This window comes from Schistocerca piceifrons, chromosome 8 (genome assembly GCF_021461385.2).
Source record: "Schistocerca piceifrons isolate TAMUIC-IGC-003096 chromosome 8, iqSchPice1.1, whole genome shotgun sequence".
NCBI lineage: Eukaryota > Metazoa > Arthropoda > Insecta > Orthoptera > Acrididae > Schistocerca > Schistocerca piceifrons.
In genome coordinates this window covers 176,958,618-177,030,706 of record NC_060145.1, presented here as the reverse complement: position 1 = coordinate 177,030,706, position 72,089 = coordinate 176,958,618, and positions in this window count along the sequence as shown.

Sequence of the window (72,089 nt, the reverse complement as noted above, 5' to 3'; positions counted from 1 at the left end):
ATACTCTGTCGACTAGTATTAAAAACAGATATCAAATAACGGCGAAGTTCGAGCGCAGTATATTCGAGCCAGAGTTTTGAGGATTGCAGTTCTTGTTTCGCCAAACAACCCAGGTCTCAGAAGGTTCGTAAGTAGTATCTTACTGCAGAAAGAACAGATTAACTCGCAAAACAAATGAGGTGATATTTTCTGCATATTCAGTCTCGCTGCAAAGTTTCAAGCAAACGGTCAGTGTAGCGTTAGAAATGTTATGCGTTGAAGTTAACAAAGTTTAGCCTACCACGAATTCAGATTGGATATTGTTTACTGCCTATAATACTGAACAATATGACCAGAAGCATGTCTTAAATGCCTATGAAATTGGCGTTTTTATGTATAGCACACGTAAATACTGTAAAAATGGAAGCAATGTCAAAAGAGAAAGTATCCACAAACATATTTTGCTATGAAAAAGCATTTCACAAAGCAAATCAGTTTCAGTTTAAGCTTTTGAAATTATTGAAGGAAATTTCTTGGAATTAAGTTACGTGTGATACCTAATAGCATTGAGGAACTGTAAATGTAACTTGATACATATATATATTTTCAAGCAGGTTTGCGAGCGGACAAGTTCCTAGTAGCCATAACATCCGACGAACAAAATATTTGATTACGTGAACATCCGCAACTGAGGATTATTTATAGAATAAAAATCTCTACAGTTCTCAGCAATTTTCTTAATTTATTCCACAACCGGCTTCGAAGTTTAAAGCGTCATCGTCAGGTGCCACCAAATAACTATTGGAACCGCCACACATTTATGTCCCCACAATTATCTGGTGGCATCTGAAGATGAAGTTTTAAGCTTCTAAATCGGTCGTGGAATAAATTAAGAGGTTTTTATTCTATAGACATCCGATGAAGAAACACTTAGCTGTAGGAAATGGCATATCGTCGTTCCTTGTTGGTGGCCCTTAAACCAGGATTATACTTATTAAGATTATACGTATTAAGAAGGGTTATACGTATTAAGAATTGCTGCTGAAAATGGCTACTTGTATAACGGGGAATTTAAGTGAGTTATTTACGGTCAGAAACTGTAATCTGCGATATAAACCGAAAGAGCTTCACACAGAGAGCACGTAATGTTTACCGCTATCACTGCACTTGTTAAACGTTTCTCAACACTGTTCGAAAGTTGTATTTTTTATATTAGCTTATGGCGAGAATCACTTGCATTCAGTAAATTTATGTTTATAAGTCAAAGCACGTGTTCAGTCTCAAAAACAATCCATTCAGTGAACACGTTACTGTATCGTCCAAACATTGTAGCTTTCAGAATATTTTTTTTCTGATATAAAAGTTCGTAATAGGAATAACTTTGGTCTACAGATCCATTAAGTTCGCGGTAAGCGCTGTGCATCAAAAGTAGTCCGCATTAAACACGAAGAATCAGTCCACATAGGCGGTGCTGCTATAAACACGCCATTCCCTCGCTTATACACGGCAATAATCAGTTCTCATTTCTCTCCAGATTCATTGTTACCGCTTCATGTAGCGATCTACTCGTAACATCCGAAGTTCGCGCCTCTCGTAAAATTTTACAGCAATTACAATTTTGCGTTAATATACAATTTTAGGCACGTTAACCTATTCAATAGGTTAATGTCTAAGCGCACATCATCAAAAAATGGAAAACAATCATTCCTTTGATGGCAGTTGCTGAACACACATAGAAAGAAACAAAACCTGCAATACCGTAATTCCATCTTTGATGTGAAAATAAAAGAAAAAAGAAAGAAAAGACTTTTGTCAGATTACAGTAGTATCTTCAATGTGAAAATGAAACATTCCTTCAAATAAGATAAATATTCAAGCAGCCGCAGTTTTTTGCATACATTTCACTTCATTGTACCAATACGTCGTGTTTCCCAGTCTTCCTCCTATGAAATGCAAGTTTCTGCTTCCAAGTCAACTTATTATGCACCCTCAACAACTGCTCATTTACCTCAATACTTTGTGGTTGTGATTATTTTACGTATTGGCATTCAGCTTAGAATATGTTGGTTGTAAAGTTAAAAATATAGCAAACTATAAATATCTTCAATATAGAAAAAATTATTTTGCTTAATTATGAGCTGAATAAACTAATTATAAAGAAAACTGCTCTCTTTATTTTTGCTTGTTTTTGGACTAAGCTTTGTGACTTTGAAAACAAACGTAGGGACAAAAATTATAGAGTCATTCTGTGAAACAGTAAATATAGGTTCAATCAAAGAACAAAGTGTTTCTGAATTGTATCGGAAAAAGGTTTAGCTTTGTCATACTGTATATTCACGGAAACAATCTGTTATTTTCGTATTAACTTAGAACGGATGTTCCGGCTGATTAACAAAAACTTTGGTCCTCTAAAGCAGCATATAGATATGCACAGCTGCCGCGACTGTCTGTTGGTTTTGCAAGAAATAGCTTCTGCTAGCCGACCAGCGGTTTTAACGCAATAGCCGTTCTTCTAGGGAATTGTTACACACACAAAAAAAAGTGGGCATCATTTGTAATGGCGGCCGAGTTTAGGTTCGTTCTGCGCATCTGACGTCACAAAACACAGTCAGCCAATGAACAGACAACGACGTTGCCAGAACTTTACTGCAGTGCAGAGCATGGACGAGTGTCTTCAGTTTTAGAAACGTTCAGTCATAAATAAAGTAATGGAACAAAAGCAATGTCTTGATGGACTTTCTCTTTTACAGAAAGTTTGGAAAAAGCATTCTTTATACTAATTGCTTCATATTCTATTAATTAATTAAACCAAACAAGCAATACGACTGTAAATTCAGGCGATAGCAAGGAAAGGTATTTGTATCATTCTCACGAAACGCTTTTTCGCAATAAAGAACAGCGGTAATTGTTTATTTCCTATTGTACTTCGACGAAGCGTGAGTAATTCATAGTCATACCAACAGTGTTTGTGGGTATTTTGCGTGACGTGTTAGAATCCTCCAGCACTCTACAACGAGTTATGCTAGCGTAATGGTTAAGGTGTTGGGCTGCTAAGCGAAAGGTTCTGAGTCCGAACCTTCTGCGGTGCTTTTAATGTTTTCTTAATTTAAAAACAATATCGAAGTGTCTTAATTCATGAATTTTATTTGTTTGAATGTAATTTTTTGAAATTTCTAGTTCTTTGTCTCTTCATTATTCCTTTCGCTGCTGCAGAGACGTGCTCCCCGCATTCGGCGCTGTTCGTGATTTTGTCATCACTGCACTTCTCGCCTGTGAAGACTCATGGTGTTCCGACTGCTATGACACACTTATTCGATTTCACAAATACTATTTGGCCCAAAAATTTGATTTTTACACATCTTCTTGACTGATACCTTCCCCCCATAAATGACAATTTTGTCTCGATGTTCAACGCAGTTATTGTGCAGCATTAGATGTAGTAAACCATTGCACGAAATTTTGAAGAGTTTGCAGAGGTAAAAGTCCATAGCGTATACTTTCCGTATGGTCGATTTTAGTTGCCACAATGTTGAGAATGAAATGTGGACAAGATACCTAAATTTCATATAAAATTTACTGTATAACAATATCTCATTTAATTTGAGTACCAGATAGGTGTCGTATGTAATACTGAGAAATATCCTGTATTTCGCGACTGTAATAAAAGTTTTATTTACAACGGGCGCGTTTGGCTTTATTTTAAAGCACTTCAATCAATGAAAGGTAAGGCACATACACAATGGTACTGATGTTCTCTTTCTTGTTTTTGTTCCACAATCGCAGTTTTACCAATGGTATTGAAATATTTCCTCTTCTGCAACTGTAATAAGCAACTTATTTAGACCATACGCGTTTCTCTCTTTTGAAGATCTTCAGTGGCCAGTATTTCGTCTCCTCCATTGCCAAGTCACCTTTCGTAGTTTTGTGCTGCGGTAACACAATATTCAACGTTTGTGTCGGCTGATCAGTGTTTTAGTAAATAAATGTGGTTTGTGTGTGCCACACTCAAAAATTATATTTGACATAGCTCAGAGAACTTCACTGATACACAGTGTATTCAAGTCCTAATGTTTTTGTAAGTCCACAGTTTTTTTAATGTATTTTGTCTATTTCCTTCTGATTGATTGAAGTGCTTTAAAATAAAGCCAAACGCGCCCGGTGTAAATAAAACTTTTGTTATAGTCGCGAAAGATGGAATATTTCTCATTATTACATATGACACCTATCTGGTACTCAAATTAAATGAGATATTGTTATACAGTAAATTTTATATGAAATTTAGGTATCTTGTCCACATTTCATTCTCAACATTGTGGCAACTAAAATCGACCATACGGAAAGTATACGCTATGGACTTTTACCTCCGCTAACTCTTCAAAATTTCGTGCAATGGTTTACTACATTTAATGCTGCACAATAACTGCGTTGAACATCGAAACAAAATTAAGTCATTTATGGGGGGAAGGTATCAGTCAAGAGGATGTGTAAAAATCAAATTTTTGGGCCAAATAGTTTCTGTGAAATCGAATGATAAGTGTGTCAAAGCAGTCTAACACCACGTCTCTGCACAGGTGAGCAGTGTAATGATGACAAAATCGCGCAATGCGGGGAGCACGTCACTGTAGCAGCAAAAGGGTTAATGCGGCCGTGGTGGCTTTATCTCATAAACTGCGCGCTCCCCCCTACACGTTAAGTTTGCGAACTATACTATGGCGCTGTTTCTCTTGACGCGTGCGTCGTTTGCAACTGGCAACGCAGCAATCTCCCGCGTCTGGGCGGGCATGCGCGAGCCGCCAAGATAAAAGAATTGAACTATAACAATATGTTGGTTCGCACACAGGGTCTCACGATGCTTTACAAGATTTTCGAGAAATTGGCACCTTTCTCGATACTCTCTAGAGTCTCAGCCTTCTAGAAGGCGTGAAAACGTTCGTGATCGTTGGAGAGCCTTGGTGGGTTTCGGATGCTTAGGATCGAACTGTGAGACGAGCTCGAATGGCGCAAATGGTAGCACACTGCCCGCGAAGAGGAATTCGGCTCCGAGTTCCATGCAATACATAGTTTTAACTTGTAACAATGTTTTTTTTTTTTTTTTTTTTTTTGAATCGTCAGTCTTCTGATTGATTTGACGCAGCCCGCCACGAGCTCCTCTCCTGTGCCAACCTTTTCGAGTTTATGATTGCAATTGGTAATTAGCCGACTGTCAAAATGGGTATCATATAAGACTGATCGATAGAGATTATACTACAACTGTAGCTGGACTGTAAATACAGTTATTGCTCATTCTGGGCATCTACATGATGGCCAAAGGATTGCTGGTGATTACGATAATTGATGTAGCAACGATGCAAGCAGCTAAACTATAGGCGCCAGAATACAGGTCCCTCTACAACAAACTTATTAATCAAATTCGCACCTATCTAGCCATGGATTTGTCGAACAAGCGAATGCACGACCCAACAATTTGGCAATGTAGCATAACTTTTCAAGCAGACGGCGTTTGTATATACTGTATATTGAAAATAGAAGTGATGACTAAAGCTGCAGATAAAGCATGGAACATTATGATTATATCAACTTTCTCCGTGTAGAGAGTGAAGCTTTTAACAACTTGTTTAGAGTTACTTTGCTCTAATATTGACAAAGAAAACATAAGTACGCGAAAATTTATTCTCTTCTACTTGGTCCTGTAATGATAGTTCATTAAAATAATACATCGTCCGTGGAAGAACCAGAGAACTTCGGTGTATTATTATTAGTTCACTGTCCTTTGCATGCTGTGCGTAGGATACAGATTTTCTTGTTAACCTCTTGCTGCTTAATATACGGCTGGAAAAAAGGTGTGATAACTTTGCCCAGTTTGGTAACTGCCAGTATTATTTTGCTTTCATCCTTGCTCGTAGTTTCCATAGTTAAGGAAACTCATGATACAGCGAGATAAATTGTAAAATCTCTTTCACTAAACATACACAAAACAACGTCCGATGTATTGTAAAACTTTCCGTCACTCAAAATTTCTCTCAAACACGTAGAACACATTCTATGTTTAAGAAACACGTCAAACAGCAACGCACATGGTCAAATATTTGGCAGACACTGAAAAGTTTGATAAATTGTTTGATTTTTTACGTGAGAACCAAAGTGTGGTTCCACAAAATGGGATCAGCATCTTCAGTAGTTACAGGAAAAGAGTCTGTATGATAGACTGATCTAGCATTAGCTAACTTAGCTTTGCTATGATGGTATTATGGTACGACTGAAAGCAAGGGCAGAATACAACCGTTATGTCCCCAAGGACAGGCAGCTGTTCCTTGCTGCTGAAAGATGATAGGCTTTCTCCTGGGGAAACTATTCTGGAAGGAAAATGGTCCCTGGTGGTCTACGGGTCCGCCGAACGTGGGAGGTTAGATCCTTTAATCGTACAAGAACATGAAAATAGAATTTCATTGACTAAAGGCAGGTACAGTAAGAAACAAAGAAATATTGAAGTGAGGTGGTAGGAAGTAGAGGATATCTGGTGAGGGGGACAACTTTATCAACACAAAAGTAATTTGTGCTAACGCCAGAGTTGATCTATTGATGAACAAGGAAATAGGGATGCAAGTGAACTGCTACGAACAGCATAGTGAACGGATTATCGTAACCAAGGTAGACGCAGAGCCACGAAGATTTACATAAGTAAGAGAATACGTGCCTACCAGCTTCACAGATAAGAAAGAGTTTAAAACACATTTTTGATGAGAAATCAAATTATATGTATTGTCGTTAAGGAAGATGAAAATCTGTAATAAACTGAAATTCGACAGTGAGGAATAGAGCAGAGGAACAAATAGTATAGGGACTAGGAAAAAGGATGAAATGGAAAGCTATCTGGTAGAACCGTGCACAGAACACTTTCTTTCACGCGAGATTGGTGTTATCTGACCAAAGAATAAGATTAGGTGAATTTTATTCTTTTTTGAATGTTATTTTAACAATAGAATTAGGCAGTTTCTTCCTTTTCCTTTCCTTTTGTAAATAATGTAACCTCAGTGAGTAATCAGCAATTTAAACTTTTTTTTTATTTGCAGTGCGAACTACCAGACAATATATTCTCCTGCATACGATTAAACGCCAATTTTGTATTTAGCCTCTTCTACTTTTTAAAAACATTAACTGAACAAAAAAATTTGATCAGCTCCAACACTATCATTTTGCAGTTAAGGTACGTAAACAGAGCATACTCTCAAGCTCCAAGGTATATTTGGAAAGTAAGGTCCGATTGGGAGGAGGAGATTAGTGTTTAACGTCCCGTCGACAGCGAGGTCATTAGAGACGGAGCGCAAGCTCGGGTGAGGGAAGGATGGGGAAGGAAATCGGCCGTGCCCTTTCAAAGGAACCATCCCGGCATTTGCCTGAAGCTATTTAGGGAAATCACGGAAAACCTAAATCAGGATGGTCGGAGACGGGATTGAACCGTCGTCCTCCCGAATGCGAGTCCAGTGTGTCCGATCGGGCGCGAAACGGATACTACTCTGAAAATCTGACAAAGCTTTGCTCAGATGTGTTGGGCAGCGTTTCTATTACGTCCGTCGATCGCGCGACGTCAATCTTTTTAGTTCTCAACGCACAATGCCTACATAAAGATGTCTAGAAAATAGTGTCTCCCAGCACCTACGAAGGCCTGATGTCATGCAACCCCACATAACGTAGCTGTCATGCACTTCTTTCTTCATGATAACTCCCGGCCGCTCTTGACAAGGGAAATGAAGATGCTCCTTCAGCGTTTTCGATGGGAAGTGTTTGATCATCCGCAATACGGCCCGTAATTGGCTTCCCCTAGGTTTCATCTCTGCTCACATGAACTGCCCGCTAAGAAGACAGCTTTTCGGCACAGATAACGGACCTTAGACCAGCGTAGACAATTGGCAGAAAGCACAGGCGGCTGCGTTCTATGACGAGAGAATTGGAAAGCTGGTACAAGCCTACAACAAATACGTAAGTCGGAGCCGTGACTATGCAGAAAAGTAGCTGTAAGGTGTAGTTAAATGTCGCAAATAAAATATTTTTGATTTTCACAGGGTTCCCATCTCGCGGCCAGTCGGACCTTACTTTTCAAATGGCCCTCGTATAAATTAGTAGAATGTATTCACATTTAATCAGAATTCTAGTTTATTCACTTTATGAGATAAGAGCGGAATTTACAACACGTCTCTGCCCTATGCCTACCTGGCAGCGATGCAAGCAATAAAAGGAAATAAATGAATGCTCTGTTGACTAGTGGCCACCACATTTGAAACTTTCTACACAAAAAAAGCTTTCAACTTCTCTTGTTGGTTGTATTTAAACAATCTCACACGCACAGAATTAATCACTTTACTTCAAATACAGTGCAATCTATCGTGAGCAAGGTAGCAATATCGTTATCAGATGTAATTTCTGCCCCTCTACCCTATATTCAACTAGTGATTCGGTAAAATCTGTCGTCTACATCAAAGCGACTGCTTCGTATCACTTTTAAATGTCAACTCTCGACAATCGAAAAATGATCTCGCTCCCGTGCGGTATTAATTTGACAATGCTGTGTCGTTATAAGTCTTCCTTTCTTGTTCATCAATGGTCGTTATATCTCGGCTTTACGTGCACTGAATTCATCTGTACGCTGAATTTTGTGTTCCGCTGCGGTTAACGGGACGGCTCGCAGGTGGTTCTGTCCGCCAACCACAGATGCAACGTACACAACAGCCAGAATGCTACGGCTATACGGCTATCGCCGTTGCTTTTTTTTCCTGCGAATTTAAGAATGTTTGAAGTGCACATAAAAACAATCAAAGATCTAACTTCCACTCCCGAGATCAGCAGAGTTTCGTTGCAAGATTGTCCGAAAGACATGACCATTGTGTAGTAGAATTTGACACTCCTCCATGAAGGTAAAAATAAAAAAATACCATAAAATATAGTCACATGTTTCTCGTAAAAGACGTTATTTGCGGTGAGATCTATTTACGAAATTTCAATCAATTTTAATAACCAACTGCCTCAGTTTCAATGTTTGCCTAGATTTACCTGGATTTCAGTCGGGATAACCCAACCTTCTTCAGAATAAAAGTAACTACCGTTTGTCCATAGTGGACATCGCCAGACTGTAAAAACTTATCTGAAACTGCCTCGGCCTACTTCGCGACCGCGATGCAGCAGCCACGAGTGCTGTACTGGAACTGACCGTAGCGTCACGAGGCCCGCCTAGGCGAACACAATACCCTGCGTCTGCGCATATACTGTGTGATGGGTACTTGTTGGGACAAGACGCGAACCTTACTCCTAACCTTGAATTTACAAGTAAAGTGAAATAAAAGGTACAGCTGAGGAAAAGGGCGTATATGTTATCCCGTGCAGAACGTACGTAGATCGGCTGTCTTGACATTTATGAAGTATTCGTTGGTCATGATATGAGGAGGACATCACGTGCTTACAACGTATGGCCTGTCTAGGAAACTTTTGTGCTGAAGCACGAAGTTTAATCACCTAAAAAGAACTTAGGAGTGGGAAGGATAATATAAAGCCAACATCGTCATTATTATGACTAGGTCTAAAGTCTTTTTGGGACGTAAATTTTAAGCACTTCCTTAGCTATGGTTACAACGCATGAACATACAAATGACTTAGCACACAAATGGTCATGATTGAACTTATGAACAAGTCTATATCTAATCTGTAACATCTGGCAATACGGGCCACATAAAATAGATGGTCATTATTCAAGATTAGTATATTTGACCTGAAATGGTCTAGAAACAAGTCAAAAACTAATGTACGTGCCTGATTGAGCTTCATGTCGAAGTTATGGTTATGAGTTCAGAAAACACTAAAGTAGGGGATAATGTGGCGGCAATGGGGTACTCAGTTTGCCTTCATGGAAGTGATCCACACACATACTGTAAAAACTGTGTGTGGAACACTGCCATCATAATTCGGGCCTGGTGACCACTGCCATTGAACTAGGAAATGACAGCGGAATTATGTTTAAAGCTAAAGTCTGACTTGGCGAACATCGCTCCGGTCAACACACTTAAAATAATTGACCGACAAAGGTCAAAATTATCATGTGATTTGGCGAGCAACGCTCCAAAAACACATTTAAACGTCATTGAGTAAGATCAATTCAAACTGATCCGGCTAGTCTGAACCAAAACTTCGTATCCAGTAGATTGTGTCTGCATACAACAGGCGAAACTCGACCGACGTCCGTCGTTACGCCAGGCGCTGAAGCCTATTGTACGAACCCCTGAGAATTCAGGTAAGTGCAGCCCCCCAACCGGAAACGCAGTGTGCCGCGTCCTCCGATGCTCGCCTCGCACAGGCCACACAGGGAAGTAACCCAACATGTTTAGGAATCAAGTGAAAAGTATTTTTTGAGCTCTCAGAACAAATACTCTCGTTACAGTAACCTTATTCGGTCTGTTACTACCGTGCAATGACATAGAACATTAATAAAATTGATGAAAATGAGAGGAGACATGCAAAAGAGGGCATGGAACCTCTCATATTTTCTTATCGTCGGCAGTTACCCACTTGTTCTGACCAATACAACGAATGGGACGAACCAATTTCCTGCCTGAGCTTAAACCAGCTACTTTGAGGTGATAATTAACTAAACGTATCCTCCTTTCGAGTCATCACCATATAAGTTAGCCAATCAAGGCAGTGCGCGGGTAAGTTCAAGCGACCCGCCAGATGCAATTGGTGTCAGTTGTTCTCACTGAGTACGTCACCAGTGGGCAAACGGCGGCCCAAGGGCCTCGTCTGGTTTGCGATTGTTTTCAGACCGGTCCGTGGAAGAAATTACAGGTGAACATAAAACGAATGTACTCTCAAAAACACGTATTTTGAGACATAGTTTGCTAATGTGGCGTGTCGGGAAAGGAGTACCATTCATATCAGTGCATTACACTATCAATAGTAACGTCTGGGACGTTATACACTACTGGCCATTAAAATTGCTACACCACGTAGATGACGTGCTACAGACGCGAAATTTAACCGACAGGAAGAAGATGCAGTGATATGCAAATGAATAGCATTTCAGACCATTCACACAAGGTTGGCGCCGGTTGACACCTACAACGTGCTGACAGGAGGAAAGTTTCCAACCGATTTCTCATACACAAACAGCAGTTGACCGGCATTGCCTGATGAAACGTTGTTGTGATGCCTCGTGTAAGGAGGAGAAATACGTACCATCACGTTTCCGACTACGATAAAGGTCGGATTGTAGCCTATCCCGATTGCGGTTTATCGATCGCGACATTGCTGCTCGCGTTGGTCGAGATCCAATGACTGTTACCAGAATATGGAATCGATGGGTTCAGGAGGGTAATACGGAATGCCGTGCTGGATCCCAACAGCCTCGTATCAATAGCAGTTGAGATGACAGGCATCTTATCCGCATGGCTGTAACGGATCGTGCAGCTACGTCTCCATCCCTGAGTCAATAGATGGGGACGTTTGCAAGACAACAACCATCTGCACGAACAGTTCGAAGACGTTTGCAGCAGCATCGACTATCAGCTCGCAGATCATGGCTGCGGTTACCCTTGACACTGCATCTCAGACAGGAGCGCCTGCGATGGTGTACTCAACGACGAAGCTGGGTGCACGACTGGCAATACGTCATTTTTTCAGATGAATCCAGGTTCCATTTACAGCATCATGATGGACGCATCCGTGTTTGGCGTCATCGCGGTGAACGCACATTGGAAGCGTGTATTCGTCATCGCCACACTGGCGTATCACCCGGCGTGATGGTATGGGGTGCCATTGGTTACACGTCTCGGGCACCTCTTGTTCGCATTGACGGCACTTTGAACAGTGCACGCTACATTTCAGATGTGTTGCGACCCGTGGCTCTACCCTTCATTCGATCCCTGCGAAACCCTACATTTCAGCAGAATAATGCACGACCAGCAAGTTGCAGGTCCTGTACGGGCCTCTCTGGATACAAAAAATATTCCACTGCTGCCCTGGCCAGAACATTCTCCAGATCTCTCACCAATTGAAAACGTCTGGTCAATGGTGGCCGAGCAACTTTGATTTGATTCCGAAGATGAAGGAACCACTTCGTGGCATTCTCTTCAGAACTGTTCCAGAGATTCGACAGACAGTGGACCGCTCCATTCGCACCATCAAAAGAACAGGCTCTGCTAACGGTATACTACGCCTTCCACATCGCTGGCAACGGGTTCTACACAACGCTGGTGACTACTTTGAAGGACAGTAACAGGTGCAAACATGTAACTCTTTTGTATCGGTTGTGAATAAATAGCTGCCACTATTTAAGTTCCATTCCTCGCACTTTCAGATATCTATCTATTTATGCAAAACAATCTTTGGAACATACATTTCATAAATAAAATACAATTAACTGTCGATATTTTTGAGACGTTCGTTGTAATTACATTAAGTATTAATAAACTTTGACATTTAAACATTTTCGCATAATTATGTAGTAGTGGATTTTCGGTTTTTATGCCTTCGGCGCAGCATCGTTCACTTCATCTGATCCAAGATCGGTTAGTACATTTATTTCTCCATAACCAATTTAATTACAGGCTCCAAAACGAGAGAAGGCGCCGGTTGTGCTCCCTTCTGCGGAGATCCACTACCTTGGGCTGACGTTTAAGCCACCGACGGAAGCCAGCATCTTCACCGCCGAAGTTCTTTCAATTAAGGAGGCCGTACAATATGCAGGAAATCAGTTCGGCGACATCCTTGTTGTCACTGGTTCGAGGAGTGCACTGAAAAAGCTGGAAAAACAGCAATAGGGCTTCAACAGTAACCGCCATGTACTCTACGTAATTCAGTTAATCTATCGGTGAAAGAGTCAACATAAACGTGTCCAGTTATTGTGGATCAAGGACAGTGTGCTATCTCATGCAACGAGATGGCGGACCACCTGCAGAAACGAAGTGTGATTGATGGCCAACCTTACCACACTTGCCTTCCACATTCGGATTTTGTTGCTGGCGCAAAGGAAAAGGATCACCAAGAATGGTCACTGTCGTGGGAGATCTGACAACAGTCCAAAGGAAGACGTTATGCCGCAATATAGCCCAGTATTCCGCAGAAAACGTAGTACTCCCAGACAAAGCTATCCAGACGTCATATCACTACTACAATGCGCACTCGAATGGTTCATGGCTGTTATACTTCGCATCTTTACAGTATTAAAGTTCAGTCATCTCCATACGGTGAAGTCCACCCAGCTGAGATTGCAGACCTCAGTCATGTGATACTAGGGTGTTCACGCTACGACAGAACAACGCCGCAAGTTTCTTAAGGCCTTGAATGAGCAGGAATTCCCCAAACTACATCTGTGACGGACCTGTTTCGACAGGTGACCACAACGGACTATGTAATTGTTGCCCGGTTTCTGCAAGATGCAGGAACCCAGTAATAAATCAGACACAAAGGTTCCAGCATAAGAAGTTGTGATATATGGAGTGTACTGACTGTGTGAATGTATAAAGTGTACCACGAAATTTACCTGAAATTAATGTACGAGTGTTGGAACTTAAATAGTGGCAACTATTTATTCACAGCCGATGCAAAAAAGTTACATGTTTGCACCTCTTACTTTCCTTCTACGTAGTCGCCAGCGTTGTGTAGAACCCGTTGCCAGCGATGTGGAAGGCGCAGCATACCGTTAGCACAGATTGTTCTGTTGATGGCGCGAATGGAGCGGTCTATTGCCTGTCGAATCTCTGGAACAGTTCTGAAGCGAATGCCACGAAGTGATTCCTTCATCTTCGGAATCAAATCAAAGTCACAAGGACTTAAGCCCGGGGAGTATGGTGGATGGTACAGTACTTCGCAGTCCCATCGACCGAACAGAGCATCCACAGCTTGCGCTGTATGCGCCCGCGTATTGTCGTGTAAGGTGATGGGTGGGTTGCGCAGAAAGTGTCGCAGCTTCTTTCGCAAAGTGGTCGCAGATGATGCTCCAAAATCATACAGTAATACCGTGAACTGACGGTCTGCCGTGGAGGAACGTAATGCGTTAGGATAACACCATCACAGTCGCACACAGAATCACCATAACTTTCACCATACTGGGGCTTGTAACCTCCCAGCAATAAAAATTGAAAAATGATAACGGAAAATGGAGCCAAGTGTAACCTCCCAGCAGAAATTAAGGAATGATAATTGAAAATGGAGCCAAGTGTAACTTCCCCACACAAAAATTAAGGGATGAAAATTGACCATAAACCCACACAATAATATTGATTAAATAATGAACCATGAACGAAATGTAACCTCCCAACAGAAATAATAATCTCTGGTAAATTTTATAAGGACAGCAGCGGTAACCTTCGGCCCTGTATTCTGAATAAAAAAGTAAAAACTCTTACCTCAATAAAACTGCAATTATATCTGCCCTTAATTATACATTCTTCGACACAGCTTCGTGCAATGCTGGCCTATATATATTTTTTTGGATTCTTGGAAGCAATGATAATGCATTGGAAAAATTCTTTAAATTGAAATGAATACTTTTCTTTAAAAGAGCTGGCCTATATATATATATATATATATATATATATATATATATATATATATATATATATATATATATATATATATATATTTGATTCTTGAAAGGAGTGACGATCCATTGGAAATGTTCTTTAAATTGAAATGAATATTTTTCTTTAAAAGAGTTACTTTATAAAAAAAAATTATTATTGGGGCAATTTTTTTTGAACAAATTAATTACAATTAACATACATTATTAAATATGCGCAATGCTGCTTCTTTACCTTCTACAACAATACTCATCCTCCAGAGTCCTGACCAGAGTCGCGAGCAGAGCACACAGCCGACGCATGCCGACTCCCGCAGACTGCTACCGTCCACTCCCTACTGTATCTGACCGACTACCACTGTCGACTCCCGCAGACTAGCACAAGCAACAACTAACGGTAAACTACTCTCTGGTCAGAGATTCTGTCATGCCTCGCCCATCGCTGGCGAAGCATACGCCTTTCATAACCCTCCACTGGGAGGGGGGGGGGGGGGGGGGGGGCAAAAATTTGGCAGCGATGGTGAGTCAATTGGACTTGCCATGAGCAACAAATTTTTCTTAATTAACTAACTTTACAATCACAAAATATATACATATATATAGGTGCAGGTAAACTACTCTCTGGTCAGAGATTCTGTCATCCCTCGCCCATCGCTGGCGAAGCATACGCCTTACATAACCCTCCACTGGGAGGGGGGGGGGCAAAAATTTGGCAGCGATGGTGAGTCAATTGGACTTGCCATGAGCAACAAATTTTTCTTAATTAACTAACTTTACAATCACAAAATATATACATATATATAGGTGCAGAACATGAAATAAAATATAGTGCACACGCACTGAATACAGAAAATATCAAGCAAAGACAAAATGTATACACAATGAGTACAAATGAAATGACATAAAGTGTACATGCACTGTAGTTCAGAATATATCAGCAAATCACAAAATATATACGCTCTGAGTACAAATCATATTGACAAATGACAAAAGTGCACACGCACTGAAGTTTAGAACATATCAGCAAATCACAAAAATGTATATGCAATGAATACAAATCATGTTAACAAAATGACGAAAGTGCACACGCACTGTAATACAGAACATATCTGGGAATCACAAAAAAATGTTTACGTAATGAGTACAAATCATATTAACAAATGGCATAGAGTGCACACGCACTGTAAAACTCTGTAGCATTTTTTTTTACAACAAATAAACATATGAAGGAGTGAAATAAAGTGCACATGCACTATAGAAGTCTTTAGTATTTTTAGGACAACTGATCTTGTTAACAAATGAAAGGAAGTGCACAAGCACTGTATATGTCTTTATCATTTTACAAGAATTAGGAAAGGAATGGGAAGGATTGCGTCATGGTTGTAGCACTTTAGGTTGCACGCAGCTGCACTGAAAGTCCATATCTTTCTACAGAAGCACAACACCAAGTGAGACAATCTGAAGCTCTTTTCCTTTAAGTATTAATCAGTGTAGCCAAGACACTGAAATGTCGTAATAATATTCCATGCTATCATTTTGGTAGTACATTAGGTACATCAAAAAGTGGGACCATAATAACATCTCCATCGCTCAAGGTGGTGGACAGGATGTCGTGTCAACACCACGTTCTTGTAAAGTAGACCAACGTAGAATTAGTGCATAAACCAAATATAGTGCTCCATGATCATGAGGATAGACAGGACAAATGGATACTGCAGTAATTTCTGGTAATTAGGTCAGAAGGTGAAGGACATTAAGTCACATAGTAGTCTTCATTGAGAATTACACTAGTCTAACAACTGATTTGAGTAATTGGTGGCACTCATCGCCCAGTTACTGAACATTTCTGTGCCATGTATGTAGTATTACAGAATAATGTTCATAAATTATCTAAATATAGTAATTATTGGCACTCATTGGCCAGTTACAAACCATCAGAAGTCATCATTCAAAACAGGAGCTAATGAATGGCATAGTATTAACATAATTCACTTAATTATAGTAATCATTGGCATCATAGGTCATCTTATTACAATAATCAGTGGCATTCATTGGCCAGCTACAAAGCATTTTTTTTTGTATTATTCAGAAGTCATTACTCAAAATGAGTTAATTATTGGCATAGCATTTATACATAATTAATCTAATTATAGTAATCATTGGCATCATAGGTCATCTTATTACAATAAACAATGGCATTCATTGGCCAGTTACAAAGCATTTTTTTGTATGTATTATTCAGAAGTCATTATTGAAGTGACATATTATTCAGAGCTGATCAGTATTACTCAGAACTCTCTTAAACTAGTTGCATTATTTGGGACTGGTAATTCCTTTGTTTGCTTTTGAGTTATTGCTGCAAATGAAGATGTGTAATGTCATTGGTCATGAGTCAGCTGTAGCAAAGTTATGAAACAAGTAGAGTATATGTGATCACATTCATAAGCGACATAGGTCTAATAAACAACTGCTTATAGCACATTAATTTCATGAGTAATTTCTCCTGCAAAATATACAAAATGGATTATGAAACTGAAAGAAGAAACACATATTATGCTGAAAAGTAGTGAACTTCGAATTAACAGGTAGTGAAATGTGTATAAAAATATATATGTTCTCTAGCTGTCCTTTCCAAAACCTTCAGTCATCATACCATGCGATATAAGACATACTGTCAAAACGAACTGCAACAAATACTTAAATAACTACATAGCATCTCTTAACTAACAGCTAATATATAAACTTCAACATCGTTTTCATCTGCAAAGAAAAACTTCACTATCCATATCACCATAACTCCATTATTATCATCACCTGTAAAGAAAAACTTCATTATCCATAGTAGCACATTCTTCATCATTATTCATCACCATTCATTATCATCTGCAAAAAAAGTCACTTCACTATTTATTATACAACTATTCCTTATTTCTAGCATATTTCATCACTAAAACTAAGATGTGTAGTTCTGTCTGACAGCCTGCATCAATCGCCTCGTATTCTGAAAGAAAAAAATTAGTTAAGACTGCTATCATACGATGTGTATAGTATATTCTTGTTAATGCTTGTTAATTCTGATCCATTTACTCTTCATCACGAGGTATTGCATCCTCTTTCGTTCATTCCGAAGGTGAAATTCCCATTTCTGTTTAATTTATTTCGTTTACACGTTATTTCTTTCTGAAAATGATGAACAAAGATTAATGTCTTGCATTTAATTCATATACCCATTAGATAAAAACTGGTTTATAGTAACATAATGGAGCATACAGCATAGTATGACAGAAAACGTAATATGTCAAAAACATCGACAGTGTTCAGAAGCAAATATGTACACAGTGTAGCACAATATAGCAGTAAAAAAAAAAAAAAAAAAAGTAAAGTGGTCACGATGTTGAGATATCATAAAACAAAAATGTCAAAGTCAACTGGTGTTTGTTATATCTTAAATCTTTCATAGTGCATACAAACAAAACGGGATAACAATCATACATACATGAAAAGTGGAAAATATGCACGGTCTGATGTGTAACGACAAGAAAAGCGATCTGCTAACCTTACCTTGCCGGGCACTTGCCAAGAAAAAATACGACAATCATCAGTAAGTGGTCACATAAATATAATTGCATAAGTGGTCATAAAATGTGTAAGTTCATCTGGAAAAATATGCACGGTCTGATGTGTAACGACAAGAAAAGCGACCTGCTAACCTTACCTTGCCGGACACTTGCCAAGAAAAAATACGACAATCATCACTAAGTAGTCACATAAATATAATTGCATAAGTGGTCAAAAAAATTAGGAAATGGCATTACAGTGTGATAAATCATAAAGTATGTTCATTCAATAAAAGGTTTGATGTTGGATATGTGGTGGTTCCCTTTGGTTTTTCTGGTTCTCAAAGTTTCGACGTGTACTACATTGGGGTGAGGAATGCTGCGAATCTGATATGGCCCTGCGTATAGTAGTTCAAATTTACTGCACCTACCTTTTCCTCTATTGGATAAATTGTGTGTACGTACTAATATCTTCTGTCCAATGTGAAAGTCACGGCGTATACAAACCTGTTTTCGCTGTCTTCTCCGGCGCTCTGCGGCACGTTTGATGTTGTTCAGCGCAATGTCAATTATTTCATGGTGTCGTAGTCGACGAGATGTAGGAAATGTTACTAATTCTTTAATTTTGTTAGGTGGTTCAACATTTTTCAGTATAACAGACGGAGATAGCATAGTAGATTCATTCGGTATGGAATGAATTACATCTTGGAATGAGAGTATGTGTGTGTCCCAATCAATATGTTTTTTATGGCACTAAATTCTACACAGTTTACCAATTTCTTTCATTAATCGTTCACAAGAGTTCAAAGAAGCATGGTACCTGGATATATAGATCGGAGAAATGTTTCTAGCTCGTAACATACGTATCCATATAGCAGATCGAAACTGTGATCCATTGTCGGAAATTACTTTTAACACATGCCCTACATGAAATTGAAAATGTTTTACAAATGCTTTCGAAACAGTTTTAGCAGTAGCTTTGCGTAACGGAGTGAAGGTAACAAATTTTGAAGTGAGTTCAACAGCGACAAAGATGTAGCAAAAACCTCTATTAGTTCTGGGAATCGGACGAAAAATGTCTACAGCGGCCATGTGTCTTAATTTAACAGGTACAATGGGATGTAATGGAGGAATTTGTGAAGTCGTAACTGATTTAGCTTTCTGGCAGATTTTACATGACGCTAAAACTCGTCGAATACGTTTCTCCATGTTGGTAAAATAACAGTTCTGTCTCAGTATAAGAAAACATTTTCTAGCTCCATAATGTGCATAACTTAAATGAGTATACCAGATTAATTTGTTAACAAGTTCGTCAGGAATGCATAATAACCAATTGTCACTGTCAGGATGAGAGCGGCGAAACAGAATGTCATTGCGTACAGTGTAATGGTTTCTAATGGTAACATTATTCCTATCTTGCCAAAGGTGTTTAATTTCTTTCCACACGTTGTCTTTACTCTGCTCTTGTGCTATGTCTTGTAATGACGACGAAATGAAATTTTCAAATGCAACTTGTTGAATGTACATGACGCTGAAATTTGCTTTGCAGAAGTTGGTTGCGATGTCTTGCTGATTGTTGCTGAGAGAATGGGATAGTGCGTCTGCTACAATATTTTGTGTGCCGGGAATGTGAACAATTGTAAAATTAAATTCCTGCAAATAAAGTTTCCATCTACTTAATCTGTTGTGTGTAAATTTAGCCGAAAGTAAAAATTGTATCGATCTATGATCTGTGTAAACGGTAGTGTGTCTTCCATAAAGAAAATGCCTAAACCTGGTAAAAGCCCATACAACACATAATGTTTCAAGTTCTGTAACAGAATAATTTCGTACAGCATGTGACAGAATGCGACTTGTAAAAGCGATGTTTTTAATTACTGTACAACCATCTTCTTCAATTTCCTGATAAATATGTACGTCTAAAGCGGTGTTAGAACTGTCGGTGGCGATAGAAAAATTTCTGGTAAGTTCTGGGTGCGATTAAAGTGGTGCATTCAACAAAGCATGTTTCAAATAACATTCTCGTGAACAAGATTCTGCGTGTCAAACGTATTGCTTACGTTGCTGGAAGATGCAACCTGTACTGTATCTAGTGAAATTCTATCTGACGTGTTATTATTTTCAGGAGGATGCTGTTGCATTTCGACTATTTGAACTGTTCTGTTATTTCTTCCTGACGTATTACGTTCTGGATGATACCTACTGTCTGGTTCATTCATGATAATATGTTGTTGCTGATGTTCTTGCTGCTGATAAGATCGACTGTTATTAAATGTACGCTGAAAATTGTGCTAATTAATTTTACGTCTGTCATGATAGTCATTTCTATACGGTGCAGTGCGATAGGTATTGAAATAGTGTGTTTTCTGTACGTACTGGTTTCCTTGTTGCTGTGCGTTACTATATGTTGGAGCTGAGACTATACGTGCACGCGTCGAAACATTAAAGCTTGGTTGACCTTGTAGACTGCATTGTTGGTTAGGTATGCTAACCTGCTGGTTTTGTTGCTATTGCGGTGAAAAACGTCTATTGTTACCAAAATGTGTTTGCGACTGCTGTAAATTTTGCACATACTGATGATTAAATTTTTTGTCTGTTATTAAAGTTCTCGTGGTTATCATCTCTGGAGTGTCTAATGAAAAATTGTCACTTTCGGTAAAAACTTGTCGTATCAGGTTTTCTTTACTCATTCTTAATCCTAGATAGAGCAATAGTTAAAGAGCTGTTTTGATAGATATGAAGGATAGTAGAATAGAAGGCAACAGTGCAGAATACTAAAGATGAAACAGCATTACTACGGCTCGGGGCCCTGTGCACGCTACGGCACATATTCATTAAAGCGTAATGAATCCCCTGAGGTTAATTATGCGCTGCAAATAAACTTTAGCTTTTGCGTTACAGGCAATGGCGGTAAAAATTCAGAAGCAAATTGTTGTATCCATGCTAATTGTAGTTTCTGCATTACAGGTAATGGCGGTGAAAGTACAAAAATAAATCGACATATCCAGTTCAATGTGTGTACCTGCGCTCTGTCATTTTCAAATACCTTAGTTTTTTTACAGATACAAATTGCTCGTAATCAACGTTCTCGTCACTGAATGTGGGAACAGGTTCACGATTACATAAGAATCTGTTTGTCTGTATCTTTTCGGATTTTAACTCCCGTAGTCTCTGTAAATTACCTAAGTTACACTGGCTGTGTGAGTGTGACAAATACTCGGAACGTGGCGTATGCTGTGATGTGTTAATGAGTGAAACAATTTTCATCTCTGTTACTTCTTGCTGTAAAGTTGACAATTTTCTACGTAATGTATTATGGGACGAATCTATCTCACTGATCGTTTGCTGTAGATTTTGGAATTCAGGTGTTTGATTAAACGAAATTGGAGAAGTATCGTCTGATTTGCTGTCATTATTACTTTCGATAATATCAATACGACTGGCCAATTCATCATATTTTTCAGTCAGTATTTTTACCTGATCATCATTTTTAGTGTCAGAAGCATTAATTTGTTTTTGTATTTTACGTGTGGTTTCGTTCAATTTTTTAATGTCAGCTTTGATGACATCGGAATCCTGTGTTAGTTCTAATTGTTCGAGTCTGTCGGTCACTGTTTGGAAGTCGACTGTGTGTGTATCTGTTTTTGATTTATTTCGGAAATTTCATCACGCAGTTCGGTGTTCAACTGTTTGATGGTATTAATTTCGTCCGATATTGTAGCAATATTGTTGTCTACGTATGTTTTTGCTTTCGTAAACAATTTAAGTTTGTCTTCCTGTCTCTGTGCGGTAATTGTTTCCATGACTTGTCGTTTTACTTTATTCTGTTCCTGTATGAATTTACGGTAACGCGTTTCACTGTTTTGTAGGTGATGATTAAAACGTTCGTCAATTTGGCTGTTCTGTTGGTCGAATTTCGCATCTACTTTTGCATCCAATGTGCGTGAAAGTTCTGCTGTTATTAATTTAAACTCGTCGCGTAACTGTGTTGCTTTTTCAGAGCATTGTTTACCGACTGCACTAATTTCGTCTCTAAGTGAATCTGTTGCAACTGTTTGCATATCCCTTAATTCTTGGGCAACAGATTTAATTTCTTCGCTACTTTTCCTAGCACAAGCCTCAATTTCCTCACGTAATTGTTCTTTAGTATCATGACATTGCGCGGCAACGGCTGTAATCTGTTCACTAAGCTGTCTGGAATTGTTGTCTAATTTTTCATTAAGGTTGTCATGTTTTTCATTACGTTGTTTGAAATTTTCATTAAGGTTCTCTTGTTTCTCATTAAGTTGTTTGGAATTTTCGTTAAGTTGTTGTTTGAGATTTTCACTAAGTTGTTTGTGATTGTAGTCTTGTTCTTTTTTCTGTTGTTTGGAATCTTCATTTTGTTGTAGCAATATTGCCATAATCTGATCCAAGCCAATATTACCGGCACTATTCTCTGTGCTGTTTGATGACGTACCTGCAATTGTCACGTTTTGTGTAACCATTTGGTTATTCTGTGATTCTTGAAAATGTTTGCCAATCGGATGTGCACTGTTAGTCACTACCTCGGAATTAAATAAATCTGTCGTACTCTGATTACACTGTTCATTTTCGTTAAAAAAATTTGTCTGTTCATTACGTAAATTTTGCAAACCGGGTGCATTAAGCTGGGCAGCGTTCATTATAACAGAACGTCCCGCGTCATCAATTGTCGTCAAATTAACAGAGGACACAATTGAATTTATTTGCTCATCATTAGGATCAAAATTATTACAAGTGGTCGGTACGCACTGATTGTCTGTAAATAGAGGATTGTCATCATTACACTGGGTGTCGTAAGTACTATCGGTCAAATTATTTGAGTCGGCTATTTCACTCATTACACATCGCGATGTACTGTTAACAGTTTTTCGCGGCATTTTTTTACAAATCAAAAAATCAAAATTATTCACAAATGAAACAAACACAATGCAAAAATGCAACAAACACGACTATAACAAAGAGCAACAAATTGCCGATGATCTGTGTGAGAAAGAGTGACAAATTAGTAAATGCGTTGCGCCAAATGCTAATTACATTTAAGTAAATAAGAGCAGGTATATGACTACTTATCAGAAGATTCACAAAGAAATACGATCTTGGCCGGATGTCGCCAAGTGTAACCTCCCAGCAGTAAAAATTGAAAAATGACAACGGAAAATGGAGCCAAGTGTAACCTCCCAGCAGAAATTAAGGAATGATAATCGAAAATGGAGCCAAGTGTAACTTCCCCACACAAAAATTAAGGGATGAAAATTGACCATAAACCCACACAATAATATTGATTAAATAATGAACCATGAACGAAATGTAACCTCCCAACAGAAATAATAATCTCTGGTAAATTTTATAAGGACAGCAGCGCTGACCTTTGGCCCTGTATTCTGAATAAAAAAGTAAAAATTCTTACCTCAATAAAACTGCAATTATATCTGCTCTTAATTATACGTTCTTCGACACATTTTCGTGCAATGCTGGCCTATATATATTTTTTTGGATTCTTGGAAGCAATGATAATGCATTGGAAAAATTCTTTAAATTGAAATGAATACTTTTCTTTAAAAGAGCTGGCCTATATATATATATATATATATATATATATATATATATATATATATATTTGATTCTAGAAAGGAGTGACGATCCATTGGAAATGTTCTTTAAATTGAAATGAATGTTTTTCTTTAAAAGAGTTACTTTATAAAAAAAATTATTATTGGGGCAATTTTTTTTGAACAAATTAATTACAATTAACATACATTATTAAATATGCGCAATGCTGCTTCTTTACCTTCTACAACAATACTCATCCACCAGAGTCCTGACCAGAGTCGCGAGCAGAGCACACAGCCGACGCATGCCGACTCCCGCAGACTGCTCCACTCCCTACTGTATCCGACCGACTACCACTGTCGACTCGCGCAAACTAGCACAAGCAACAACTAACGATAAACTACTCTCTGGTCAGAGATTCTGTCATGCCTCGCCCATCGCCGGCGAAGCATACGCCTTACAGGCTCTGATACAAAAAAATGGCTCTGAGCATTATGGGACTTAACTTCTGAGGTCATCAGTCCCCTAGAACTTAGAACTACTTAAACCTAACTAACCTAAGGACATCACACACATCCATGCCCGAGGCAGGATTCGAACCTGCGACCGTAGCGGTCGCGCGGTTCCAAACTGAAGCGCCTAGAACCCCTCGGCCACTCCGGCCGGCAGGCTTTCACACACTTTCGACTTTTGTGGCGACCAATAATGCTTTGCGGAAGATGCGGTGACACTTTCTGCGCAACCCACCCATCATTTTGCACGACAAGGCGCGGGTGCATACAGCGCAAGCACTGGCTGCTCTGCTGCCCTACACAACGCTGGTGGCTACTTTGAAGGCCAGTAACAGGTGCAAACATATAACTCTTTTGTATAGGTTGTGAATAAATAGTTGCCACTATTTAAGTTACAACCCTCGTAACTTCTAATACTTATCCTGTATCATATTGTATAACAAGTTGTAAGGTGTCAAGCAATTCCAACACCTTCCATGAAAACCCTGACATGATAGTAAATCCGGCAGTATGTCACATAGCTCCGAATAAATCGTGACATTAAATTAACCAAAGTAATATGATCAATGATTGAGCAAATGGAATACCACAGACTAACACAAGAAGGCCTAAATGCACGTCATACCTTCGCACCGTGAAACAGACGCAGTTCCGAGGGGAGAAACAAGAACAAAAGCCGAGAGCAGAGCTATGTAGCCTAGAAGGCCCTACGATAAGGTACGGACACCCACATCGCCAAGAGCAGCCCCCAGCCCATGTTAAAAGATAGAGCCCTCCAGAAGAGCAGTATAGATCTTACAATAACACTAAAAGGGCCACACCAGCTACAAGTTTTAGCCTGAGACTATACACATCTCTGTTACGTTGCAAACATTCGAAATATTGCCCCACCATGAAAAGTATTTCTCATTGGATAGACAGAATGTTTGTAGGCGGAGCTTAAGGTTAACATTGAGACCCTGATTGGTCAGATGAAAACACAGCCAGATAGTTTTTTTAAACCAACTTCGGTAAATTGTAGTAAAGAGAAGTTAGAGAGAGTTGCTACCGAGACGGCGAGGTGTGTGGAGCTGCGCTGCCCGCCAGCCCCTGACGCTGCCTAACCAACGACAAGGTAATGAACGCATGCGATGCCGCATATGAGCGCATAAGGCTTCACTCAGAACTGCAGAAGTCTCATCTGTTACATCCCCTTTTTACGTAATACTAGTGTCGATCGTCAATTAAAGCTCACGGTATTCACATTTGCTACGTAAGTTACAATCTCAAACACGATGATTTTTCTGTTATATAATTATTGAGAAGCCACATCAGCCACTGTAATTTACAAGTTAAATAAGTAATTAAAGATAATTGAGGGTCACTGTATACCATTTTTGATAGTTTTCTCTTTTATGAAACTTAACTGAAACCTAGATTATAGATGTGATATGGCATAGGTCATTCTTTGATCCATTGTAGAACTTGGAAACCCATTCAGGGAATATTCGTTCACATTTTTGTTGAACGCAGTTTGTTTTTATCATCCTGTGTTAAAATATTTCCTTTTATCAATAGTGCAATTTATAAACAATGTTTTGTGAGTAGAATAAAAATTCCAATATTAAACTTAACTGCTTTTTCGACGTTATTTTACCAGCTAACTAAAAATAGGAAAGCCTTGAACCCCTTCCACTAAATTTAGTTAGTATTAAGATTCTTTTACAGGGAGTGCAGTGGAGCTGACGCTGAAATCATTAAGTATTTGGTTATATCATCGCTAGTCTCACTGAACTCTTCTGAACTCTACATGTCATGTGTGGTCTGGCGTCTCCTTACCAGCAACAGGTCCCAGGTTCAAACTAGTCAGCTCCCTAAAAAACACGCTCAGAGCGTCGTTGCGCGAAAGTGGTAGGGAGACACGACTTAGAACAAACAGACACCACGCAGAATGTTAGAAAGTCTGTATTCACTCACTTCTCTGGCTGAATTCTTAGCGCCAAAGGCCATTAAGCTAGAAATAAATAAAACTTCATTGCAGACTGGATCGTTTAAGACTGCTACCATCTGTTCCAAATAAATAATAAAGACGAATTTAGGTCATTCAGTAGGTCGACTTCGCAGACAAGCTGTGAAATGGTTGATATCTTTCCCCTCTGTCGGACGCATGTCAAACCCCATGTATGTTGCAGAACTCCGACGAACATTAGCGTCCGTTACAACTGTCGCTTGGATTTATGTCGCTGTAGATATTGTCCCACGTCACCGGCTGCGAACAGAATCTCGCCGTAAATCAGCCTGCCGCTAAGTTAAGCCGCGTTTTCGCGGTGCTCTATAAATCTCTCGTGATTGTGCCGTGGCCGGCGAAGAGATTTCACAACCACACTGAGTAAGGAGGTAAACCAGCTAAAGAACTTCGTCGAATGTAGAAGGTGTTACTACGAAAACAGTTCCTTCACAGTTGTAACAAGGAAATGTACATTCATCTGAGCCGAAAAGAGCAGGACGAGGGAGGGGGTGGACGGGGGAAGGGGGGGGGGGGGGAGCGTGGTGCGTTAAACTTTTCATGGAAGGAATAAGGATGAAGGAAACAAAGCACAGTTTCCAAAAAAACATAGCTCAGAACTGTTGAACAACTATTTAGTAATCAAATGTCATAGATAAACAACCTCTTCGTAAAAGGTACCTAAAGTTAAATGTGGAAGCCGTTCGGTTTTAAGTTTTACTTTACTTTTACTCTTCGATTCTTTCTTGCAATGTAAACTGGGATATTGGCACCAAAACTCAGCGCAAATACACACAAACCGGTATTTATTAAATCGCCCTGGATGTCGCTTTAGAGTTACGGAAAGTTAGTTCAAGAGCTAAATACGCACACAAAAACAAACACAATACACAGGGCACTCAGAGGCAATCTAAAAAGATTGTAAGTGTGTTTCAGAGTAGGTTGTGGTCGAAAATAATTGTTAAGAAAAAATCGAGACGTTGCGCCGTTTCCGAGTTAATTAGCATTGAATTTAGCCACTGATTCCATTAAGAGAGCAAATTCTAGTGACCTGCCAGAAACGATGCCGCCAAAGATGTTCTTCATTTGCTTTCATAAAAACCTAACAAGAGAGAGAGAAAAACTGGAAGTGGAACCTGAGCCAGAGACTTAACAGTCTCGTACGTTATCATCTATGCCACGCATGGGCAACCTTTGGTGACCCACTGGGCTGATTTACGCACTCAGGCTCGCGGGCAGCAATGCTGATCGCCAGTAAAGTCAAAACTACACTACTGGCCATTAAAATTGCTACACCAAGAAGAAATGCAGATAGTAAACGGGTATTCATTGGACAAATATATTACACTAGAATTGACATGTGATTACATTTTCACGCAATTTGGGTGCATAGATCCTGAGAAATCAGTACCCAGAACAACCACCTCTGGCCGTAACAACGGCCTTGATACGCCTGGGCATTGAGACAAACAGAGCTTGGATGGCGTGTACAGGTACAGCTGCCGATGCAGCTTCAACACCATACCACAGTTCATCAAGAGCAGTGACTGGCGTATTGTGACGAGCCAGTTGCTCGGCCAGTCTGGAACCGCACGACCGCTACAGTCGCAGGATCGAATCCTGCCTCGGGCATGGATGTGTGTGATGTCCTTAGGTTAGTTAGGTTTAAGTAGTTCTAAGTTCTAGGGGACTGATGACCTCAGAAGTAAAGTCCCATAGTGCTCAGAGCCATTTGAACCATTTTGAACTACTTTGAAGTACAGTAACAGGTACAAACATGTAACACTTTTGTGTAGGTTGTGAATAAATTGTTGCCACTATTTAAGATCCAAACCTCGTAATTTCTTTGCTACGTATTGTTAGAGGTAAATCTTCGTTGTTTTGTGCAGTTGTATTGTGAAGTGAAATGATTGAAAATATACGTGTAATTCTGAAGAAAGTCCACCAGAATTCATATTATTATGGAAACATAAACGCGATCATCCTGTAGACGACTATGGAAAGATAAACCACAGAAAGGAAATTCACAACTAGCCATCAGTAAACAACAAAGAAGAGCCACAAAAAAGATGAGTATTTTTCTGATTAACGGAACTCGTTATTAAAATTCGACAGTCCCTGTCACTCGCTGCAGAGTGTCACTATCTCAGCGTGGCAAGTGCTGAGAAAATGTGATCGGCTGCCCAAGTTACTTACACCAAACATTAATAAACCGGCTTTGGACAATAAGGGATTGGGGACAGTCAGTGAATATTTTGACCGATGAGGGCCACGTTGATGCCATCAAATGGAAAACGTCAGTGGAAGCAGTGAAAGTTCGATCCGACCCTCTGGGATGATAGAAGATTGTGGGGCGTTAGTTCAGTACTTCGTAATACAAACTAAATTCAGGAGGCAAAGAGTCGTTTTGGACTCCGGGTATCAAATAACTTTGCTGCCTGAAACTTCGAATCCTATTGCGGTACCCGTTGTCCTCAGTGAAGTAGTTAAGATTTTGGAGAAGAAGATGAAGTGTTTGCGCTGCTCTACTATGGATGAATTTCTGAGCCAAAATTGTCCTCCGAAATTGAGGTGCATCTCCATTGTTTCCACCAAAAGCAAATTCACGGGTGTAGAATTCATTGCCACAAGACAAATGAGTATGGCAAGGTACTGCAGAGTATCTATCATTCTTAGTAGAGGTGTAGGGGTATCCACAATCCAGTATAAACCAAAATCATACCACAGTAAAATCAGCTGCACTCCATACGTGAGATACCCATCATAGATTATTAAGTTATCGTCCGACCTTGGAAATCAAATATTCCACACGGCTTGCCTACGTCAGTATGCTGTCAACAACGAATCCAAGCCATTTGACTGAGCTCTTTACTGGAATGGTAAAAGCCCCTAATCGTATCTTGGGCCTTATTATTGTTCATCTCTGCCGCCAAAGATTTGGTGTCTGCTGCCCTATTCAGTTCAATTCTGCACGTCCACGAGTATGGTATGTACGCCGCTTGATCCAACCACCTTAGCGTCATCCTGAAGCTGAAAGAAAACAAGTTCATGCAGATATTATCGGCGCGCTGTTACATGGCATAGACGGAGTAAAGGTTGAATGTAATGTCTGGCGCATCCATTGCATGGAACTTCTGAATCAGGATGTTTACGTCACGTCCACACTGTCATATGCACCGGAAACATCGAAAAACAATGCTGCCAGGTAGTGATTAGAAGCATAAATAGGTTCTACACTAAAGAGCCAAAGAGACTGGTACAAATACCTAATATCGTGTGGAATCCCCGTGAACACGAGGAAGTGCCGCAACAAGACGTGGCATGGACTTGACTAATGTCTGAAGTAGTTAAAATGGTTCATGTGGCTCTAAGAAGTGTGGGACTTAACAGAATGGTTCAAATGGCTCTGAGCACTATGAGACTTAACATCTGAGGTCATCAGTCCCCTAGAACTTAGAACTATTTAAACCTAACTCACCTAAGGATATCACACACATCCATGCCCGAGGCAGGATTCGAACCTGCGACCTTAGCAGCCCTGAGGTCCCAGACTGAAGCGCTTAGAACCGCTCGCTCACAGCAACCGGCTCTGAAGTGGTGCTGGAGGAAATTGACACCATCAATCCTGCAGGGCTGTCCACAAATACGTAAGAGTACGAGCGGGTGGAGATCTCTTCTGAATATCACGCTGCAAGGCATCCCAGTTATGCTCAATAATATTCACGTCTGGGGACTTTGGTGGTCAGCGGAAGTGTTTAAATTCAGAAGAGTGTTCCTGGAGCCACTTGTAAGACGTTGTGGTCTCCTGACATTCATTGCTTACAAATTCCGACCTCACAATCGCATTCCGCACATCAAGACGCTTCATTCGAACCCAAACTCCATAAGATAAAGTCAATGTATGAATTCATGTAAACGATATGCAAATAACAAGTAAATCGCAAGTGCGCACAAAAGTTGATATACTCGAGGCTGGCGTACACACACGCATTCAAGACCCGACAGTCACAAAAGCTTTTATTTCGGGAGAGGCAAACCGCACGCCAGGAGGCCGGTCGCTTCAGAGGACAAGTCAACCTATCCACGTCGGCCGGTGACCGCCCTTAGAGCAAATAGCGTTTGCCCGACTGAAAGGGAGAACGACCCCACGTTTGGCTTAAAAGCAAATTCTGCTACATTGTGTGGGAGCGCCCAGCCTATGCATTATTTACAAACATAGCACGCAGTTTCAGAGGTTTTCACAGGGAGACAGCAAACGCCAAACGCCGATGCTACAGATTTCCAGATTGGTCGCCTTAAATGAAACGTCATTCTCCCGTTTTAGAAGAGCAATGCTGATTGGTAGATGATATTCCTGACGCCTTGAGCTGAAGGAGTAGTGGAAGAGACCCTTCATGTGTGGCGTGGAGAGGGGCCGTTCCGTTGTCGCTCTTGGAGCGAGAACACGTAATGAGAGCGTGTGCGCTCGTATGTGTACTCAAAGAGTGAGGAACAAATCTCTCCTCAGTACTTCACTGGGAGAGCACCTCTTTCGAGAGCGAATCAGAGAGCGACTCTATATTGAGTCCTTGCAATTAAGTGTTGTTCACTGTGTTGGCCGTCACACTTATTGTGCGGTGTGAACGGACAGAGCTATAGTTAAACGCCTGCGAGCGAATTTTTGAGTGGCATCACGGTGGACTGGTTAGCTGACTGGTGTACAACGCCAATAGTTAGACTAGGGGCGAATAGGAGTCCTTGACTTCATCAAGGCATAGGGAGAGTTTGATTGGCGGAGGTCAATCCAGATACAATGAGAGTTATCTTATTTGTCAGCAGTGAGCAGCGCAGACATCAGTCATCACAGCTTACAGTATTGTGCGCTACAGCTCTTGCGAGGTCCATATTTCCTCCACAACAGTACACTTCACTGCATTTCACACATGACAGCCTCGACCATACCTGGCAACATTCTGGTAATTATTCAAGTTGAGTAGGCGCGGCTCTCAGCCATTCTGCCAACTCAATAAACAATCTCAAACTTTGTATAGAAATTTCATTAGCGAATCCTATCCTTAAGAGGTAACTTCAGATTCCGAAAAGAACCTCTAAATAACTTGTTCAGTTCATAGCTAAAAGTGTCATTGTGATTTCTCAGAATTTTTGCAAAAAAAAAGAAATGATTTTCGTTAGTTTCATGTTTTTCTTACACTAACTAGCACTAATCCAGTACCCAAGTATCCCACTAGTTACGTAAGAAATTTTGTGAATTTTTGTGTCATTTCCTTACAGCTGACTACTCCAGAAGATATTTATTGCTGAAAGTTTTTCAGGCATTTCTCTTTGGAACGTTAGAAACGTCTGTCTGACTTCTGTAGTAGTGTGAGGGTGGAAATTGCATCTTGCAGGAGCCACAGGGTAAAGGGTACATCTCAGATTAATCCGTTGCGCAGAATGACAGAATAGCACCCACATGTTGACCACAGACACTGTGTAGCAATCTGGACTTGTGGGGCGTCGCATTGTCCTGCTGGAATTGCCCAAGCCCGTCGGAATGCACAATGAACATGAATGGATGCAGGTGATCAGACGGGATGCTCACATACACGCCACCTGGCAGAATCGTATCTAGACGTATCAGGGGTTCCATATCACTCCAACTGCAGACGCCTCAAACCATTACAGAGCCTTCACCATTTTGAACAGCTTGGATATGTGAGGCTGTCTCCATACCCGTACACGTCCATCCGCTCGATACACTTTGAAATGAGACTCGTCCGACCAGGCAACATGTTAGCAGTCATCAACCGTCCGATGACGGTGTGACGGGCGCAGGCGACCCGTAAAGCATTGTATCGTGCAGTCATCAAGGGTATACGAGTGGGCCCATCACTTGTTGGTGGCCCAGCACTGAAATATGCAGCAATTTGCTGGAAAGTTGCACTTCTGTCACATTGAACGATTCTCTTCAGTCGTCGTTGGTCCCATTCTTGCAGGATCTTTTTCCGGCCGCAGCGATGTTTGAGTTTGATATTTTACCCGATTTCTGATAACCACGATACACTCAGAAAATGGTCGTACGGGAAAATTCCCACTTCATCGATGCTTCGGAGATGGTGTGTGCCATCGCTCGTGCGCCGACTATAACACCACGATCAAACTCACTTAAATCTTGATAAGCTGCCGTTGTAGCAGCAGTAACCGATCTAACAACTGCGCGAGACTCCTGTCTTATACAGGTTTTGCCATCCGCAGCGTCGTATTCTGCCTGCTTACACATATCTGTATTTGAATATGCATGCCTAAACCAGTTTCTTTGGCTCTTCAGTATATGTCCCGGTAGTTAAGAGACTCAGGCTATCCATGGTGCCTCTTCCTTTTCGAAACTCGTGCTGAGAGCGGAGCAGAAGAGAGTTTCCCTCAAACCACCATTCCAAACTGTGTTTCATGATCCTTTCTAATATTTTAAACACCCAAGAAGAGTGGTGGGATGGTATGAACCTCCCAAATTGATTCCTTGCCGGGTTTGAGTATGGGAACAATTACGTAAGTGCGCCAATCGTCTGAGAAGTTGCCTAGTTTCCATAGGTGATTGTAGATGTCGAACAGTATGTGTAAGCCTTCGTCCGGGAAATTGCCCAGCATTTCGTAGTGGATGTCCTCATATACTGGACCAGCATCGCTGGTACGTTTTAAGACGTTCCACAGTTCTGAGAATTTAAATGGAGTCAGTAAGGATTACGTCGACCACAAGAGCGAACGAGAAGCAGCATCAGTGGTTTGCAGTGATTCAGGGATGACCGATGGGGGCGCGACGATTTGTGCGAGGTCTTCCAGTCAGCCATGTAAGCCTTTACTCAACGGGAACTTGTTTCAGAATTCAAGTATGGTGCGCCAAAGCGGTGACGACGGGGTTTCTGTGGTGAGCACCTCACAAAACTGTTTCGAATACTGTTTCTTCTGTTGCTTCAAAAAATGTTTTCTTGCGGCCTTGTTGAGTTTCAAAAATCCGCAAAGGTGCGTTCTGTTTTATAAATGTTGTAAGTTAATTTTCGTTTAGCAACTTGTCTTGAACAGTCCTTACTCCACCATGGAACTGAAAGATCTTTCGGCCTCTGGATCAGTTTGACTTGTCGTTTGGAAAATACGGCTGCCTCATTTATTAGGCAAATGAACAGATTGATACTTTTGTCTGTGGGCTCTTGAATAAGCCTGCATGAAGGTCCTTGATATTTTTTTCATATACCTCCCAGTCTAATTTACGCATGTTCCATTTTGATGACGGTATGTCTGGACCTGGATCACTCTCATTTCTCGTGGTTATTCAGATAGCAAAATGATCAGACGCTAACGGCTAGGGGCAGACCTGCAGACCTCTCACTTAAATTTTTTGGAGATATTCGAAGAACATAAAATGATGTTTGTTACAGAGAAGCTTCTTGCAGGCGCCTGGATGGCAGTTGGGCAACCATTGTTCAGAATAAATAAACTGAATTCATTCTGGTGTCCAAAACGGCTCCTCCATACATGGAAATTAAGCATTTCCGGACACATGTCCACATAACATCTTTTCTTTATTTGTGTGTGAGGAATGTTTCCTGAAAGTTTGGCCGTACCTTTTTGTAACACCCTGTATATTAATACCTTCAGCTGCTGACGAGTGTTGATATATATCAATGGGGACTGGTGAAAATGTGTGCCCCGACGGGGCCTCGAACGCGGGATCTCCTGATTACATCGCAGACGCTCTATCCATCTGAGCCACCGAGGGCACAGAGGATAGTGCGACTGTAGGGACTATCTCGCGCACGCCTTCCGCGAGACCCACTTTCTCACCTTATACGTCCACTCACTACATTCGTAGTATCCCTACCCAACACACTCATTACTCGTGGAAGACATTATTACCAAGTCCCGTAAGAGTTCGGGTAATATGTGTGCATCCGAACAGAAGAAGAAGTTTCGAGTCGCGGTTGGGGCACACATTTTCACCTGCCCCATTGACATTTATCAACGCCCGTCAGCAGCTGAAGCTATTAATATAATTCTATTTCTAATTTCGTTCTAGATGGATGCAGGTCATCAATGGTGTCTGTTCTTTCGGACATGTCCGAAAGAAGAGACACCATATAAGTACTGGGTGATCAAAAAGTCAGTATACATTTGAAAACTGAATAAATCACGGAATAATGTAGATAGAGAGGTACAAATTGACACACGTGCTTGGAATGACATGGGGTTTTATTAGAACCAAAAAAATACAAAAGTTCGAAAAATGTCCGACAGATGGCGCTTCATCTGATCAGAATATCAATAATTAGCATAACAAAGTAAGACAAAGCAAAGATGATGTTCTTTACAAGAAATGCTCAATATGCCCACCATCATTCCTCAACAATAGCTGTAGTCGAGGAATAATGTTGTGAACAGAACTGTAAAGCATGTCCGGAGCTATGGTGAGGCATTGGCGTCGGATGTTGTTTTTCCAGCATCCCTAGAGATGCCGGTCGATCACGATACACTTGCTACTTCAGATAACGCCAAAGCCAATAATCGCACGGACTGAGGGCTAGGGACCTGGGAGGCCCAGCATGACGAAAGTGGCGGCTGAGCACACGATCATCACCAAACGATGCGCGCAAGAGATCTTTCAGTTGTCTAGCAATACTTTTTTTGGTTCTAATAAAACCCCATGTCATTCCAAGCATGTGTGTCAATTTTTACCTCTCTATCTACATTATTCCGTGGTTTATTAAGCTTTCAAATTTATACTGACTTTTTGATCACCCGGTGTATTTGTAATGTCTTTCCTCCACTGTGAATTCGTTGTGTACACAAGTTTTCCAGTTGATATCGGATGTCGCCTACCAACGTTTCCTGCACATTCTTCCACATATGTACAGGAAGGGACAATGTCACTGTCTCGATAACAGTTATTTTTATTCACTGTGTAAACTGACCGACAGGAGGGAACAGCGTTGTTTGTATCACGAGGTGGTACAACACTAGAAGAGCTTTGAAGTGCAGATTCAGGAATGGATCTTCAGCTGCGGGGCTTTCTAATAGAAAAACCTTACCAACGCACTGCTGCGATAAGCTGGATACTTCCCATGTTCGGTTGTCGTACTGCTCCATGATGAGTGCTGCTCGTTTGACCCTTTTCTGTTCACAGTCTCAGGACCGCTTCTATACGGCACCTGACACACCGGTGCCGGATGAGGTGATGGTGCCATGTCTGTGACAATCACTGAGAACTCTCGTAGCCTCTGCGACTGCTGAGTGTAGTGGCTACTGGTCTGCTGTTGAATCACTTCCCCGTACGGCCAATTGTCCATGCTTGGAATAACTTTACTTGGCTCCTGTGCGAACTATTGTGCCCTACTAGCGTGTAGCAACAAGAAGAATTTTAGTCTTCCTCACACACGTGGCACGAACACAAGCGACAGCGGGGGTTTGGAGGGTTGTTTGGGGGAAAGAGACCAGACAGCGAGGTCATCGGTCTCATTGGATTAGGGAAGGATGGGGAAGGAAGTCGGCCGTGCCCTTTCAAAAGGCCGGCCGCGGTGGTCTAGCGGTTCCAGGCGCGCAGTCCGGAACCGCGCGACTGCTACGGTCGCAGGTTCGAATCCTGCCTCGGGCATGGATGTGTGTGATGTCCTTAGGTTAGTTAGGTTTAAGTAGTTCTAAGTTCTAGGGGACTGATGACCACAGATGTTAAGTCCCATAGTGCTCAGAGCCATTTGAACCATTTTTGAACCCTTTTAAACGATCCATCCCGGCATTTGCCTGGAGCGATTTAGGGAAATCACGGAAAACCTAAATCATGAGGGCCGGACGTGGGATTGAACCGTCATCCTCCCGAATGCGAGTCCAGCGTCTAACCACTGCGCCACCTCGCTCGGTCCAAGCGACGGAGTAACGCTAGGTACGGAAAACGAAGTAAACAACCCAAAGTGACTACAAGGAAGTTAACGCCTCGGAATCTCGAGGCGGAATCGCAAGAGAGTTGACAGTGATCCAACATCCGCCGTCACAGTTAAATCGACTGTTGCTCTCGGCTTTTCTGTGTTATCGCAGAACACCTTGAAGAGATTCAAAATGGTTCAAATGGCTCTGAGCACTATGAGACTTAACATCGCAGGTCATCAGTCCCCGAGAACTTAGAACTATTTAAACCTAACCAACCTAAGGACATCACACACATCCATGCCCGAGGCAGGATTCGAACCTGCGCCCGTAGCGGTCGTGCGGTTCCAGACTGAAGCGCCTAGAACCGCTCGGTCACAGGGGTCGGCCCTTGAAGAGGTTCTAACAGCAAATATCGATATCAGCTCTTATTCTGTTCTCATAAGGTTGTAAGTAGGCTGTTTATGTTTTCTTATTGGCAACGTTAAGTAGCGCTCTGTATGAAAATCACTGGCTGTGCTGTGTGCAGTCTGTGGCTAGTTTGCATTGTTGTCTGCCACTGTAGTGTTGGGCAGCGGCAGCTGGATGTGAACAGCGCGTAGCGTTGCGCAGTTGGAGGTGAGCCGCCAGCAGTGGTGGATGTGGGGAGAGAGATGGCGGAGTTTTGAAATTTGTAAGACTGGATGTCATGAACTGCTATGTATATTACAAGTTTTCAACACTATTAAGGTAAACACATTGTTTGTTCTCTATTAAAACCTTTCATTTGCTAACTATGCCTATCAGTAGTTAGTGCCTTCCGTAGTTTGAATCTTTTATTTAGCTGGCAGTAGTGGCGCTCGCTGTATTGCAGTAGTTCGAGTAACGAAGATTTTTGTGAGGTAAGTGATTTGTGAAAGGTATAGGTTACTGTTAGTCAGGGCCATTCTTTTGTAGGGATTTTTGAAAGTCAGATTGCGTTGCGCTAAAAATATTGTGTGTCAGTTTAAGCACAGTCTTGTATAATTGTTCAAAGGGGACGTTTCAAGGTACACAAGCAAGGACTGTCATTAAGCATCATTGTTAATGTTATTAGGTCACGGATTTATGCGTTGACTTAAAGTCTGGGCCGTGTACTAAATGCTCACCTCGGTTCCCTCAAGCACTCATTAGAAATTCAGCACAGTTTGCGGTCATCTTAGCAACAGCAAAACAGGATTCAGACGATATAACGATCAGTTTCGGTGTCGTTACACAGTTCGCGAGAGTTCCTCTCGTAGAAAATTTGTCTATAAGGGAGTGATGGCTTATTCCGTTTTTTTCTAAACTTGTTCCGTAATTGCTTAACTTCTCGCGTGAAGGAAATTATTTTGGCTAAGCGGATGGCGTTCCTTGGGTCCGCAAGTCTTAAACTTCTACGTGGAGGAATTCGAAGACGTTGCTGTGAGGATAGCATTACTCTCACCGAAACATTGTTAGATAAATCCGTGGTGTGGTAACATGGAAGGGAATGCGTGAAAATTCCTAAAAAGAGATTATTAACACATCAAATTCACCATGGGCGTTGACGCAAATTTGCTGTTTATTGATATCCACATGCAAAAAAAATCTTGTTGCACTTTTGGAAACCGGATATACAGTGAGCGCACCTTCACTGACCTGTCTCTTTCCGTGTCTAGCTGTCGCCTTCTAAGACAGCGATACTCAATACTGATGCAGGTAAGTGCAAGGAAAAAGAAAAGAAGAAAATCTTTCCATCACACACAGCTGCAACATCTACGATAAACGGTCGAGCTCTAACCGAGAAAGCAATTACACTCTCTGACCAACTGAAAAAATAAGAAATGTCCTGGCCAGCGTGAAAGATCAACATCTGTAAACCATCATGAATTACATGGCACAGGGTACTTAACGTTCTTGAACAGGACGAAGTCTCTTCCTGTTCAGTTCGTAAATGGAAAGCGAGAGGAATGGTTGCTTAACTGCCTCTGTATGCTATGTTATCAGTCTTCTCTAATATTTGCCATCCCCTCTGCAGCGATACGCAGGGGGCTGAAGCACACAGATCAACGAAAGTTGTACATCATCCTGAAATGTTGTGCAGGTCTGTTGCTATTGTGACTGTTCCTTCACGAATCACTAGGTCACCTCTGACACTGTTCGTAAACATACGCACAGTTACCATGAGCGTTACCTACGGATAGAATACTGCACTCGAATAGATTGCAACATTTCATCTAAAAGTAAAACACCAGTGGGGACGCATTAAAGGCGTCTGGGGAAAAGTAAACTCCATCACGCCACTAAGGACAATCGCGACCAATGATCAGGTCCGCAAGGTCATATTACCCGTAGAAGGCTTATCAACCAGGGAAATTGCTCGATGTGTACAGGAGTCAAAGTGCTGAGGCGCGGACGTGGAGGCTCTTCCAATTGACAGGTAAACCGCACAGGTCGTCCATGTTAGGCAAACGCAAAGGATAATCAATATGTACTACCATGTAGTCAAAGAAACTGTGGGATGAGTGCCCTAGAACTGAGTTCACCGTTCGAAGAGGCTACAGTCGTCATGTATTGCATCAGACTCATAGGAGACGATTACATGATGCGAATCTTCATTCCCGAAACCCGTAGTGGGTACCACGTCGGACTCTACAACACCGTGGACTCCGTTAAAGATGGCCAAGAAACCAGGCAGAGTGGACGTGCCTGTATTGACGTCGAGTGTTGTTTATGGACGAAACTCGGATCTCTTTGTACCCTGACAATCGTAGACAACGTGTCTGGAGGCAATCCGGTATCATCGAACATGTCCAACACTGTGTCCAACGTGTACAACAAGGTGGCCATGGAGCGATATTGTGGGAAGCTACACTACTGGCCATTAAAATTGCTAAACCATGAAGATGACGTGCTACAGACGCGAAATCTAACCGACAGGAAGAAGATGCTGTGATATGCAAATAGTAGCTTTTCAGAGCATTCACACAAGGTTGGCGCCGGTGGCGACACCTACAACATGCTAACATGAGGAAAGTTTCCAACCGATTTCTCATACACAAACAGCAGTTGACCGGCGTTGCCTGGTGAAACGTTGTTGTGATGCCTCGTGTAAGGAGGAGAAATGCGTACCATCACGTTTACCACTTTGATAAAGGTCGGATTGTAGTCTATCGCGATTGCGGTTTATCGTATCGCGACATTGCTGCTCGCGTTGGTCGAGATCCAATGACTGTTAGCAGAATTTGGAATCGGTGGGCTCAGGAGGGTAATACGGAACGCCGTGCTGGGTCCCAATGGCCTCGTATCACTTGCAGTCGAGATGACAGGCATCTTATCCACATGGCTGTAACGGATCGAGCAGTCACGGTAATATCACTGCTCTATGGTACAGAGGTGACATTCTACAGTCAGCATGGGGAATGTATTGCCAACATTTCGGTGACAATTTCATCGTGTTCTTCTTGTGAACACGTCCCTTCAGCATGCTAGGATCACCAGAATGCAGCAGCCTGAATGTTCTCCATACACGAACCCAATCGATTGTGTATAGAATCAACTGAAGCAAGGTGTTTTTGGACGTCGACAGCGACCACGTACTGTGCGTGACTAGCTCAAAATCGCTGTTGAAGAGCGGAACAGTTTAGTTTTCTACATGGACGGCTTGACGATCCCATGGATGGTATGTCACGACGGATACAAGCCTTCATCCATGCAAGGTTACATTCCATCACGTATTGGCGTTGCTCAGGAGTGCTGTGAAAAATCACACGTGAGAAACAGACGGTTTTATCGTCACATATTTTTTTTTATTTGATGATCTGGACACATTGCGGTGTCAATCACATGGGATAGCGACATGCACATATACAAATGGCGATACTATCGGGTCCATTAGGTATAAAAGGGCATTGCATTGACGGAGCTGTCGTTTGTACTTTGGTGCTTCATGGGAAATGATTCCGACGTGGTTATAGCCTCACGATCGGAATTAACAGCTTTGAACACGGGATGGTAAATGGAGCTAGACGCATGGGACATTCTGTTTCCGAAATCGTTAGGGAAATCAGTATTCAGGGATCCACAATGTTAAAAGTGTGCCGAGAATACCAAGTGTACAATTGACATTGCTAACAGACAAGCAACACTGCTTGAAATAACCCCAGAAATCGACGTAGGACGTAAGACGAACGTTTATGGTGGGAGAGGGCTGCATAATTAGCCGTTAATGAGCTATGGCAGCAGACGGCCGACGCGAGTGCCTTTGCTAACAACACTTCATCCCCGGCGGCACCCCTCCTGGGCTCGTTACCATTATCAGTCAGCCCGTACACGAATGAAAAACCCTGGCCTGGTCAGGTCAGTCCAGATTACAGTTGGTATGAGCTGATAATAGTGTTCGACTGCGTCGCAGACCCAATGAAGCCATGGATCCAGGTTGTCAACAAGGCACTATGCAAGCTGATGGTGGCCTATAATGGTGTGGAGCGTGTTTGCATGGAAGGGAGTGGGTCTTCTGAACTAAGTGAACCGATGGTTGACTAAATGATTATGTTCAACTATTTGGAAACCATTTGCAGCCACTCAAGGACTATATGTTCTGAAAGAACCATGGAATTTTTATGAACGGGAATGTGCTATTTCACCGGGCCACAGTTGTTTGCGATTGGTCTGAGGAACATTTTGGACAATTCGAGCAATTGATTTGGCCACGTAGATCGCCTGACATGAATCCCATCGAACATTTATAAGACATAATCGAGAGGTCAGTTCGAGCTCAAACTCCTGCACCGGCAACACTTTCTCAATTATGGGCGACCATAGAGGCGGCATGGCTCAGTATTGCTGCAAGGGACTTCCAACGGCTTCTTGGAAGTCGAGTTGCTGCACTACGCAGAAAAAAGGAGGTCCGACATGATATTAGGAGGTATATAACGAGTTTTTTGACCTCAGTGTATATAAAAGGAAGTGTCCTGACTGATTGACTAACTCATCATCGTCCAGCACAAATTGCTAAGTACAGACTCTTGAAATTTGGAGCTGGTGTTGATCTTATACTGTAGGTATCGTTTAAGAAGGAATATTTTGAAATTATACCCCTAAGGGAGTGAAATAGGGGATGAAATGTTTTCCGAAAACATGTGGCTATTAAGGCAATCATAAAGCTACAATTATAACAATTGGTATTAGGTTTCTCGGTCAGAAATAAAGATATATGTGTTCCAACATTGTTGGAAAGTTAAGCCCTGTGGGGACGAAATAGTGGATGAAATGTTTCATGAAAATATTTCATTATGAAAGCATATTTAAAGCCGAAAAGGTGTAAATCTTACACTATGCGCATAGTTTAGTTAGGGATTGTTCGAAATTTCACTCCTGAAGAAGTGAGGTAGGGGAGGAAAATTTTTTTGAAAATACATCCGTATTAAAGTAATTTTAAAGCTGCACCTGTAAAAACTGATATCTGGTTTCTCAGTCATAATTAATGAAGTACGTGCTTCAGAATTTTTGGAAAATCAACCATCCACGAAGCAAAATAGTGGATGACTGTTTTTTAAGAGAAAACATTATTCTAGTACTAATAAGAATTTTTAAAACTATTTTACGAAAATTGTTTTTTTTTTAATAAATCATTATTGAAGTACTAATGAGATATATTTAAAGCAATTTTTATGAAACTTGGTGTGTGACTTCCCTATTTCATTGTTTTTGGGGTAAAAATGTTTATAAAATATTTAATTATGGAAGTATTTTTAAAGCTAAATCTAAGAAAATTTGTATTTGGCTTGTTGGTTAGAAATAAAAAATATCTGTTTCAATGTTTCTGCAAATTGAAACCACAAGGGGGTAAAATACGGGATGAAAGTTTTTGTGGAAATATTTCATTACGAAAGCATTTTTGAAACTAAATCACAGGAAATTTGGATGTGGCTTCTTAGTTAGAAATAGAAAATAAAAAATAGATTAAAAAGGGGGTAAAATAGAGAATGGAAGTTCTTACGAAAATATTTCGTAATATTAAAACATTTTCAAAATAAATCTATGAAAACTGGTGTTAACCATTTAAGGAAATACGTGTTAGAGGATGAAAGTTTCTGTGGAAATATCATCACAAGAACTGAAAAGGCGGGATTAACTCGAGCGTACAGAATCGCTTTTTTGTCAGAAGAACATTCGGTAAAGACCATGCTTTTATGGCATTAATTAGCTTGAAAAGCTTAGAATACGTTGCAATTTGGGAACAAAAAAAATCGATTAAAGATGAACAAAAAATATCTGTGCAGACCATACAGTCTACACGAGCAAAGCAGCAGGCGCTAAGCTAGTGAATATATATGCATGCATCAGAGCCGGTTTTTGCTTTCTGTGCCATGAATTTCGAAACGAAGGCGTGACGCAAAATTCTTCACGTAATACTGCTGTTGAAATTTCCGCAATATAATTGGCTCTCATCTTCAAGTAACAGCTAATTTAGACATGTAGATTTTTCAGTGTTCCCCATATGCTCTCTCATGAGTCAATAAAACGGTCCACACTCCCCTGTAATATTCTAATATGGAACGCAAAAACGTTTTGTAAGCAGTCTGCTTCGTAGACTGACTGCTTTTTCTCAGTATTCTGCCAATGAACCAAAGTTTGATGCCTGTTTTACCTACGATTGAACCTGTGTGATCATTCCATTTGAGATCTCAACGAATCTTTACGCCCAAGTATTTATATGACTCATTGACACTATAGTCTTCGCATACAGAAAGCAGTGCATGTTATAATTTTTTTGTGTTAATGCGTTGTATGTGATTGTGTTTATACTTGTGCTGTTAATAATATATCGTAAGATCACATAAGGCTACACATAACATATTCACTACATCCTCTTTATCGTGGACAAGTGTTGTTATTCTTGATATTGTTAAGTCTTTCTATATTCAAGTACCCTATAAATGAACCACCCTCGAATGTCGGTGTATAAGTAAAATAAATTAGGAACAGATCGATGTGAAGCACCTCAATTTTTTTACTCTTAGAAATATCTCAGGGTTATTATTAAATGTCCTTTCATTCTAATAATAATTTATGCTTCTGTGGGTTCGCATGGAGAAACATCTTTTGCATGATACACTTATTATTAATTCAAAGCTAATAACTTTCTTAATTGTGAAAATATCGTCACTTGAACAAAGGTAGCCGTGAAGTAGCAACCACAAGAATGTCTAATATCGATACGACTCTTTGCAAATTCTATGAAGTTAACTTTAGTATGTTTACTCAAGAATTACTTATAAACCTTCTCCATTTTTCTTCACGCCACTTAATATTGGATTAATCTGAACAAGAATCTGCCGTCTTGCAAATGGCGGCCAACAATACAAATTATAACTCGCGCTGTACCGCATGTTATTAATCTCTGAAAAAAAAACGCATAATTAGGGATTCTACCGCTACTGAAATAAGTGGTATGGTTATAAATGACAGCATATACAGGGTGAGTCAGAAGGAAAGGTACATGCTTTGAGACGCGATAGTATTAGTGATTCTGAACAAAAAAACTTCAAATGGACATATGCCCTATTGCGAATGGTTTCCGCGATAGAACACGTTTAATATCTCTTTTGTACGCTTTTCTTTAATAACTAGAAAACTGTGCACTCCAGCAGAAACGCGTCTCAGTACGCAATTAAACTAAATTAAATTTGTTACAAAAAAAGGTCCTATTTATTTTTGTCTAGAACCGACAGTTTGCGTGGAGAGATCGCGGGAATATTGAAAATTTGCTGTAGCTTAGGTACCTTTCGTAGGCCAGTTTGAGGTAGTTTTCTGACTTGATATACCACAAGCGTCCAGTATCAAAATATCTGTCTCACCTTCCTCTACATTACTGTGGTACGTTGTAAACAATGACAATGAATAGTACAGAAAATAATTAGAAGTGTTCGTTAAAAGTGTTCTATCTCGGAAACCATTCGGAATAGGACATACGTCCACATCAAGTTTTTTGTTCAGAGTCAGTAATGCTATCACCCTTCAAAACACGTACCTTTCTTCCTGACTCACCCTGTATTTACAAGATACGTACCTATCCATCCACGTCTTTCTCATATGAAGATCAGAACAAAAGAAAAATAATTCTGCAAATCTGTCGCTGTTGTTTCATTGTTCTAAAACCACAGATTGTCCTGCAATATTGATACTGCTTTTCATATACATCACAGTGAGATAATTAATATTTTTTGTCACATTCTTTTGCACACAAAATAACAGTTCGCTTAAATATGTAGAGTCAATCATAAATAAATATTTCTTGTCCCCAGAGGACCAGTACTAGCAGTACAAGTATTTACGTTGGTAACATTACTGCACTGAACATGTGCAGAAGTTATATTTTATGTAACACTATTTGAGAAACCACATCATTAATAATATGTAAGACAAACGTCCTACAGCGAAATTCATCAATGGAGTACAGGCATTTAGTCATCAATAAATTCTTTGTGGTCCTCTTGAACGAAAAATAGTTAGTACTAATTATTAGCACATACACTGTTAAAAAACGCCAACAAGTTCAAAATTTTAGAGACTTTCTGACAACTGACGTTTCGCTTTGCACAGAGGGTCGATACTTTATGCAGGGATTGTCAGTTTACCCTCAAAATAAACAAATGTTATGTATTGCATAAATAGGCGAAAAGATAAGCAACTATATGACTACACACGATAGCTAAATAATCACTGACAGCAGTAAATGTAAATGTCGTGTGACTAGGACTCTCCGCCGGGTAGACCGTTCGCTGTGTTCAAGTCTTTCGATTTGACGCCACTTCGGCGACTTGCGCGTCGATGGGGATGTAATGACCATGATTAGGACAAATACAACACCCAGTCCGTGAGCGGAGAAAATCTCCGACCCAGCCGGGAATCGAACCCGGCCCCTTAGGAATGACATTTTGTCGCGCTGACCACTCACCTACCGGGGACGGACCCTGACATCCGTACATCCATTGTATATCTAAGACTATGCATTCAGAGCGATTTAAATGGGGCTGACCACCGAAAACTAATTGCAGGTAAGGCAGATGTCAGAATACGCAGAAAAATCCACGAAAGAAATGGCTTGTAAAACCATCGCTGAATCAGCAGGTGATGTTGCTCATCAGTCTATGTCCTGCACCAGAAAGGATTGTCTGATACATAGAGGACACAACGAAGGCGGAGAGAAGAGCAACGCATATCGTTGCGTGAAAACGGTACGGAGACGCTCGTGCAAATCCACTGGCACGCCACAAAAGCTTTGTTCTATGTCGTGGTACGGTTTACTGTTAAAATTCTGAGAGCATATGTCCCAGAAGAGTCTCCTGTGCATTTCTCGTGGAAAGATCATAAAGATGAAATTAGAGAGATTCGAGCTAACAAGGGGTCTTACCATCAATCGTTGTTCCTGCGCACCATTTGCTACTGGAACAGGAACCGGGATGATGCAGCAGTGTCAGAATAATTGCCCTCCCCTATTCTCCATATGGTGGCTTCTGGAGTATAGATACTGACGTTAATCCTAGATTCCCTAGGACTTTGTACACACAAAGCCTATCACATTCCTAGCGATTGTTGCAAACCATACATCAGGGCTACAATAGGGGCTTTTTGAATAATAAATCTTCCATAACCCTGATGTGTGTCAATGGTTAAGATTGGGAACTGCCAGTAGGTCATCTGCTGCGATGAAAGTGTAGATGACTAATAAATGTAGTGTCACAGTTAAGGAATTTTGCTGTTTTTCCTTTGTTATTTGATAAATTTTCTATTTGCGTTACATTTAATTTCACTAATTACTAAAAATGCTTAAATTACATAGCGGATCTTCAAGGAAATTTTAATTACAGTTATATACTACACTACTGGCCATTAAAATTGCTACACCACGAAGATGACGTGCTACAGACGCGAAATTTAACCGACAGGAAGAAGATGCTGCCATATGCAAATGATTAGCTTTTCAGAGCATTCACACAGGGTTGGCGCCGGTGGCGACGCCTACAAAGTGCTGACATGAGGAAAGTTTCCAACCGATTTCTCATATACAAACTGCAGTTGACAGGCGTTGCCTGGTGAAACGTTGTTGTGATGCTTCGTGTAAGGAGGAGAAATGCGCACCATCACGTTTCCGACTTTGATAAATGTTGGATTGTAGCCTATCGCGATTGCGGTTTATCGTATCGCGACATTGCTGCTCGCGTTGGTCGAGATCCAATGACTGTTAGCAGAATATGAAATCGGTAGGTTCAGGAAGCTAATACGGAACGCCGTGCTGGATCCCAACGGCCTCGTATCACTAGCAGTCGAGATGACAGGCATCTTATCCGCCTGGCTGTAAGGATTGTGCAGCCACGTCTCGATCCCTGAGTCAACAGATGGGGTCGTTTGCAAGACAACAACCATCTGCACGAACCGGTCGACGTTTGGAGCAGCATGGACTATCATCTCGGAGACCATGGCTGCGGTTACCCTTGGCGCTGCATCACAGACAGGAGCGCCAGTGATGATGTACTCAACGACGAACCTGGATGCACGAATGGCAAAACGTCATTTTTCGGACGAATCTAGGTTCTGTTTACAGCATCATGATGGTCGCATCCGTGTTTGGCCACATCGCGGTGAACGCACATTGGAAGCGTGTTTTCGTCATCGCCATACTGATGTATCACCCGGCGTGATGGTATGGTGTGCCATTGGTTACACGTCTCGGTCACCTCTTGTTCGCATTGACGGCACTTTGAACAGTGCACGCTACATTTCAGATGTGTTGCGACCCGTGGCTCTACCCTTCATTCGATCCCTGCGAAACCCTACATTTCAGCAGGATAATGCTTGACCGCATGTTGCAGGTCCTGTACGGGCATTTCTGGGTACAGAAAATGTACGACTGCTGCCCTGGCCAGCAAATTCCGTAGATGTCTCACCAATTGAAAACGTGTGGTCAATGGCGGCCAAGCAACTGGCTCGTCACAATACACCAGTCACAACTCTTGATGAACTGTGGTATCGTGTTGAAGCCGCATGGGCAGCTGTACCTGTACACGCCATCCAAGCTCTGTTTGACTCAATGTCCAGGCGTATAAAGGCCGATATTGCGGCCAGAGGTGGTTGTTCTGGATACTGATTTCTCAGGATCTATGCACCCAAACTGCGTGAAAATGTAATCAAATGGTTCAAATGGCTCTGAGCACTATGGGACTCAACTTCTGAGGTCATCAGTCCCCTAGAACTTAGAACTACTTAAACCTAACTAACCTAAGGACATCACACACATCCATGCCCGAGGCAGGATTCGAAGCTGCGACTTGAGCGGTCGCACGGTTCCAGACTGTAGCACCTAGAACCGCTCGGCCACCCCGGTCGGCAAAATGTAATCACATGTCAGTTCTAGTATAATATATTTGTGCAATGAATACCCGTTTATCATGTGCATTTCTCCTTGGTGTAGCAATTTTAATAACCAGTAGTGTATATTCTGTAGCTATGTGAAAATACCACCCACATTAGATCCCAGATTGCAGGTGTAGAAACTGTAAGCAATAACAAAAACCTAAATAAACCATGTATTGGACAGATACAGTGTTGTCCCTTGCTACACTGAACTGACCATCCATGCAGCGTGTGACCCTAGGAGGAAGACAAATGCGCAACGGCTGAACAGATTCGATTATTAAATCACACCAGTTATGTTTTTAGCGGCTGCGTTCAGTGACAATGTAATTAAAGAGGTAACTACAATACATTGCTGAGTATCACTGATAAGAACAATGGCTTTGCAACAATGGCTGAAAGCAATAAGATGGGAATGACATAGTGCTGCCTGCATCTTCTGGGACATCGGTGGGGAAAGGAGACGAGTTGCTACTTGTGTCCACGTGGAAGCACTGTAGACGGTAAATATTATAGTTCTTTAGGTGATCTTCGAGGTATTTAAATGTCTGGCACTGACAATGCCTTTATAAAGATTATCATATGTGTAGTTTTGAGTCACAATACAATTAAATTTTTTGCGGTATGCTGAACTGCTCATATAATTATCTATTCGTCTGACAGGAGTGTTTGGTTTGTGAAATGTTGGTTGGCATCGAAATTTGGGTTCAGATGGATTCAACATGGTACAGTATGCTTTTTCTCTTTTACTGAGTAAAAAATCAGTTTTATTCAGGCATTTTTAAGACACTCCATAAAGAAACTGCAAATCACAAACCTTCCAATTCGCCAGAACTTGGGCGGAAAGCTCATGTATTCAAAAACATCATAGACACACTGAGAATTAATGAAGCTTTTAATCTCAGAATATTTTATAAACAGAATGTATCGTGTATGTCATAAGCGGTGTCTCCTGCATTCCGTGGAAACCGACACCAGGGCGCCAGGCACCGATCGCCACATATGATGTAGTCCATTATCAGTAGTGCCAATAAGAGAGCTGTTAATATTTTAATAAGTAATACAGACCATTTAGGTGCGGAAATATTTAATTTGAAGCTTCATTGTATTTGCCGTACGCGAGAAGTATTATGTATAATGAAATTTTATTTTGCTCGAATTTTTGTTGAGGTCTTGTATACATTACGATAAGCATTCTTTTAATAAGTAATGCAGACAATTTAGATGCCGAAAAATTTAATTTTTAAAGCTTTGTTGTGTTTAAAAAGTGTGAGAAATTTCAATAATTTTATTTGTTTTTGAGATGTCGCCTCTGATATTGCCTTTGGAGATGTCACACCTTTCACAGTTACTGTCGTCGGTCGTCTCTCTCGTGGATGTGTGTTTATACAAAGTCCGTGTCGCTCTGCAGTTTAACTTGCAGTTTAAGCGACACATCGTAATAAAACACTTTATTCTTTTGTCAAATAGAACACCTTAGTCCTTCCTTAATTAAAAAATCGTGATATGTGTGTGTGTGTACGATGCTACTTCTATTACATGTTTGTGTGTTTGATTAAAAGCTTTTTTGTAGGAAGCCATTGTTGGAACCTTGTGGTAAGTTCTGTGCGACCAAACTGCTAAGGTCATCGGTCCCTAGGCTTACACACTACTTAATGTAACTTAAAATAACTTACGCTAAGGATAGCACTCACACCCATGCCCAAGAGAGGACTCGAACCTTCGACGGGAGGAGCATTGCGAATCTAGACCGCACGACTACAACGCGCAGCGGAGCCGTAGTCTCAGCAGCAGCTGGCTTGTAATACTTGTCATCGATTTTATTTTTCCTTATGATGCGCAGCCTAGATGGGGTTGCAATGTAACTGGCTCTTGTACTTTAATACTAAGCTCTGATTCAGGAGAGGGAGTCGCTGGAACACTACAACGTGTATGTGCACCATTTCACACATATAAAGGTTATCTTTATACATTGCATTCATAGTAATATTACGTAATATACACACTACTGGCCATTAAAATTGCTACACCAGGAAGAAATGCAGATGATAAACCGGTATTCATTGGATAAATATATTATACTAGAACTGACGTGTGATTACATTTTCACGCAATTTGGGTGCATAGATCCTGAGAAATCAGTACCCAGAACAACCACCTCTGGCCGTAATAACGGCCTTGATACGCATGGGCATTGAGTCAAACAGAGCTTGGATGGCGTGTACAGGTACAGCTGCTCATGCAGCTTCAACACGATACCGCAGTTCATCAAGAGTAGTGAATGGAGTATTGTGACGAGCCAGTTGCTCGGCCACCATTGACCAGACGTTTTCAATTTGTGAGAGATCTGGAGAATGTGCTGGCTAGGGCAGCAGTCGAACGTTTTCTGTATCCAGAAAGGACCGTACAGGAGCTGCAACATGCGGTCGTGCATTATCCTGCTGAAATGTAGGGTTTCACAGGGATCGAATGAAGGGTAGAGCCACGGGTCGTAACACATCTGAAATGTAACGTCCACTGTTCAAAGTGCCGTCAATGCGAACAAGAGGTGGCCGGCTCTCCTCATTACACGAGGCATCACAACAAAGTTTCACCAGGCAACGCCGGTCAACTGCTGTTTATGTATGAGAAATCAGTGGGGAACTTTCCTCATGTCAGCACGTTGTAGGTGTCGCCACCGGCGCCAACCTTGTGTGAATGCTCTGAAAGGCTAATCATTTGCATATCACAGCATCTTCTTCCTGTTGGTTAAATTTCGTGTCTGTAGCTCGTCGTCTTCGTGGTGTAGCAATTTTAATGGCCAGTAGTGTTGAAACACGTATGTAACGTAGCAGCGATGGCGAGGCATTGCAGCGTCTCTGACCAGAGAGTATGCACTTGACCGCGCGAGTGTTGCGAGCGGTTCTCAGTCAGTAGCTCTGTTTAGTTGCGTAGAGTACTCTGTCAGTAGTCGTGCAGTACAGTGGCGTGCAGTACGCTTGTAGTCGTCATGCAGAGCGGTCGGTCAGTGGTAGCAGCCCAGTGCGGTTGTGTGATGTAGGCTGTCGGCATTCTGGTCAAGAGGCTGAATGAGGTATACTGTTACTTAAGATAATCATCAGATAATGTAAAGTTTATTTATTGTAATTAATCTCCAACAAGTCCCCCCCCAATAATAATTTTGATTTCAAAAGCAATTTTACAAAAGATTTTATTTAATTGAAGTAACTATTTCGTTCCACTTCCCTTAAACAAAAGTTTCAGTTTTCAGTTAAATAATAAAAAAAAGGGAATATTATTATTTGCAATGCAGTTCCTCCAAGCTGTGCGCAAGAATAAGAGCAGAAATTTGACTTGCAGTTACAATGAGGTAAGAGTTTAATTCTGATTTGCACAGGGCCAAAGACCGATATTTCGGTGTAATTGAATTAACATTATCGGTGAGATTTTGTTGTCACTGAATTGACTTTAATTTTTTTGTGAAGAACTTATATTTGAGTCAGATTGCTAATTTTATTTGATTGTCATTGTCAGTAGATTCCATTGTGGGGAAGTTACACTTAGCGCAATGTCCATTAGCATCCTTAAATAATATTGTCCATACTTTTCAAAATTTTTGTGGGGAGGTTACACTTGGCGACCCTGCCAGGATCGTATTTCGTTGAGAATCTTTTGAACAACAGTCAGATATCTGCTCGTATTTGCTTAAATATAATTAGGATTTGGCGCTATGCTTTTACTAATCTTGTGACTTTCTCTCTACAGGTCAACGGCAATTCGTTGCTCTGTTGTATTTGTGTTGCTTTTGCATTGTGCTTATTTGTTTTGTGAATAATTGTGACTATTGCAAAAATGCCACGAAAGACTGTGAATAGTGTATCGCGAGGTATTATGAACGAAATTACCGACTTAAACAACGTGACCGATAGTAATTGTGACAATCCTGCGTTCACTGACAATCAGTGCATTCCAACCACTAGTGATGACTTTTACCTTAATGATGAACAAACGAACTCAATTGTCTCGTCTGTTAATTTGACGACAATTGATGACGCGGAGCGGTCTATAGTAATGAGCGCTGCCGAGCTTAACACATCCGATTTAGAAAATCCAAGTAATGTACAGACAAATTTTTCTAGTGAAAATGAACAGTGTACTGGAAGTACGACGGATCCATTTAATTCCGAAATAGTGTCTGACAGTGTACATCCGACTGATAAACCATTCTGTAAATTACAGAATGACCAAATGGTCACGCAAAACAAGACAATTTCAGATCCACCATTAAATAGTACGGAGAATAGAAATGCTAATTTTGTATCGGATCCACTTAAGGCATTGTTGCTACAAATTCTTGAATCAAACAAACAACAGAATGAAAAATTAGACAAACAACGTGAAGATTTTAAACAACTTAGGAAAGATAACAAACACTTAAATGAGAAACTTGACAATAATGACGAAAATCTCAAACAACTTAGTGAACAGGTCAGACAACAGAATGAAAAATTAGACGACAATTCCAGACAGCTTAGTGAACAAATTAGAGCCGTTGCCGCGCAGTGCCATGACACTAAGGAACAGTTGCGCGTGGAAATTGAGGCTTGTTCACGAAAAAATAGCGAAGAAATTAAGTCTGTTGCGCAAGAATTAAGGGAAATGCAAACAGCCGCAACAGAAACACTCAGAGACGAAATTAGCGGAGTCGCTAAACAATGCTCTGAAAAAGCTACACAATTACGGGACGAGTTTAAAGCAATGACGGTAGAACTTTCGCGCACAATGGATTCAAAGATAGACGCGAAATTCGAACAACAGAATACTCAGATTGACGAACGCTTTAATCTTCACATACAAAACAGTGATACGCGTTTCCGCAAATTTATTCAAGATCAAAACAAAGTAAAACGACAAGTCATGGAAACAATCACTGCACAAAGACAAGAAGACAAACGTAAAATGTTCGCGAAAGCGAAGACGTATGTAGACAATAATATTACTACAGTGTCCGACAAAATTAATACCATAGAACAGTTGAACGCGGAATTACGGGATGAAATTTCTAATCTTAAATCAAAAACAGATACACACACAGTAAATATTCAAACAGTGACAGACAGATTCGAACAATTAGAACTAACACAGGATTGCGATGTCATCAAAGCTGATGTTAAAAGACTGAGCGAAACTACACGTAAGTTGCAAAAACAGATTAATGCGTCCGATTCTAAAACCGATGATCAGGCAAAAATACTGACTGAAAAATATGATGAGTTAGCCAGTCGTATTGATGCTATTGAAAATACACTCCTGGAAATGGAAAAAAGAACACATTGACACCGGTGTGTCAGACCCACCATACTTGCTCCGGACACTGCGAGAGGGCTGTACAAGCAATGATCACACGCACGGCACAGCGGACACACCAGGAACCACGGTGTTGGCCGTCGAATCGCGCTAGCTGCGCAGCATTTGTGCACCGCCACCGTCAGTGTCAGCCAGTTTGCCGTGGCATACGGGGCTCCATCGCAGTCTTTAACACTGGTAGCATGCCGCGACAGCGTGGACGTGAACCGTATGTGCAGTTGACGGACTTTGAGCGAGGGCGTATAGTGGGCATGCGGGAGGCCGGGTGGACGTACCGCCGAATTGTTCAACACGTGGGGCGTGAGGTCTCCACAGTACATCGATGTTGTCGCCAGTGGTCGGCGGAAGGTGCACGTGCCCGTCGACCTGGGACCGCACCGCAGCGACGCACGGATGCACGCCAAGACCGTAGGATCCTACGCAGTGCCGTAGGGGACCGCACCGCCACTTCCCAGCAAATTAGGGACACTGTTGCTCCTGGGGTATCGGCGAGGACCATTCGCAACCGTCTCCATGAAGCTGGGCTACGGTCCCGCACACCGTTAGGCCGTCTTCCGCTCACGCCCCAACATCGTGCAGCCCGCCTCCAGTGGTGTCGCGACAGGCGTGAATGGAGGGACGAATGGAGACGTGTCGTCTTCAGCGATCAGAGTCGCTTCTGCCTTGGTGCCAATGATGGTCGTATGCGTGTTTGGCGCCGTGCAGGTGAGCGCCACAATCAGGACTGCATACGACCGAGGCACACAGGGCCAACACCCGGCATCATGGTGTGGGGAGCGATCTCCTACACTGGCCGTACACCACTGGTGATCGTCGAGGGGACACTGAATAGTGCACGGTACATCCAAACCGTCATCGAACCCATCGTTCTACCATTCCTAGACCGGCAAGGGACCTTGCTGTTCCAACAGGACAATGCACGTCCGCATGTATCCCGTGCCACCCAACGTGCTCTAGAAGGTGTAAGTCAACTACCCTGGCCAGCAAGATCTCCGGATCTGTCCTCCATTGAGCATGTTTGGGACTGGATGAAGCGTCGTCTCACGCGGTCTGCACGTCCAGCACGAACGCCGGTCCAACTGAGGCGCCAGGTGGAAATGGCATGGCAAGCCGTTCCACAGGACTACATCCAGCATCTCTACGATCGTCTCCATGGGAGAATAGCAGCCTGCATTGCTGCGAAAGGTGGATATACACTGTACTAGTGCCGACATTGTGCATGCTCTGTTACCTGTGTCTATGTGCCTGCGGTTCTGTCAGTGTGATCATGTGATGTATCTGACCCCAGGAATGTGTCAATAAAGTTTCCCCTTCCTGGGACAATGAATTCACGGTGTTCTTATTTCAATTTCCAGGAGTGTAATAATGATAATAAATCAGACGATACTGCACCGGTTTCATTTAACCAAACACCTGAATTTCAAAATTTACAGCAGACAATTAATGAGATCGATTCGTCTAATAACACGTTGCGTAGAAAGTTATCGAGTTTACAACAAGAAGTGACAGAGATGAAAAGTATTTCATTAATAACACATCAAAGCAGACGCCACTTTGCGAACATCTGTTAGATTCGCGCAACGCGTATAATTTGGGTAATCTACAGAGAGTACGGGACTTTGATTCCGAACAACCACAGTTCAACAGATTCTCTTACAATCATGAACCTGTTCCATCACTCAGAGACGATAATTTCGATTACAAACATTTTCTGTCAGTGAGAAAGTTTAAAGTTTTTAAAAACGATAGAACACAGATTCACCCGCTAGACTGGATACAACAATTTAGCTTTGCTTTTCCACCGACTTGGCCTGTAACGCATAAACTTGAATTTATTTGCAGTTTTTTGGAAGGCGAACCGGCAACTCGTATGAGACCGATCGCGAGGCAATGCTACTCAGTAGAGGAATTTCAGAATGCTTTTCTATCAGCGTACTGGTCGAAGACGACACAGCGTGGAATTAAAGATCAGTTAATTAGCTTACCTAATTATGAGAACTCCATCGATATGATTTTTTTGCTATTATGTTTATTTATTGCCGAAAATGCTAAAGACATTTTTTTCGATTTGTTCTGAAGTACAGTATATGTACACTTTTGTCTTTTATATTGTATATACATTTTTTATTTTGAGAATATGTTCTGAACTACAGTGCTTGTGCACTTATGTTAGGTGTTAATATGTTTTCTACTGAGCTTCAGTGCCTGTGCACTTTTCTCATTTTTCAATATGATTTGTACTATTCTGTATATTCAATACTTCAATGCGTATGCACTTATGTCATTTGTTACTAATTGTATATACATTTCATCATTTACTGATATGTTCTCAACTGCAGTGCATGTGCACTCATGTCACTTGTCAACATAATATTTTTTTCCAGTCTGTTTATTTGTTCTGAATATGCTAAAGAATTTTTTCAGTGCCTGTGCACTTTGTTATCTGTCAAATAATTTGTATATACATTTTTCTGATTTGTTACTATGTTTTGTACTCATATCTTGTCTTTGTCTTATATATTTTGTACTTAGTGCGTGAGCACAACATTTAATTCATGTACTACATCTAAATATTCTGTAAGTTGTAGAAGTTTGTTAATTAAAGAAAAATTTTGCCGCGCTTGGCAAGTCCAAATGACTCACCATCGCTGCCAAATTTTTGCCCCCCCAGTGGAGGGTTATGAAACACGTATGTAACGTAGCAGCGATGGCGAGGCATTGCAGCGTCTCTGACCAGAGAGTATGCGCTTGACCGCGCGAGTGTTGCGAGCGGTTCTCAGTCAGTAGCTCTGTTTAGTTGCGTAGAGTACTCTGTCAGTAGTCGTGCAGTACAGTGGCGTGCAGTACGCTTGTAGTCGTCATGCAGAGCGGTCGGTCAGTGGTAGCAGCCCAGTGCGGTTGTGTGATGTAGGCTGTCGGCATTCTGGTCAAGAGGCTGAATGAGGTATACTGTTACTTAAGATAATCATCAGATAATGTAAAGTTTATTTATTGTAATTAATCTCCAACAAGTCCCCCCCAATAATAATTTTGATTTCAAAAGCAATTTTACAAAAGATTTTATTTAATTGAAGTAACTATTTCGTTCCACTTCCCTTAAACAAAAGTTTCAGTTTTCAGTTAAATAATAAAAAAAAAGGGAATATTATTATTTGCAATGCAGTTCCTCCAAGCCGTGCGCAAGAATAAGAGCAGAAATTTGACTACCAGTTACAATGAGGTAAGACTTTAATTCTGATTTGCACAGGGCCAAAGACCGATATTTCGGTGTAATTGAATTAACATTATCGGTGAGATTTTGTTGTCACTGAATTGACTTTAATTTTTTTGTGAAGAACTTATATTTGAGTCAGATTGCTAATTTTATTTGATTGTCATTGTCAGTAGATTCCATTGTGGGGAAGTTACACTTAGCGCAATGTCCATTAGCATTCTTAAATAATATTGTCCATACTTTTCAAAATTTTTGTGGGGAGGTTACAGTGTATAATGTAACTTGACACTAATTTTCCACCCGAGGTAAATGTCATTCAGAAATAATGAATATCTCTCACTTTTATCTGATCGTTATGCAGATTTTTACTGTTTACTTGGCGATACTTTTATAATGCACTCTGGTTGGAGATAGAGAAGCGTATGTTTTTTTATTCCAGTCTTTGATCACAATATCAATTCTTTTGACGATGACCGGTTCCAGTCCGCAATGACCATCCTCAGATCTACAATATGCAGATATATACACCTAGTGAGCATTGTATCTTTCAACACAATAGAGCAATACGAATCACAATGTACTATCATAGAACCTGGAAAATGTACAGTTAAAATACGGTAAAACGTACCTTTTCTACACCACGTCTTAAAGTGATAAGGCCACAATGGCGTCGTCAAAACATATAAATATAATCAGCACAGCATCGTCACACAGACGTAAAATAAGGTGAAGAATAGGCCACATCGTCCACGCACTCAATATTGCAACTGGCTACTGAAGTACAGTAGCTACCAGAAATCTGTTTGCCTACATCCTACGTAGATGTCACTACTGTGGGCTTAGATGTAGTCATCATTTATACAGAAAACATAATCTGATAAAAACACATTAGGTAAAATATACGTAGCAGATTTTTAAATATTTATAATTATTATAGAAACCAATTGTGATATATATTGAAAGACGAATACAGTTACTCATACAAAATTCTTAAAAGGAAATATATGAAGAGAATAGGTCCGACCCTTTTGTGGTGAATTTACGGTCAAAAATTAATATACGCGATACATTGCCTGTAGCAAACTATGAATTACCTATGAAAGATAAAATGTCTATATGATAGTATATTGTGTTGGAAGACACACTGCTCACTAGGTGTATATATTTGTGTATTGTGGATCTGAGGATGGTCATTACGGACTGAAACCGGTCATCGTCAAAAGAATTGATATTGTGATCAAAGACTGGAATAAAAAAACATTTGACAGTATTGGATCACTGTTCGTATACGCGACTATGTCGCAGCTGGTGAAAAAAGAGAAGCGTATGTCAGAAATAATGTAATTTGACATTTTTACACATTTTTTCGCACTATGATGGGCGGGAGATACGTAGTGCTGCACTCTGTGATTGATTGACGATATGAGGAGGGGGAGAGGGGGAGAGCAGGGAGAGGAGAGGCGAGGGGGCAGGGATCATCAAGGTCAAGGTGAAAGGTCATTGACTCTAACCCTGAGTAGAAGCAAGTCTTTTAAGTGCCAAGTGCACCAGAAATTGGTACACACACTGCTCAGACGCTCCGTTCTCAGTAGAGTTGTTTGACTTTACGAACTGGTTATCAGTAGAGACCCTAGGGAATACTGCTCTATACAGCAATCATTACAGATATAAATTAATACCACGATATTACAAATATCAGGAAACACGTTATTAGGGTTGATACAGTCCTTAACGCCTGTAAACTCTATTTATTACAACGACTTACGTTTCGAAAGAGTTACTATTCTCACTAGCATCCAAATCAACTAATACTCTTTATCATAAATCGTTCAGTAGTTCTTAGTCAAAATCAAATGTATTTTGAATAACAGATTTTGCAAGAATATCTGGACTCTCCAAGTTCTATGATAATTCGGAGTATACTTACCCTCTAAAATCTTTCTCAAACACCTGGGACCCACTGTTGTCTTGGCGTGTAGTTTTGCATAAACTGGTTAATGAACTAAACAGTAGAAAACCGCTATTAACAGCGCAAAGCGTTCTATGGAAACCTCGATATCAAAGGCGTATAACTGATAATTTAATTCCACTGTATTTGTGATGGCACATGGATCAATGTGTAGTTCGAAAGTCACCTATCGCCCTTCTGCTTTTGTTGCGCAATGAACAGGCAGCATTTGGTAATTATCAGCTCTCTGGCAGAATAACACAACATCCAATAATTGTTATACTCCTGTTATGACACGTTTGCGTTTTCATGTTGCTAATGGTGAAGCTGAAAGAATGGAAGCACCGCAGGTTTTGCAAGAGGTCTTCGCGTCCAGAGGGCTGCAGGATTTGGCGACTAATTTCGGTAGTATATATTTCTCAAGGTAGAAACTTGGGTTACGTGGGGATTGGCCATGATATGTTTCTGCTGTTTTTCATGAACGAGCGTGTAGTTTCGTAATCGAGATCCTACTTCCAAATGCGAGTGTTGGTATCAGGTGCAGATGTGTGTGACTTTAAGCAACATCTACCAACAGTAATAGCTCGTCTGCAGTAGTGGCTTTAAAAGCTAACTGTCTTCAGACTAAGAAGAAACTGATATTGTTATTGGAAGGCAAACGTCCAGTGGTGGGAGGTACTGGTCATGTAAATTGACTTGGAGATTCTAGTTACACTAAGATTAAACGTTATTGTTTCAGTGGTAACTGAAACTCTGTGATTGGACGGACTAGCAGTTAGCGAGCGGAGAGAGAAGGATTTGAACGTGATTTCTTAGTGGAGACTTAGTGTTGGTAGGACATGCATTGTAAAATGAGGATGGATGTAGTTGGTAATGTTTGGGTAGTGAAATTATTGACAGTTATATAATTTTTGGAACTGGATGTCATATGAATAAGGTAAAATCTTCTAGATAAATTGCTAACCATATGCCTGCTAGTACTTAGAGTCTATAGCAGTTAGAATATTTTTATTTAGCTAGCTGTAGTTGCTGCTTCAATCCCAAAGAGAGCAGGTGTTTAAAGAAGTGAAAATTACCGAACTATCAGTTTAATAAGTCACGACTGCAAAATACTAACACGATAATTTATAGACGAATGGAAAACGTAGAAGCAAACCTCGGGGAAGATCAGTTTGGATTCCGTAGAAATGTTGGAACACGACATATCTTAGAAGATAGGTTAAGGAAAGGCAAACTACGTTTCTAGCATTTCTGAACTTGGAGAAACCTTTTCACGATGTTGACTGGAATACTCTGTTCCAAATTCTGAAGGTGGCATGGGTAAAATAAGGGGAGCGAAAGGCTATTTACAATTTGTACAGAAACCAGATAGCAGTTATAAGAGTCGAGGGACATGTAAGGGAAGCAGTGGTTGGGAAGGGAGTGAGACAGGGTTGTAACCTATCCCCAATGTTATTCAATCTGTATATTGTGCAAGCAGTAAAGGAAACAAAAGAAAAATCGGAGTAGGTATTAAAATCCATGGAGAAGAAATAAAAACTTTAAGGTTCGCCGACGACATTGTAATTCTGTGAGAGACAGCAAAGGAACTGGAAGAGCAGTTGAACAGAATGGACAGTGTCTTAAAAAGCGGATATAAGATGAACATCAACAAAAGCAAAACGAGGATAATGGAATGTAGTCGAATTACATCGGGTGATGCTGAGGGAATTAGATTAGGAAATGAGACCCTGAAAGTAGTAATTGAATTTTGCTATTTAGGGAGCAAAGTAACTGACGATGGTCGAAGTAGGGAGGATATAAAATGTAGACTGGCAATGGCAAGGAAAGCGTTTCTGAAGACGACAAATTTGTTGACATCGAGTATAGATTTAAGTGTCACAAAGTCGTTTCTGAAAGTATTTGTATGGAAGTGAAACGTGGACGATAAATAGTTTGCACAAGAAGAGAACAGAAACTTTCGAAATGTGGTGCTACAGAAGAATGCTGAAGATTAGATGGATTGATGACGTAACCAATGAGGAGGTACTAAATAGAATTGGGGAGAAGAGGAATTTGTAGCACGACTTGACTCGAAGAAGGGATCGGTTGGTAGGAGATGTTCTGAGGTATCAAGGGATCACCAATTTAGTGTTGGAGGGAAGTGTGGACGGTAAAAATCGTAGCGGGAGACCAAGAGATGAATACACTAAGCAAATTCAGAAGAATTTAGGTTTCAGTAGGTACTGGGAGATGAAGAAGCTTGCACAGGATAGAGTAGCATGGAGAGCTGCATCAAACCAGTCTCAGGACTGAAGACCACAACAATAACAGTTGTTACTTGCTGTAATTGCTGTACGTCGTGTAATGAAGATTTTCTGTGAGGTGAGTGACTTACGAGAAAGTAAGGGTTATTGTCAGGATTTCTTGCGATTCAGTGCCATTCTTTTGTGTTAATTATTTGAAGCCATGTTGTCACTGTACAGCAGTCAGATTGCGTTGTGTTTGTGTATTGTGGGTAATAAATGAATAGTTTAAGTTTGAGTTGTCTTTGTCAGGGAAGATTCTGTAGGTCAGTGTTTGAAATGATAAAAATTAGTAAAGAGACGGTGGTTTCATACTCACTAAGTAGTTTCAAAGGATGGTAAGACGTTCTTGCGGCAGGGCGTTCCATTGCTCCACCAGAGCGGTTGACACTTGATGAATGGTCGTCAGTGTACGTGTACGTGCCGCAATACGTCTACCCATCGCATCCTCCATGCAATCGATGGGATGTAAGTTAAGGGTACGGGCGGGTCAGTCTATTCGCCGCATATCTTCTCGTTTCAAGAACTCGTCCACTTTCACAGGTCGATGCAATCACGCATTGTCGTCCATACAAATGAAGTCATGGTGAAATGCACCCGTGGGGAAGGAATGCACTGTCACAATAAAGTTCACTGGTGAGTGTATAGTGTTTAAAGATACGGGGGCCAGCACGCCTGTGCAACGTAATTATTCGCCACACCATTACACCTGGACCACCAGAACGATCGTGTCTGACAATCAATCTTGGATGACTGTTGTTGTTTTGGTCTTCAGCCCTGAGACTCGTTTGATGCAGCTCTCCATGCTACTCTACCCTGTGCAAGCTTCTTCATCTCCCAGTACCTACTGAAACCTACATTCTTCTGAATCTGCTTAGTGTATTCATCTCTTGGTCTCCTGCTACGATTTTTACCGTCCACACTTCCCTCCAACACTAAATTGGTGATCCCTTGATACCTCAGAACATGTCCTACCAACCGATCCCTTCTTCTGCTCAAGCTGTGCCACAAATTTCTCTTCTCCCCAATTCTGTTCAATACCTCATCATTAGTTATGTGATTTACCCATCTAATCATCAGCATTCTTCTGTAGCACCGCATTTCGAAAGCTTCTATTCTCTTCTTGTCCAAACTATTTATCGTCCATGTTTCACTTCCATACATGGCTACACTCCATACAAATACTTTCAGAAACGACTTCTGACTCTTATATCTATACTCGATGTTAACATATTTCTCTTCTTGAGAAACGCTTTCCTTGCCATTGCCAGTCTGCATTTTATATCCTCTCTATTTCGAACATCATCAGTTATTTTGCTCCCCAAATAGCAAAACTCCTTTACTACTTTAAGTATCTCATTTCCTAATCTAATTCCCGCAGCATCACCGAATTTAATTCGACTACATTCCATTATCCTTGTTTTGCTTCTGTTGATGTTCATCTTACATCCTCCTTTCAAGAGACTGTCTATTTCGTTCAGCTGCTCTTCCAGGTCCTTTGGTGTCTCTGACAGAATTAGAATGTCATCGGCAAATCTCAAAGTTTTTATTTCTTCTCAATGGATTTTAACGCCGACTTCGAATTTTTTCTTTTGTTTCCTTTACTGCTTGCTCAATATACAGATTGAATAACATCGGGGATAAGGTACAACCTCGTCTCACTCCCTTCCCAACCACTGCTTCCCTTTCATATCCCTCGACTCTTAGAACTGCCATCTGGTTTCTGTACAAATTGTAAATAGCCTTTCGCTCCCTGTATTTTACCGCTGCCCCCTTCAGAATTTGAAAGAGAGTATTCCAGTGAACATAATCAACAGCCTTCTCTAAGTCTACAAATGCTAGAAACGTAGGTTTGCCTTTCGTTAATCTTTCTTCTAAGATAAATCGTAAGGTCAGTATTGCCTCACGTGTTCCAACATTTCTGCGGAATCCAAATTGATCTTCCCCTAGGTCTGCTTCTACCAGTGGATGACTACCCATATGCTTTTCAATACTCACTTCTTCGATGTTACCTGTTTATTCTTGTTTTGTCTTTAGGTACAGTGTTCGATATTATTTCCCTTTATACGATATTAGTCAGTGTTTTATTTAACTAATTTCTAATATTTTGCATTCTGAACGTAAAAACAGTGTCTTGCCTGTTAAGGGGTAACTCCAATATAACTGCCCAAAAAACCGTTTTCTTGGCAGTTTGTTTGGGCGGAAGGGACATTAATAGAGAAATAATACTTGAGGTAGTTATTGAGCTTATATGAAGGGCTTATTTCAATAGTCGTACAAGTCCATTTTTGTTCATTTTGAAATACAGAGTCCTAAAGTTAAACGAGCACTGAAAAATCTGCAGTTGAGATTCCAGAAATATTCAAGCTTCTTGCTAGAGATGAACTTTTTCTTCTGTTTGTTTGGATCGTTAATTTCAGAAGCATTATAATCAGATAGAGAAGGTAATCGGCTTGTACCACTATGGAAATAATCCCTTCATATGTAAGCGTATTACAAAAAATTTTATAGGAAAATATTGCAGAAAGATGATACTGTAGCAATTGTCGTGAGGCACTTTGAATTTGAGATGTGCGACACGCACTGTAACTGGTGCCAATTTGAAGTTGGAGAAACAAAAAAAAAAAAAAAAAACTATGTAATCTACACAGCCGGCCAGTGCGGCCAAGCGGTTCTAGGCGCTTCAGTCTGGAACCGCGCGACCGCTACGGTTGGATGTTCGAATTCTGCCTCGGGCATGGATGTGTGTGATGTCCTTAGGTTAGTTAGGTTTAAGTAGTTCTAAGTTCTAGGGGACTGATGACCTCAGATGTTAAGTTCCATAGTGCTCAGAGCCATCTTAGAATCTACATAAGTGTAGCTAGTGAATCAAGTAGGGGATTTTTGTGTAATTTAGGAGTGTTTGAATAAAGTCTTTCAATTTTCACCAAAAAAGGACAGTCATCTGTTAACAAATATTGTTTAAATTAACTAATCGAAAATACCCATGTAGTTCACCTTGAAATTTTCAGATAAAAAGATTGAAAATTCTTTAAGTTATGCTTCGTGACATTCTGAAAAATCATACTTCGAAGAAAACGCGTTCGAAGTTTTAAAAGTGTTATAGACATGAATAAATGAAAAAATTCTACTTTTAGAAAACCCTCACTATTAATCTCCTGTCGCACAACTGGCCTGTGGCACTGTTGCTGTTGTGATCGAAATCATATCCACTAGTTTAGCAAAGGAGGATTCAAATATCGGTTGCGGGATTTCCATGAACGCTCAGAACTTTAGAGTTCGGTTTAGCCCTGCCCCAAGCAGGCGCATTGCTAGAACGATTCGACGGTTGATTTCATACACGTTCCGTTTAAACTTACTGCTTGGTATAAAAACTTCTGGATAGGCTGGAGAAGCAATGATGTTTATCAAGCCTAAGCCTGGAGGACTTGATTTTGCAACATTATGTCTGCATTGACGTTCTGCATTTCGCGTGTTGAGAAATAACAGAGAAAATGGCAAGAAAATTTACAATCCTATAGCTCAATCCGTAATTCACATCAAAATAGTGGTCATTGTCTTTCAATTTCATAGCAGAGGCACTGACTCCTTCCGAACTGCTCTCAGCCTCGTATCCAATGTTTGCATGCTTTGATGGCATGCTGTTTGGACGCCTCGTTGGGTACGATATTGTCATACCTGTTCTGCCGTAGTTGACTTTCTTACCACTTACTCTTGCTTGAAATAATAAACTGAATACCACAAGATCGCAAATAATCTATCAAAAGCCAATACCGCACGTAAAAATCAAGATCCGAAGCGAAAGAATTGTCTTTTTTGCACACGTATTGACGCTTTCTGGAGCGAAGCCAACGTATTATTGTTCTGAAATGCTTCTGGTTATACGCTGACACTACAGGGGATAAATCTCAGCTTACTCTACACCATTACTAAATTGTGGTATGAGTCTGTTTCTACTCCTTGGGTACGCCTTGCGACCCAAAATCTGATTTGAAAATCTCTGCCTGACCAGATGTATTCGAACTGGAATCTTCCCGTATCTTCCGGCCTTTTCCAAGGGCACTTCCTCTTCTTCTAATTCTTGAACAGAGTATTCTCTATTACTAGCTGAAATGTATTGCATTAGACTTTCTCCTTTCTCATTCCTAATGCCAAGCCCATACTCCCTCGTAACCCTTTCTTCTACTCCTTCTCCTACAACCGCATACCAATCCCCAATGACTATTCGATTTTCAACTCGCTTCACACACTGAATTATCCGTCCCATATCTTCATATACTTTCTCTAACTCTTCTTCTTGTGCATGCATCGTCTGGATGTGTACTTAATTATTGTTGTCGATGTGGTTTGCTGTCGATTCTGATGAAAACAATCCTATCACTGAACTATACAGGCAAACCCACTCTCTGCTTCACCTTCCTTTTCATAAGGGATGCTACTGCCGTTGTACCATTTTCTGCTGTTGACAATATCCTATATTCGTCTGACCAGAAATCAATTTCAGTTGACAGAAGAAAAAGGGAAGTACAAAAATGTTCGGGAAAATTCAAGAATACAGAAATAACAAGGCGAAATGGTCTCATGGAAAATGTGAAGTAATCGAAAAAGAAATGATTGTCCACAGGACTGACTGAGCATATAGCAAAGTCAAAACAACCTTTGGTGAAGTTAAACCCAAGGTCGACAACAATAAGAGTACAGTGGGAAATCCATGAAATGGAGAGAAGAGGGCGGACGGGTGCAAAGAGTACACTGAAGGCCTCTGTGAGGGGGAGATATAGGAAATCCAGTATTAGAATCAGAATTTAAGTGAGGTTTAAACGACTTAAGATCGAATAAGGCCGAAGTGGTATATAATACGCCGTCGGAATTTCTAAAATCATAGGGGAAAGTTGGTGTGTAGAATATATGAGACCGGCGGTATACCGCCAGAGTTTCGAAAATACGTCAGCCACACACTTCCGAAAACAGCGAGACGGGACAGGTGCGAGAATTATCGCACTGTCAGCTCAATAGCTCATGCATCCTAGTTGTTGACAAGAATGGAGAAGCAAATGGAAGATCTGTTAGATGACGATCAGTTTGGTTTTAGGAAAGGTAAAACCCCAGAGAGACAGTTCTGACGTGGCCGCAGATAATGGAAGTAGGACTGAAGAAAAATATAGACAACTTCGTAGGATTTGACGACTTGGCAAAAGCGTTGGCAATGTGAAATGGTGCAAGATGTTCGAAATTCTGAGAAAAACAGGGGTAAGCTATCGATGAGATCGGTAATATGTAATATGTACAAGAGCTAAGAGGGAACAATAAGAGTGGAAGACCAAGAATGAAGTTCTTAGATTGAAAAGGGTGTAAGACAGAGCTGTAGTCTTTCGCCCCAACTGCTCTGCAATGACAGAATTAAAAGAAAGCTTCAAGAGTGATATTAAAACCCAGGGTGAAAGGATATCAATAATAAGATTAGCTGACGACATTGCATCCTCAGTGAAAATGAATAAGAGTTACAGGATTTGTTGAATGGATTGAACAGTCTAATGAATAGAGAATATGGACTGGGAGTATATCAAAGAAACACGAATGTAATGAGAAGTGGTAGAAACGAGAATAGCGAGAAACATAACGTCAGAATTGGAGATCACGAAGTAGATGAAGTTAAGAAATTCTGCTACCTAGGCAGAAAATAACCCATGACGGACGTAATAAGAAGGACATGAAAAGCAGACTAGCATCGGCAAAGACGGCATTCTTGGTCAAGATAAATCTGCTAGTATCAAACATAGGCCTCAATTTCATGAATAAATTTCCGGGAATGTACGGCTGGAACAGAGCGTTGTATGGTAGTGAAACATGGACTGTGGGAAAATCGGAACAGAAGAGAATCGAAGCATTTGAGATGTGGTGCTACAGGAGAATATTGAAAAATCAGGTAGTTCTTCGTAGAATCGGTGAGGAAAGGAATATATGGGAAACACTGACAAGAAGAAGGGACATGATGACTTCGTGGAATAGCTTCCATGGTATTAGAGGGAGGGGTAGAGGCTAGAAACCGTAGATGAGGACAGAGATTGGAATACATCCAGCAAATAATTGAGGACGTTGGTTGTAATTGTTGCTATGAGATGAAAAGGTTGGCATGGTAGAAGAATAAGTGGTTAGCAGCGTCAATCCATTCAGACGACTGATAACTTAAAAATATAGTGCACTTGAAATGGGCCACAGGCGAAGTTCTTCATCGTTTCCCTACTGAGGTCTAAAGACAACGACATCAACAGTATGTTAAATGTCAGTTTTCCTTCATTCTTCCTTTAGTTTAGTATGAGTATGGTCTGGACGTAACTCGTTGCTTAAGAATGAAAATCCTTAAGAGGAAGTCAAGTCGAATGCGACTCTTGCACTTGCGGGTCCGAAGCAGTAACCTTGTCTACGCCAGTACATGCCATGTTGGAACAAGAATTGCAGCTTCATTTAGCAGGAAGTGTACCAGTGGAGACCGCGCATTAATCATCAGCCGTCCGGTGCCGCAGCGCCGTAGGCTTCGGTAAGGAGGTATCACTCGTCTACGCAGCGAGCAGCTATTTTCTAGTGGGACAGGCGTACCGCAGACGTCACAGGCGGTGATGGATGGCCGCGCAACCGCGCTCCCTTATTGCGTTCCGGTCGGAACTCCGTGCGCGGATCCCGGAGGCCGGGGCGTTCGCATGCAGATAAGTGGGACGCCGCCGGGGCACGCATAGAGCCTCCGGTTTCCGCAATCCCGAGATGGAAATGTGGCGGGCACCGGCCGCAGCACCTGCGCGTTAGGCTGCCCGCCGGACGGCAGCGCTGGATATGCTGCGTAACTAACAGGCGAACTCCGAGCTGCCAGTGTAGTTCCCGCAGTGCGAGAGAACGGCGAATAGAAGACGGCGGGGAAAACTGCGACGTTAAGGCCCCCACGAAATGCAGCATGCCAGAAATCCAAATTACGGATTTAGTCAGTAAAAAGTAATGAATATGACGGCTATATTCGATACCATGTCTCTGGTCCTGAAGTTCACTTGTGCTGTCAGGTTCTGTAGCTTTATGCAGTATAAATGTTGATAAATAAAACATGTCCTCGTAACTCAGACTTATTATTTAAGCATTTCATGGAAGTAGCTGACTGACATCCTACATTATATGCACTGTTACCAACCTACGTTTTGTTGGTATCCCCAAAACTTAAACTTCTTGCAGGTCTGCAGCACGTATCACAACATCAAGTCACTCTGAAGGGACGCACGGCGTCTATCCAAAACGTATTTAATGATATATCTTCCTCACTAGTTAAGAGATGTGATGGCACAAAATGAGGCACAAAAATGTATTTAATAACAAAATTAAGCTGTCTCAAGTCTAGCCGTACTTTAACTCTTTCAGAGCTGAATTTTTCCTTGAGGAAGGTAAAGTTTTCTTTATGTAGTAATGCTCTTAGCTGATTTTTTTAAAATGATTTTAAAAGCAAAATTTATACAGAAATATGTACTCGTTTTCAAAATATACTTTTTATAGGTGGCCCTCTTTTTGTGGACTAAAGTAACTAATTACGAAATAATCTGTATTGTAATAAATAGTAAAATGATCATTCAATAATTACCATGTAATATAACGATACAAAGAACCACACAACACCGGGGCAGTGCTATGCTGACTTGCTGGTATTTTCATAGTGACTCCCAAAAGTTGGCAGCACTTGCGCATGATGGAAACGTTGGACATTCACAAATGTGCACCTCAGGTTTCCATTGGGAAAAATACTTCTGTTGCAGCTAAGACACAGTAAAAGTTAATGCACACAATTGTAGCCGGAAGGTATGAGAAGAGTTAATTTACATTAGAACTAGCTGACAAACCAAGCATTGCCCGAGTATTTATTTTGTCAATTCGCTATTAGAAACGAAAACCGAGAATGAACTGTGATTGTAGAGTAATATCAAAAAAATTTCATTTCCATGTATTTGTGAAGACACCTCTGAAGCCGGCCGCTGTGGGCGAGCGGTTCTAGGCGCTTAAGTCCGGGGCCACGCTGCTGCTATGGTCGCAGGTTCGAATCCTGCCTCGGGCATGGATGTGTGTGATGTCCTTAGGTTAGTTAGATTTAAGTAGTTCTAAGTTTAGGGGACTGATGACCTAAGATGATAAGTGCTATAGTGCTTAGAGCCATTTGAAACATTTGAACACCTTTGAAATTATGAAACAGTCGTACGAGGATCCCGTACAGTTTCTGTACGCTGGGCGCAGCCACAACACGATTTTGTAAACGTTTCTGAGACAACGGTTCTCCATAGGTCTATAGACGGCTATAGTTTTTGCCTATAGCCGTTTGCGCTTCGCGGGTGAAAGCTGCCAGGGGTCTCCTTAAGTTGACTCGAAGGTGGGAGTTTCTTAGCAGCAAAGAGTAAATGCTTTAAAATTTCATTCGTCATGGGGCATTTTTCAAGGATCTCAGTGTTTACGACATAATATCTCTTGAACTTTGTGTTGTACAATGATATATTGATGCAGATACTTTCAGCAGCTTACCTGGATGCTGTCTGTGAAATATGTTGCGAATAGTCTTAGTAGTAAACAATAATAATTTAGATGTTATCCATGAGGTGGCAGTTTTATAGGCATCTCAGTGTTTATGACGTCAGATCTCATGAACTGTGTGTGATACCATGAAATAATTTTGTAGCTGCATTTATCGACACGTATGGATACTGTACGCAAAATGTGTTGCGGACAGAGTTAGTAGCGAAGAAGTAATAAATTTTAACGCCATGCACAATGCGGCAGCTTCTCACGCCTCTCATTGTTTATGACGGCGTATCTCCTGAACTATATATGGTACCACAACATAATTTTGTTCGTAAATTTAGCGGCATATGTGGATATTGTCTGCGAAATTTATTGCGAATAAAATTAGTAAGACAGAAGTAACAAATTGAAACTTCATGCATGATGCAGCAGTTTTCACGCATATCGTTGTTTATGATGTCATGTCTCTTGAACTAGGTAGTTCAGCGATTGTTGCCTGACAGTAAAGGATAAGGGTACTAAGTTTGATTGAAATCGGCAAACTGGTTTAGGAGGAGATGTGAAACATGCACACATACACATACGTACATACGAGTACACACCTATTTTTGTAACATGTATGGATTACAAGAGTTTTTCTGTTGCATATAAAATTTATTTGTATGTATATTAGTGTCTTAGCAACCCTACTTCAGTCGACTATTATGTCCTCCTACCTGACAGCCATGTTACTAAAATAAAATAAATGAAATTTTTACGAAATTTAAAGCAATTGAGAATTTGTATATAAAACATCTCACATTAAATTAATATGTGGGGTCATTCCGAAATTTCTCTAGGATTTTGAGAGTCTGTAGTATTTCCAAAGTTATGGAGGATTTATTATTATGATTTATATTTTAGTGATATTAATTCATCTGGTGCGTGTGAATTACAGTTTTGTGTGTAAATCATGATCTTTTGTCCTCCAGCATCTTCTGAGTAAATGTTTCCTCTCAAAATAGTCATTTGATTGAATCTGAATGTTGTATAACAGCTTTCCCTGTTAATATATGGTACAATTTCTGACGTAATAAAATCCGTTTGCCTCCCATGAAACCTATTATCCTTTTCTGGCTAATAGGTTCTATAGATTTTCAACTCATGCGGTATTTTCAACATTCGAAATTTGGGCTTCTTAAAGGAGTTCTTAAATATAATTTCGGAAGTGTTGTATGGTATCAATGGAATCAGCAAGGAATCAGCAATATTATGTGTATAAAAATTGAAACTCACATTGTTCTGTTGGCTGAAGAGCCAACACCGTGCTACTAATGGAGGCCGAAATGCACGCGTTTTAGCTCACGCAGGCTGGCGTGAGGAGGGAAGAACTATACTGACGTGAGGTCTGGAACATGACAGGGAATTAGAATTCAGAAAGCGCCCGTAGCTAGTTTGATACTTAACTTTAATCCATTAATGATGAACGTCGCTCTTGACGGTACGTGATTCACAATATTATCTGTTCAGAAGACATATAGTAACTGAATATGGCGCCTTGCTAGGTCGTAGCAAATGACGTAGCTGAAGGCTATGCTAAACTGTCGTCTCTGCAAATGAGAACGTATGTAGACAGTGAACCATCGCTAGCAAAGTCGGCTGTACAACTGCGGCGAGTGCTAGGGAGTCTCTCTAGACTAGACCTGCCGTGTGGCGGCGCTCGGCCTGCAATCACTGATAGTGGCGACACGCGGGTTCGACGTATACTAACGGACCGCGGCCGATTTAAAGGCTACCACCTAGCAAGTGTGGTGTCTGGCGGTGACACCATACACATAATAAGAATTTTGGTTAGACTCAGAGAGACTGATGTTATATGTCGCGATCGACTTCGTAATAAAATTTCATAATCTATTACAGAAGCAGTATGGAACTGATTCTGAAGCATAAAGGCTGAAACTTGGTAACGCTGTGTTGGCTCTTGGTTGACACGATTATTCTGACTGGACATACCGGTTGCGACTTTTCACAGATAATGCAGTTAACAATGAAATACCAGTACAGTCTGAAAAAAAGTTGTCGGTTGTGCTCCACAGGTTCGATAAACTATAGAAATGACATTATACAACACGATAAGCTCCTGTTAAATGTATTCTCTAACAAGTGAAAGTTATCGTTCATAGACTATTTTCCGGCGCCTGTATTAGAAGCGTCGAGAATGCAGGGAATGTGGATGAAAATGTACTGGTATAATTGAAGCAAAAATGCAAACAACTCTTACAGGTTGGGTTAGCAGCAGGAATTACATTGGAATACAATCACGTCGAAAAAGATCGTAATATCAGGAACTTGACTGCAGACTAGACCAAGAAACAAGAATTAGCAGTCATATCTTTCAGGTATTTTGGCTAAATTTATTAATACAGAGCTCGAAAACAAATATTTTGCAGATTTCCCACATATCGTAGGCACAATCACATATTGCACAATGTATTTAGATGACTGCATAATTCAGTTTGAAGGAACGAAGTGGGACATCGAACACATAGTACCTAAATTTAACGAAGTCCATCTAAAAACCAGCTCCACAGTGGAAAATAAAGAAAATGAGTCTATAAACTGTTTCGTTCCTCCCATGTATCTCCAAAAATAATGGGCACTTGTTCAAATTACGTAGAAAACCTTCTTGAGAATTCCTGCCGCTCCATACAATACAAAAGTTTAGTTTGGTAGCACCAATAATAGAATTTTAGAAGTGTCCTTGCTCGACCTCGAAAAACAGAACAAATCAGACATAGTCAAGTGACAGAGGCAAATAACTTTAAAATGAATGATGTAACCAAAATACATCAAAGAATTAAAAGTAAAATACAGTAACTTCTGAGAAACAAAATAATACGCAAGAAGAATATGAAATATATAATTCTAACAAGTAGACGAAAGACATCACAAAAACAGTAAGATGTTTTCCTAAAACCTGCTGCATAACACTTCGTACAGAAAGTTATATTAAAATGAGACTACGACATAATATCGACGACAGAGCAGAAAAATTGATTAACTCAGCAGTTTATAAAATAAAATGCACAGAGTGTCATAAGACTTACATACCAAACAACAGGCCGCAATCTGCAAACTCAGTTTAAGGAACACGAAAGCACAAATGATAAAACTGCGTACGGTATGTATAAAAACCGCGCAAGGCACAACACAAAAATTATAGAAGAGCGAATGGAAGTAATGTATACAGCTCAAAAGAGTCCTTTTCTTGGTATATTGATGGAACTTGAAATTTTCACACAGCACCTGGAGTTGTCACACAAACTGCTCA